This window comes from Dipodomys merriami, unplaced genomic scaffold (assembly GCF_024711535.1).
Source record: "Dipodomys merriami isolate MVZ:Mamm:240054 unplaced genomic scaffold, mDipMer1.0.p SCAF_277, whole genome shotgun sequence".
Lineage (NCBI taxonomy): Eukaryota > Metazoa > Chordata > Mammalia > Rodentia > Heteromyidae > Dipodomys > Dipodomys merriami.
Window position 1 is genome coordinate 1196040 of NW_027204237.1, and position 69720 is coordinate 1265759.

The window sequence follows — 69720 nt, forward strand, 5'->3', positions numbered from 1 at the left end:
AGCTGAGATACGAGGATCTCAGTCCAAAGCCAGACCAGGTAGGAAAGTTCATGAGACTCTTATCTACAATTAATCACCAAAAAGCTGAAAGTGGAATTGTGGCTCAAGTGGTAGAGCCTTGAACAAAAAAGCTCAGGGACAGTGCCCAGACCCTGAGTTCAAGCCCCTGCCCCAGGACCAGCACGCACACACACACACACACACACACACACACACACACACACACACACACACACACACACACACACACACACACACACACACACACACACACACAGAAAGATGAAAAGCTCTAGAGTTGTTGTACAATGCACATATACTTAATGCTTCTGAACTCTACAATTAACTTGGTTAAAATTATCAGTTTAATGTTAATATTATATTCTTTTACCATAATTTTTTAAAAATTCACATAGCTGGTCACTGGTAGCTTGTGCCTGTAATCCTAGTTACTCAGGAGGCTGAGATCTGAGGATTGCAGTTCAAAGCCAACCCTGGGCAGGAAAGTCTGTGAGACTCTTATCTCCAATTAGCCACCAGAACACCAGAAGTGGAGTTGTAGCTCAAAGTGGTAGAGTGCCAGCCTTGAGTAAAAGAGCTCAGGGACAGAAATTGGCACTGTGGCTCAAGTGGTAGAGCACTTGCCTTGAGCTGAAGAGCGCAGGGACAGCGCCCAGGCCCAGAGTTCAAGCCTCACAACTGACCCAAAACAAAAAAACAAAAATAAAAATACAAAAACTACATAGTGGGCTGGGAAGTGGCTCAGTGGTAGAGCGCTTGCCTTGCAAGCCTGAGGCCCTGGGTTCGATTCCTCAGCACCATATAAGCAAAAAGAAAAAAGCCGGAAGTGGCGCTGTGGCTCAAATGGTAGAGCGCTAGCCTTGAGCTGAAGAGCTGAGGGACAGCGCCCAGGCCCAGAGTTCAGGCCCCACGACCGGACCCCCCCAAAAAAACAAAAAAACAAACAAAAAAACCCTACATAGTACTTAAGAGCTCAGGGACAGCGCCCAGACCCTCAGGTCAAGCCCTGGACCATTTCCCCTCCCCCCCCCCCCCAAATACATAACAGTCACCACTTTAACCATTTTAAAGTATATAATGGAGGGGTTTTTAGTATGGTTTCACAACTACCATGACAGATAATAACCACCACTTAATTCCAGAACACACATCATCCCAAAAAGAACCCCCAAGGCAGCCTCCCCTCCTCTCCTCTGTGCAGCCACCAGTGTTTTCCTGTCTCTTCTCTATAGATTTGCTGAATCTGTATAAATCAAGTCAAATAGCATAATAATATCATATAAAAATAATTGTTTTCCATTTGGTTTCTCTCTCTTAGGTTTTCACACCTGGTCCATGTTAGCAAGTATTAGGTATGTATTTGTTTGCTTATTTAGTGCTGGGACTGGGGCTTGAACTCATAGCCTCAAGCTCACACTTAGCCTTTTAGCTCAAGGCTAGTGTTCTACCACTTGAGCTAGTAGCTTCCTTCTGGCTTTTTGGTGGTTAATTGGAGATAAGAGTCTCAGGAACATTTCTGCCTAGGCTGGCTTCAAAGTGTAATCCTCAGATCTCAGCTTCTTGAATAGCTAGGATTATAGGCATGAACCACTAGCACCTGGCTACACTTTCTTTATTTTTATGGCTAAATGCCATTCGGCTTTATGGACATGGCAACTTTTTCTCATGAATTCATCAGCTGGTAGACATGTGGGCTGCTCCCACGTGTGGACTGTTGGGATAATGCCACCATGAGTTCAGGTTTTATTTTGCTCATAGAAACAGATTAGAAGGATACACCTCAGATTCAAAATAACAACTGCTCCTGGGAATGGGAGGGGGAGAGGAACTGGGCAGAGCAGAGGAACAAAGGAGATTTCAGCTTTATCTGTGCTGTTCTATTTGTTTTATATTAAATATATGGGGGGGTAGGTATGAGGCGGGAGGGAAGGGATGGTAGGGGAAAAACTAAGGAGGAGGCAACAATGCTCAATAGGAAATGTACTCATTACCTTGTTCATGTAATGTAACCCCTCTATACAGCATTTTTACAATAGAAAATATCTGAGACCGAAATGTTTGTAGTTGACTTTTTCTGGATAATGAGCATGTGGGTTATTTGCTAATGTTAATCTAGAGCTTTTTTGGTGTGTTAAATGTAATTAAAACAAACGTGCTGGTGGCTCATACCTATAATACTAGCTACTCAGGAGGTTGAGTTCTGAGGATCATGATTCAAAGTTAGCTCAGGCAGGAAAGTCTGCAAGACTCTTATTTCCAACTAACCACCAAAGAACCAAAAATGGAGATGTGGCTTAAGTGGTAGATTGCTAAAGGACAATGCTCCAGCCCTAAACTCAATCCCTAATAGCATAAATAAATAAAACAATATACTCAGGATCTAGCTAAGATCTAGGGCTGGTATCCAGGATAAGCTGACACTGAAGAGTGTGGAGGACTGGAAGGAAGAGGTGAAGCTCAAGGACAATGAGGAGTCTAGAGGGGCTAAAAACCCTGAGGCCTGCCCTTTATGGCAGTCCTGGGGCCATCAGAATAGGGCCCAGATGAGATCTCCATGACCATTGGTAACAGAACCAGGGGCCCACCCAGCTGATGAAGAGTCTGCAACCTTTCATCTCCTCCCTCCCTCCCTTTCTTCCTCCCTCCCTTCTTTCCTTCCTTCCTTTCTCCCTCCCTTCCTTCCTTCTGCCTGCCTGCCCAGCATGCTCTGGGAGGAATTGGCCACTCCCCCCCTCCGCCCCTATACCTTGTCCTCACTTGGCTCTTCCCCTCTACACCTCCCCTCAGGATCAGCTCCATCATTTGTGAACTCTGTGCAAATGGACAACATAGATTGGGTGTTGAAAGACTGGTACCAAGGTAATTACTAGCTAAACTCAGGGATAGGAGGGTAGGGAAGGGGAAAACAGCTTAGCAGGGTCTCAGGCCAGGGCCAGATGCTGGAGCCACTGAGCAGTGTCTTCTTTCTTTCTTCCTTCCTCCCTCCCTGAAAGTTTTTTTCTTTGGTGGGGGGGTGGGGGGGGAGGTGGTGGTAGGTCTTGAACTCTGGGCCCTGGGTGCTGTCCCTCAGCTCTTCAGCTCAAGGAAAGTGTTCTACCACTTGAGCCACAGCACCACTTCTGGTTTTCTGGTGGTTAATTGGTCTCATGGACTTTTTTCTGCCTGAGCTGGCTTTGAACTGTGATTCTGTGATTCTCAGATCTTAGCCTCCTGAGTAGTTAGGATTACAGGTGGGAGCCACCAGCGCACAGCTCTTTCCTGAAAGTATTTATGGTTAGTGTGTATGTCTAGCACTGTGGTAGACATTAGGTATTCAATAAGAAGCAAAATACAAGCAAACTTCAAGAAGCTTCCATTCCAGTAAGAACACAGATGTCATCATAGACAAACCAAACAGATGGGCATAAGCTATAGCAGGGTGGGGGGGAGGGGGGTGGTAAAGGGAAAGCAGAGGGGCCCATGTGACTAGCACCGAGGCCCTGACCAGAATCCCCCACATAGAGTACCGTGGGAGCAGACATCCAAGAGTGCTTATCTTAGCAGAAGATGGGGGAAGTGCTGTGGGGGTGAGGTTGGGGAGAACATTCTGGAACGAACATTCCTGGCAGAGAAGTACATAACTTCTTCAAGGACTTGCCAGGTCAATGTAGCTACAGTCAAGGAGGGAGGGGCAGAGAACCCAGATTGGATTGTAGAGGAGCCCAATGTCCAGAGGCTCATTTGGGTACTGCCTACCTAGGGCTCCCCTTGTGCTAATTACTTTAATATTCTCTTTAAATTGGATCTCCTTGAAACCAGGTGCCCAGGACTCACCTATAATCCTAACTACCCAGGAGGCTGAGATTTATGGATCTCAGTACAAAGCCAGCCCAGGCTGGAAAAGTAACTAAGACTTTCATCTTCAATTGACCAGTGAAAAACTAGAAATGGAGCTGTGGTTCAAGTGGGAGAGTGCCATAGTAGAGTACCACCCTTGAACGAAAAAGCTGAAGGACAGTGCCCAAATCCTGAGCTCAAGCCCCCCAGTACCAGGACACACACACACACACACACACACACACACACACACACAGACACACACACACACACACACACACACACACGGCTCCCTTTGGGTTCTTAAGCAAGAATACTCTTGAGATCAAAAGACTAACATGCCATTTGTATTTCTTTAATGCTCAGCTGAAATTTTAAATATTTCTCCTTGTCTACCTGCCATGATTTCCTCGGCCTGCCTGTCTGGAAAGTTCTCCAGCTGGCACCCAACTTTTCATATCTCCTAAAGCTCTAACAGCATCTCAGTTGAAGGTAAGGTTGGTGATTTGGTCTCATTGACCTTCAGCTCAAGGTTAGCCTCTACCATTTGAGCTATGGCACCCACCCCTTCTCACTTTCTAGTGGTTAATTGGAGATAAGAATCTCAGGGACGTTTCTGCCCAGGCTGGATTTAAACCATGATCCTCAGACCTCAGCCTCCTGAGTAGCTAGGATATAGGTATGAGCCACCAGGGCCCGGCTCATTTACAATTTTTTTGGTCAGTCCTGGGTCTTGAACCCTGGGCCTGGCCACTGTCCCTGAGCTCTTCAGCTCAAGGCTAGCCCAGTACCACTTGAGCCACAACGCCACTTCCAGTTTTCTGAGTGGTTTACTGGAGATAAGAGCTTCTTGGACGTTCTTGCCCTAGCTGGCTTTGAACCGGGATTTGCAGATCTCAGCCTCCTGAGTAGCTAGGATTACATGCGTGAGCCACCGACACCGGCTTCATTTACATTTGTGATAAATGATTCTGGCTGCCAAATGCAGCATGTTTGGCAGGCCAGTGGTGTCACAGAAAGATGGAGGTGAAGCAGGCCTCCAGTAGCTCATACCTGTAATCCTAGCTACTCAGGAGGCTGAGATCTAAGGATTGTGGTTCAAAGCCAGCCCTGGCAGCAAAGTCTGAGATTTTTTTTTTTCCTGGTCCTGGGGCTTGAACTCAGGGCCTAGACTTTGTCCCTGAGCCTCTTTGAGTTTAAGTCTAGCACTCTACCACTTGAGCCACAACACCACTTCCAGCTTTTTCTGAGTAGTTTATTAGAGGTAAGAGTCTCACCAACTTTCCTGCCTGGGCTCACTTTGTACCTTGATTCCCATTTCTCAGCTTCCTAAATAGCTGAGATTACAGGTGTGAGCCACTATCACCCAGGTCCTGTGAGACTCTTATCACTAATTAATCACAGAAAAAGAATGGCACTGTGGCTCAAGTGGTAGATTGATAGGTTTGAGCAAAAGGAGCTTGGGCCCAGAATTCAAGCTCCAGGAGAGGCAAAATAAATACATAAATAAATAAAACAAATTTTTTAAGGATGGAGGAGGTTGTGTGCTAGGAGGAGAGGACCTTGGAGATCTGAATTAGGTAGGTGGGCAGACAGTTAAGTGGGCTGACCTTCCTTGCGCCTGCACAAGTCCTATCCTTCATAGAGACCCAAATCTCCTTCCATTTATCTCCCTGTGCTGACTCAAGGCCGTTTCAGAGAATGCAACTTGTGGGATCCTCCCGTCTCAGTATGAACTCCAGAACTGCCAGGATTCAGGACAGTGTGTCCTCGTAGAGAGCCCAGCACTCTGGCCAGCTCAGGCTGATCAGAGTTAGGACTCAGAGGCCCTGTGGCCTCTGAGCCAGCAACACCAGCTTCTGTGGAATGACCACTAAGCACCTGGGGTACATTATTGTTGCCACCTAAATGCTGACCCATCTCATCTATATGGTTCCAAAGTCCACGCTGAACCTCGGGCCACATGGCTACACTCAGCCTCAGGCCCAGCCCCCTCCCAAACTTACCTTCAGAATTAACACTGCTCCATGGGTCTGGGTGCAGCCTCAAACCTCTCTTGCCTCTGTCTCCTGAGAGCCAGATAACAAGTGGCTCTCCCCTTTCCTCTTCTTTTTTCTTCCTTCCTTCCTTCCTTCCTTTCTTTCTTTCTTCCTTTCTTTCTTTTTTTCTTTTTCTTTCTTCCTTTTTCTAGTACTCATTCTGAATTCAAGAACTCATGAGTATTCAGCTTTCTTGCTCAGCTGGCACTCTACCATTTGAGCCACACCTCTAGCCCAGCTTTTGTGGAAATGGTGTCTCATGACTTCAGTGCTTAGTTAGCTTTGAACTTCAATTGCTTAGCTAGCTTTGAACTTCAATCCTAGCTACTCTGGAGAGGGCAGCTTCCTGAAATTACAGGTGTAAACCATGAGTGCTACGCCCTAGCTCTCCTCTTTCAAGACTCCTAGAAACCTGCCTTTTACTCCTCTAGCCTACCGGCCATGTATTGAAAGTGTGTGTGGCGGGGGGGGGGGGGGGGTGCTAGGGAGCTGAGCTAGAGCCATCTGAGCCACACATACAGCAGTAAAGAAGACTGACACTGGACTGGATATGGTGGTTCACATCTATAATCCCAGCACTAGCGGCAAGGAGACAGGGGTGGAAGGTGCTGAGGCAGAAAGATCTCACATTTGAGGACAACCTGGTCTGTACAGTGAGGCCATGACCAAAGCACAAGCACACAAGCACACACACACATACACACACACACACACACACACACACACACACACACACACAATCAACACCCGTACCCTCCAAACTGTAAGGAAAGGTAAGTACTGGGAAGGGAAAGAAGAACAAAAGATGGGAAGAAAACCTTTCTAGAACAGACCATTCCCAACTAAAGATTCAAAAAGTTAGAGGATAGTAGAGGGGCAGTGGGTCTGGAGAAGAAAACAGCCTTTGTTTGGACCTTTCAAGTTTATTGTGGACAAAATAGGCATGGAAGGGATGAAGCCTGGGAGAGGCAGGATCACTTTTTAGAAAAGGTGGCTCAATGGTTGAGTGCTTGCCTTGCATCCATGAGGCCCTTTGAAGTTCAAAGCTAGCTAAGCACTGAAGTCATGAGACACCATTTCCACAAAAGCTGGGCTAGAGGTGTGGCTCAAATGTGGTGCTCAGCACCACACAAGCAGAAAAAACTGGAGGTAGAGCTGTGGCTCAAGTGGTAGTGCTAGCCTTGAGCTGAAGAGCTGAGGGACAGCGCCCAGGCCCAGAGTTCGGGCCCCACAACTGACCAAAAACAAAAAAAGAAAAAAAGAAAGAAGGAAAGAGCGAGGGGGGGGGGAGAGAGAGAAGGAAGGAAGGAAAGAAGGAAAGAACGAAAGATAGATAGATAGATAGAAAGAAAAGAAAGAAAGAAAGAAAGAAAGAAAGAAAACCTGGTCGCAGGAGTTGAGGAGGAGGCAGACATAGGCCTGGTGGTCCGTTGGGCTGCAGGGAGAATTGGGGCAGGTCTGAAGCAGGAAGGATTTGGAGCCGATCCGCTGGTGATCTGCTCAGTGGGCCAGTGGGGGTGAGCAGAGGGACCGGTAGATACTCAGCTTCTTCTGGTTTGGTTAACCAGGTCTATGAAGAGGACTTTTGACGGTACTAGTGGTGGTTTCAGAGGTGAAGATCCTAGATTCTGGTATCTCCAACAAAGAATTTCATAGATGCATACACAAAAGTAAAGTGGCAAAGAGTTTAATGGAGAGAGAAGGCACACCCTTAAGGAAAATGGCAGCTTGAGCTAGGTGGCTCAAGCCCAATCATTGGTTAAATTTTCCAGTTTTCATTGACTGAACACGGTTGAAAGTGAATTATAAACTTGTGGGCGGGAATGGGAGGGAAGGACTGGGAGAGAGTAAGGAAGGAAAGACATTGTACGAGAGGAAATGTACTCATTACCTGACTCATAGAATTGAGTTTTGTTGTTTGTTTTGTTGATTCCCAGTCCTAGCGCTTGAACTCTAGGCCTGGGCTCTGTCCCTAAGCTGCTTTTGCTCAAGGCTAGCACTCTAACATTTGAGTCATAGCCCACCACTTCTGGCTTTTTCTGAGTAGTTTATTGGAGGTAAGAGTCTCATGGACTTTCCTGCCTGGGCTGGCTTCCAAAAATGAGCCTCAGATCTCAGCCTTCTGAATAGCTAGGAGTGAGTTACCAGCACCCAGGGCTCTGACTCATGTAATTGTAATCCCTCTGTACATCATCTTTATAATAACAATAAATTTTAATAACAATAATTTTAAAATAATAAAAAGTAATACACTCATAAATAGGTAGATTGTAAAACTAATTCATTCTTTATTTTTCATGATTCTTTTTACAACTTTTCTATACCAACTCAAATATTATTTGATACCTGGATATTTATTATATTGATCATAAAAAAGAGCATTCCAAATAGATCTTACATCTCGTGAAGGTAACTTAAGAAGGGCCAAATGCAGGATGAAAGAGCTATGAGGATGTACTCAAGAGCAATTAGTTTATGAATTTACATAGCACGCTAAAAAAGAAGTCAGAAATGCAGGAGAGGAAGCAACCATCCCGATAATCTACCTCATCTCTGTCAGGAATGTAACAAATCACGTTCATACAGAAAAACAATGTAGGCTGGGAATGTGGCTTAGTGGTAGAGTGCTTTCCTAGCATGCATGAAGTCCTGGGTTTGATTCCTCAGAACCACATAAACAAGAAAAGCCAAAAATGGCGCTGTGGCTCAAATGATAGAGTGCTAACCTTGAGCAAAAGAAGTTTAGGGAGAGTGCCCAGGCCCCGAGTTCAAGCCTCTGGTTTGGCAAAAAAAAAGAAGGGGCAAGTAGAGAGGGAAAAGAAATTGATGATGTTACAGTGTGATATCATGATGTTATTAGTATCTGCCCTCCCAGGAGGCAATAAACCCAAGAGGTCAGGAGCCACATTGTGTTGGTATCCTACTATATTTCCAGGGGTGCCAAATAGTCCAGAAAGGCAAATGATGTGAACTGGGCGGTTCTTATCTACTTCAGCCCCCCTAACTGTCAGAATACCAATTTTTCCCAAAAATTGATGTCATCTATTGAGCTACCCAACTTCATAGAACCCTCCTCCCACTCTCCATTGGTTCATTCAGGAAAAATGTCTGAGGCAACTACTCCAGGCCAGACATTGTATTATGGAGGAGAGTATGAAGGCAGACAAGACGTTATCTTGTGTATGCTACCCACACACTCTATCATGGAACCACACCCCTAACCAAGACATGGCTTCTCACCTGGTGCTGTTTATAGTTCTGGAAGACTATAATCCACAGCAACTTGGGCTGTGAAGGAAAACAGCAAAGTGGCGACAATATCACCTGAGACAGGATTGTCCTGAACAGCTTTTAGGGGGAGGTGATATCACAGGTGTTTTAAACCGCCTACACTGAGATCAATGAAAATCAAAATGGGAGCTGGGCACTGGTGGTTCCCATCTATAATCCTAGCTACTTAGGAAGCTGAGATCTGAGGATTGAGGTTCAAAGCCAGCCTGGGCAGGAAAATTCAGTCCCAGCTCACAAGACTCTTATCTCTAATTAAAAAGTCAAGATGGGTGTTGGTGGCTCACTTGTGTAATCCTAGTACTTAGGAGGATGAGATCTGAGGATATCAGTTCAAAGCTTGGCTAGGCAGAAAAGTCTGAGAGATTCTTATCTCCAATAAAGTAGATAGAAAGAGCTGGAAGTTGTGTTAAGGCTCATGTGGTAGAGTGCTAGCCTTGAGCACAAAGAGGCTCAGGAACAATGCCCAGGCCCTGAGTTCAAGCCCCAGGAACAGGGGGGAAAGTCAGAAATGGGTCAGAAGTGAATGAAACTGTGGTTCAGGTGGTAGAATGCCAGCCTTGAGTGACGAAACTAAGATACTGTACACAGGCCCTTACTTCAAGCCCCTGTACTGCCATTATCTATCTATCTATCTAGTCACTCACAAGATATTTATCTGACCTTTCCTATTATTTAGAAAGATAACAAGGTTACTGGAACAGGCCAATTTCAAAGAGTAGGATAATTAATTCCCAGCACCTTAATCCTTACACAAAAGATGACTCCCTGTAAACTAGTTAACAGTTCTTCCTTCTGTTTGTCTTTCTCTTCTCTTATGGGAGAAGTAACTTTGGAATGATTAATGTGTTTTTGTTCTGCTACTCTCAGCTTTCTGTATCTAAAAAGCCAACTTCTGCTTAGCCTATCAGAATATTCATTTTGTTTTATGCAAGGAAGTGTTGCCTGCTTCTAGAAGCAAAAATAAAACCAATCAAGATAGCTAAGCTAAATAGTTTAGCAATTTTGTCCTTTGACGTGGGCATCTAAAGAATGAGAATAAATCTGGGCATGATGGCTCATGTCTGTAATCTGAGCAACTTAGCGGACCGAGGTGAATGCAAATGAGCTTGAAACCCAGCCTGGGCTACACACTGAGACCCTCATTTCAAAAAGAAAGAAAAGAAAAGAAAATGAGCCAGGTAGCAAAGGAATCCAGAGAGCATCTAAGCAGAGTGAAGAGCATATACAAGGACATAAAATGGAAAGGCTTTAAAGAACAGAAAAGGTGGGCATGGCTAAAGTAGAAGCAACTCGTATTACAAGGCCCTTTAAGACTTTCACTGGGTCTATTTGGGGGTCAGAGTCAGACCAGAGATCAGGAAAAAAAAGCCACCAACCCCCAGGATTTGGCAAGGCAGTATGCACCTTCCCTTTCTTCCTGAATGTCCTTCTCCTTGCTTATGGTCACTGGACTTTTTTCTTTTTCTCTTTTTCCAGTCCTGGGGCATGAACTCAGGGCTTGGGCTCTGTCCTTGAACTTTTGTTGCTCAAAGTGAGTGCCTTACCACTTGAGCCACACCTCTACTTCCAGCTATTCGGTGGTTAATTGAGATAAGAGTCCCAGGCCTGGGCTGGCTTCAAACCACAACCTCAGAGGTCAGCTTCCTAAGTAGTTTGCATGAGAGAAATAAGCTACTGCCGCCCTGGCTTGGTCACTGGGTTTTAATGAGATTCCTGTTTCTAGGTGCTCATGGACTGGCGTTCTGAATATGTTTCCTGTGGAATGAAGTTCCGCATTCAGAGGCTTTGTCAACTTTGACCTCAAGGGCCATTCATAGGAAGCACAATCATTGAGTACATATGTACCAGAGCACATGGTGGGGTGTTAGCTTGGATCCTCCAAGAAGCTGGTACTGCTTCACCGAGACTGGACTTAGCTATGCAAGAGATATATTTGGAACCATGGCTGAGAAGGATGAAGGGAGGGGTCAGGGGTAGGCAGCGAGAGCCTTCAGATCACCACGTGGATCTGACAGCTGTGCATAGAAGCAGGAAGGAAGCTTCAGCTGGGAAAGAGCTTCATAATTTTAATACCAGTCGGGGTGCTTGAACTCAGGCCCTTGGGATCTCACTCTATGTTTCTATTCAAGACTTGAGCCATACCTCCACTTCCTGCTGCTTAATTGGAGATAAGAGTCTCAAGAGACTTTTCTACCTAGGCTGATTTGGAACCAAGATCCTCAAATCTTAGTAGCTAGGATTACATTCTTAAGCCTTGAGGGACCAGCTACAATAGTCTTGAAAAGATCTTAGCCAGCTAGATAGGAATTCTCAAAAAGATATATCTATTAGTTGAGTCCCATGCCATGTAGAAAAACCTACTACTCCTACCACTGCTACGAGTGGCACTGGCTGTAGCAACCTGGGGAAGCATGCATGGCCTCTGCACAAATAGAGTGGAGCCAAAAGACTGACAGCTGTGAGTCAGCTTCACTCCCTACAGCAGCTTCTCTCAAAGGAGTTAGGAGTCCCACATCTTCATGGCTGCCACTGTTTTCTATCAATTGCCAGAGGCCAGTCTCTCAACTCTCCAGCCCCCCCTTCCCACCCCCCCCACCCCCCCTGTGCAAACTGGCAATGAAGTAACTGCTCCCTGACTGTCCTGAGCATTCAGTGGAATGCAATGCTGCATAGTAGCTGCTAGTGCTTGTTATTAGTGTCACTGTAGGCAGTCTGACAATCAGGAATTTGTGTGCAATGTATGTTTGTGCATTTGTGTGTGTGCTAATCCTGGGACTTGAACTCAGGACCTAAACACTGTCCCTTAGCTTTTGTACTCAAAGCTGGCACTCTATCACTTGAATTACACCTTCACTTATGCCTTTTTGGTGGCTAACTGGAGATAAGAGTCTCATGGAGATAAGACTCTGCCTGGGCTGGCTTTGAACCACAATCCTCAGATCTGAGCCTCCTGAGTAGCTACAGTTCTAGACCTGAGCCACTTGTGCCAAGCTAGGAATGTTCTGTTTTGTTTTGTCTTCACTTTTTATGGCTTTTTAAATTTTTATTGGTGGTATTGGGGTTTGAACTCACAGCCTTGTCATTGTTAGGTAAGCAGGCTACCATTTGAGCCATTAGAAATATTCTTAAATTGGGCTGGGAAGGTGGCTCAGTGGTAGAGCACTTTCCTTGCATGCATGAGGCCCTGGGTTCAATTCCTCAGCACCACATAAGCAAAAAGAAAAAAGCCGGAAGTGGCACTGTGGCTCAAGTGGTAGAGCGCTAGCCTTGAGCTGAAGAGCTGAGGGACAGCGCCCAATCCCAGACTCAGGCCCCACAACCAGACCAAAAAAAAAAAAAAAGAAATATTCTTAAATTTCAACCTATTCTTGCCAGCTTTAGACTCTTGGCCAGTGACCCTCCAGGGCTTAGATAGTGTCTGGCATGTAGCAGCACTATGTAGTCTTGCCAATTTCTATTGATCTAATAATATTAGATCAATTATTTCTGGAAATGTCACACTCAAGGTTGTCATCCCAGGCCCCCTCCAAGATCTCAACTCTGCTGTCTCAGTCTCCATTTCTACTACATTGACAGCCTAACAAATAGACACAGACACAGACAGACAGACAGACAGACAGACAGACACACACACACACACACACACACACACACACACACACACACACAAATTGTAGCTCCTTTAGCTGCTCACAGCAACCTTGAAAATATCACATTGTAATAAAACAGCATAATTTACTGCTTTTCAAAAGCTTATTGTAAGTCAGGCATGGTGGTGCGCCCCTGTAATTCCAGGACTTTGGAGGCATGGCTCAATAGTAAGAGTGTTTGCTTAACAATCCCTAAACAAGAAAGAAAAAAGAAAAAAGGGAAGGAGGGAAGCAGGGCAGGCACTGTGGATCACGCTTATAATCCTAGCTAGGTAGGAGGGGGAAATCTAGAAGATTATCATTTAAGGCCAGCTTTGGCAAAAAGTTTGCAAAGGCCAGGTGCCGATGGCTCATGCCTGTAATCCTAGCTACTCAGGAGGCTGAGATCTGAGCATCATGGTTCAAGGCCAGCCTGGGCAGCAAAGACCGTGAGACTCTTATCTCCAATAAACCACTCAGAAAACTAGAAGTGGTGCTGTGGCTCAAGTAGTGGAGTGCTAGCCTTGAGCTAAAGAGCTGAGGGACAGAGCCCAGAGTTCAAGGCCCAAGACCGACAAAAAAAAAAAATTGCAAGACATCATCTCAACTAGTAACTGGACAAAGTGATGTTCCACTGTCATCCCAGCTATGCAGAAGTGTAAAAAGGAGGCCCAGGCAAGAAAAGGGTAACCCTATTCAAAAAATAACCAAAGAAGAACTATCTAGGGGCAAAGCTCAAGTAGAAGAGCACCTGCCTAGAAAGTACAAGGCCCTGGGCTGGGAATGTGGCTTAGTGGTAGAGTACTTGCCTAGCATGCACGAAGCCCTGGTTTTGATTCCTCAGTACCACATACACAGAAATAGCTAGAAATGGTGCTGTGGCTCAAGTGGTAGAGTGTAACCTTTGAGCAAAAGAAGCTCAGGGACAGTGCCCAGGCTGAGTTCAAACCCCAGGACTGGCAAAGGAAGGAAAAAAGGAAGAAAGGAAGAAAGAAAGAAAGAAAGAAAGAAAGGAAGAAAGAAAGGAAGGAAGGAAGGAAGGAAGGAAGGAAGGAAGGAAAGAAGGAAAGAAAGACAGAAAGAAAGAAAGACAGAAAGAAAGAGAGAGAGAAAGAAAGAAAGAAAGAAAGAAAGAAAGAAAGAAAGAAAGAAAGAAGCAAGTAGAGTTAAAATAGAGTTCAAATTCTGGTACTGCCCCCCTCAAAATCATTAGCTTGAGCCAGGCACCGGTGGCTCACACCTATAATCCTAATTACTCAGGAGGCTGAGATCTGAGGATCACAGTTCAAAACCAGCCTGGGCAGGAAAGTCCATGAGACTCTTATCTCCAATTAACCACCAGAAAACTGGAAGTGGTGCTGTGGCTCAGGTGGTAGAGGGCTGGCCTTGAGCTGAAGAGCTGAGGGACAGTGCCCAGGCCCAGAGTTCAAGCCCCACAACAGACCAAAAAAAAATCATTTGCTTAATTTTTGCCAGGTGCTGTGTAGATTCCCATATACTATATTGTATCATTTCTATTTACTCATGGGCAAACTGAGGTGAAGGATCGTGGAATGACTTACTCAGCTAATAAGTGGCTGGCACCTCCTAACCTCTGAAGAATGTTCTCTGTTCCCATTCTATATCTTCTTTCCAAAACACTGTCTTCTTTTTGAAAAAGAAAATTTCTTCTAACTTATTTTGTCTTGAGTTTTCGTGCTGGGATCAAACCCAAGGCCTCGTTACATGCTTGACAGTCACTCTAACACCAATCACTACATTTTTTTAAGGACAAGCTTTGTTACCACTGCCTCTAGGAAGCCTGCGCTGATCATCACCTATCCTACAGATCATCTCTCCCTTGTGCCTGATTCCCTTGTCTGGAACACTCGTAGGCCTTAGACTAATCACTGATCTGGGAGTCAAAGTTGCTCCCATTAGATTGTAACCAGTTCCCAAGAAGGGAGGATGTCTTGTCCATCTTGGTGACCAGTGTCCAGCCTGGGTCCCTTCCAGCAAGAAGACAGGAGATAAGAATCCTCATTCTCTAGGCCAGTTCCAACTTTCATAAACCGGTTTTTGGTCATGCTACCTTTTCAGTCTTGGTTTGAAACCTGGAAAAATGATGAAATGTTTATTGTTTTCAGCGTGCTTTCTAAATTATAAATTCTTAGCATTTTCTGAGTAAGTGTCAACAGCAGCAAGATGTCAAGCAGTAGACTCATAGGCCTCCATGTAGGAAGGATAGGAACCACCATGAGGTAGTTCTTGCCCCCACCCTTCTTTTTTGTTGTTGGTTGTGGGGCTAGCACTCAGGGTCTGGGCCCTGCCCTTAAGGTTTTTCATTTGTTTGTTGCTCAAGGCTACAAGCTCTACTATTTTGAGCTACAGCTCCACTTTCTACTTGGCCTTTTTCTTTTTGGTCGGTCGTGGGGCTTGAACTCTGGGCTTGGGCACTGTTCCTGCACTCTTCAGCTCAAGGCTAGTGCTCTACCGCTTGAGCCACAGCGTCACTTCCAGTTTTCCAGTGGTTTTTATTGGAGATAAGAGTCTCATGGAGTGGCGCTGTGGCTCAACTGGAGCACTAGCCTTGAGCTGAAGAGCTGAGGACAGCGCCCAGGCCGAGTTCAGGCCCCACGACCGGACCCAAAAAAACAAAACAAAACAAACAAACAAAAAAAGACTCCAGAAGGATTATTGGGCTGGAAAGGTGGCTCAGTAGTAGAGTGCTTGCCTTGCATGCATGAGGCCCTGGGTTGGATTCCTCAGCATCACATAAGCAGTGAAAAAAAGCCGGAAGTGGCGCTGTGACTCAAGTGGTAGAGCACTCCCCTTGAGCTGAAGAGCTGAGGGACAACACCCAGGCCTAGAGTTCAAGCCCCACGACTGACCAAAAAAAAAAAAAAAGAGTCTCATGGATTTTCCCACTTGGGCTGGCTTTGAACTGTGATCCTCAGATCTCAGCCTTCTGAGTAGCTAGGATTACAGGCATGAGCCACCCTCACCCGGCTCCTAATTGGCCCTTTTCTTAAGAGGATTTAAATTAATTAAGCCTGGCACTGGTGGCTCATGCCTGTAATCTTAGCTACTCAGAAGGCTGAGATCTAAGGACAAGGGTTCAAAACCAGCCCTGGCAGAAAAGTCCTTCAGATTCTTTTCTCCAATTAACCAGAAAAAAGCTGGAAATAGAGCTGAGGCTCAAGTGGTAGAGTGCTGGTCTTGAGGAGAAAAAGCCAAGCAAGAACCCTAAGGTCCTGACTTGAAACCTCAGTACCAGCACAAACAAACAAACAAACAAACAAAAACAACAACAACAGAAAAGACCGAGCCTGTCAGATGAGTAGGCTTATAGATATGATAACCAGTGTTCAGTGTTGAACAGCCTGCCTTGGTGCTTGGACCAAAGGCACCACTCTAGGATCAGAGTCCTTTTGTGTGTGTGTGTTGGTACTGAGCTTTGAACTCAGGGCCTTGCAGTTGCTAGGCAAACACTCTACCACTGGAGCCATGTTCTTCAGCAGTATCTTTTTTCTTTAAACTGTAATGTGAGCCAGCCTCTTTAAATCCTGCAGCTTTATCCTTTGACCTCAAGATAAAGTCCAAAGCATTTCCAGTCATCTAAGAGCAAACCATCTCTTCTGTCACCCACAGAATCAGTCTGTCCTGTAGGTTCAGCAACAGTCTACCTCAGGGGCTTTATACATGCTGTTTTTTTCCTTTGCTTCCAGAACTGGCCCTCTCTGTTTATAGGGTAGATAATTCAATAGTATTAACTATGTATATTTGTATTTATTAGCTGATTTTCATAATGTCTTTATTAAGTTTTTCTTTTTTTTTTTTTTTTGTCAGTTGTGGGGCTTGAACTCTGGGCCTGGGAGCTGCCCCTCAGCTCTTCAGCTCAAGGCTAGTGCTCTACCACACTTGAGCCACAGCGCCACTTCCAGCTTTTTCTGCTTATGTGGTGCTAAGGAATCGAACCCAGGGCCTCATGCATGCAAGGCAAGCACTCTACCATTAAGCCACCGTCCCAGCCCCTTATTAAGTTTAAGCTTTTTTTTTTTGGTCAGTCATGGGGCTTGAACTCTGAGCCTGTTGCACTGTCCCTCAGCTCTTCAACTCCAGGTGAGCACTCTACCACTTAAGCCACAGTGCCACTTCTGGTTTTCTGGTGGTTTATTGGAGATAGGAGTCCCAAGTACTTTCCTGCCTGGGCTGACTTTGAACTGTGATCCTCAGATCTCAGCCTTCTTTTTTTTTTTTTTTTTTGGTCCGTTGTGGGGCGTGAACTCTAGGCCTGGACACTGTCCCTGAGCTCTTCAGCTCAAGGCTAGCGCTCTACCACTTGAGCCACAGTTCTACTTCTAGCCTTTTCTGCTTTTGTGGTGGTGAGGAATTGAAGAACCCAGGACCTCATGCATGCAAGGCAATCACTTTACCACTGAGCCACCTTCCCAACCCTCAGATCTCAGCCTTCTGAGTATGTAGGATTATAGGCGTAAGCTACCATGCCTGGCTTAATACACTTTAATGAGGATACTAACAGAAGTTTGGAGGTCTGAGTGAACTCGTTCCAAGTATACTGTGTGCATCTATAGAACTTGTCAGAGTGAAACCATCTTGTACTTATTTGTCTGTTTGTTTTTTGTTTTTGCTAGTTCTGGAGCTTGAACTCAGGGCTTGGGCACTGTCTCTGAGCTTTTTTTTTTTCCTCTCAAGGCTAGTGCTCTACCACTTGAGCCACAGCACCACTCCCTGCTTTTTCGGTTTATGCAGTACTGAGGAATCGAACCCAGGGCTTCATGCATGCCAGGCAAGCACTCTACCACTAAGCCACATTCCTAGCCCCTATTTTGTACTTATTGTATAAGCCAGTCCTAGGGCCTGAATTCAGAGCCTGAGCACTGTCCCTGAGCTTTTGTGATCAAGACTAGCACTCCCTCACTTGAGTCACAGCTCCACTTCTGGCTTCTTGGTGGTTAACTGGAGATATGAGTTCATGAACTTTCCTGGCTTCAAACTGCAATATCCAGGTCTCAGCCTGTTGATTGGCTAGAACTGCAGGTGTGAGCCATCATTGCCCAGTTCTCTCCTGCCTTCTGTTAGGGCTAGCCTGGACCTAGATCCTCCTACTTTGGGCTTCCCATAAAACTAGCAGAACAGATACATAACACCACACCTATGGTTTGTTGAGATGGGATTTGGAGAATCTTTTGTCTGGGCTGACCTAGGCTCCACTTCTTGAGTAGATGGGATTACAGGCATAAGATACTATGCCTCACCAATAAACCCTTCTTGGTTTAATACATTCACTAGATTGTAACCTCCAGAAAGAAAGAAGGACTTTATCCACCAGGGTATCCCTAAGGACTACCAAAGAGAGGCTCTGGGAATCATTTATTAGAGTGAACAAATATACAAATACACTCATTTCTTCATTTATTTAACCCGGTGGTTTTCAAAGGGGGTGTCCGTGTACTTTTTGGTAGTTTGCTTCTGGTTTGTCTCAAAAACAAGGTTGGTTCCTGGTATTTATGAAGTAAAAGCCATGGAATAGTTCCAAGTAGCATTGTCCCATGAGACATCATGACTTTCAAAGGACCTGGCAGACCTTCAGGAGATTTTATAATTTCACAATCTTAGCCTAAACACTCCTTTTTAAGTAGATATCAAAACCTTTTTTTTTTTTAACACCTTGAAGTATAAACTAAATTTCCAGCGCTTTGACTGATAAGATGACCATGTCTTATTTCAGGGAAGCTTTGCCAACGTTTGCCCCTCTTCCCAGAAAAATTCCATCACCCATGGATACTACTTGTATTTTTAGCGCCCTCTAGGATTCGACGTCAAGGTCATAAATGGTCCCCAAACTTCAATCTTTGTACTGAGGTCCAAACATTTCCAAATCGAACCACCTATTATTTCATGGTAGGCATCCCATAGATGTTTTATGCATCAGGCAGGTGGGTGAAATCACTTCGAGATTCGATTCACGGCGTGGGGGGGGGGGTCGATTGCAAAGTGCAGGGTGCGGGTGGCGAGGAGCCAGCCCAGTGCGGCCCTGGACGTACCTATTAGCGAAAGAGGCCCCGGGGTCTTGGGCCGGCGCGGGCGGACGGTCCTCCGGACGCCAGGTGGCGCTGTGGCGCAGCACGGCCGCGCCAGGTCGCTCTCGCGTGGCCGCCCCGCCCCGGGCCCCCGAGCCGAGTGGGCGGGCACGACTGCGCCCAGGTCGCAAGGCGCCCTTCGACCAGCAGCGCCTGGGGCGGGCGGGTATAAATGGAGCGGTGGTTGCTCCGGCCGCCTCTCTCCGTCCCGGGTCGCCGCAGCTTGCTCCGCTTTCGGGCTCCGCCGCCTAAAGCCAGAAAAAGAGAAAAAGATTAGGGAGGGGGAGGGTGGGGAATCTGCAGACGCGAGAAAAACCTCGAGGGAAGGGGAGGAAAAGACAAAAAAGCCGCGCCGAGCCCGAGGCGCAGCCGCCACCCGCAGGAGGAGAAAGAGCCGAGCGGGGCACGGGCGCCGCGAGTCGTCTGCAGGGGAGTCATTTTCGCACGCTTCCGGCCTTGCCCCGCGCCGCCGCGCCGCCGCGCCTTCCCGCGTCCGCCCGTGTGTGGTGGTGAGCCGCCCCCCGGCCCGCGCGTCCCGCCTCTTCCCGCGCCCGCCCGCAGCCCGCCGCGTGGCACCCGCGCCCCCCGCGCCGCCGGCCGGCGCACCACGTGTCCGCGCTGCCCTTCGCCGCCGCCGCCGCCGCCGCCGCCCGGGGCTGGCCGGATCCGCTCCCGCACAGGTTCAGTTTCCCCCTGCCCGGGCGGCTGTAATCTTAAACCGCCGGGAGCCCGGGGCCTATATTTATCGGGAGACGCGTGGCCCCCGGGCCGCGCGCAGCCTCGGCCCCGCGGGAGGTGGAGCCTGCCCTCCCCCCGGCCAGGAGCCCCCGCGCTCGCCGGGAGCGTCTCTTTTTCTGCGCGGCTGTGCATTTCCTCCTTTAATTTCGGACTTCCAAAGCCGGGACCGCCGCACGTTGCAGAGTCGCGGGGCAGGGCCGTGGTGCTCGCGGGGAACGCCTTTGTCTCGAGGGGGTTTTCGTCGTCTTTTTGCGGTCCCGGGCGAGCCGACCCGCCTCTGCCGGTGCCGCGCTGCGCCTGCCACCTGTGAGCCGCGGCGCGGGCGGGCCACGGCCCCGAGAGGAGCCCCCTTTTGTCCTGCAGTGGGTCCCCAGTAAGAAGTCCTCCTGGCGGGGCTCGGGGTGGTGGGGGGCGGGGAGATGAACGCTGCAGCCAGCAGCTACCCCATGGCCTCCCTGTACGTGGGCGACCTGCACTCGGACGTCACCGAGGCCATGCTGTACGAAAAGTTCAGTCCTGCGGGGCCTGTGCTGTCCATCCGGGTCTGCCGCGATATGATCACCCGCCGCTCTCTGGGCTATGCCTACGTCAACTTCCAGCAGCCAGCTGACGGTGAGTACACGCGGTGCCCGCACATCCTCGTGGGATCCCAGGGGACCCTGGGAGTCATCTAGGTTGGGCCCGATCGCTGGGTAGAGGTGGGAGGGAGGGAGGGGGAGGGCGGCTCACGACAGCTTGTAGCCCCGGAAGCCACAGTGGAGAGCCCCGCATGCAGGTGTAGACCGAGCCCGGTGTGGTGTCATGACGCCACTCCCCTCCCCTCCCCCCTTTTCAGACCTGCTTCTTCCACCACTTGCTAACTGGTCGATGACCTTGGGCTACTGAATGGGAGAGGGGGTGGGGATTGGATCTCCGGGAGGCTGTAAATTTGCACGTTGAAGTAACTGTTACTCCAATGTCTGGCCTTACTCAGATGAGGTAGGGCCTGTGCCAGACCCTACCCTGGTCAGTGGGTACAGACTCTTCAAAGGACTGAACAGTGCCCTGCAAAAGTTTGCAAAGCTACTGCCTGCATCTCTCCCCTCCCTCCCCCCCCCCCACACCACCTTTAACCTGTACTAGAGTCTTTGATTTGGGGCTGTTAAGAGAGGTGGTTGTGTGCAGTGGACTCAGGGGGCTGTGTTTATGCTATCAGAACTTTTAGGACCAGGCCAGCTGCCTGCTGTTGGCTACTGGTGTGTAGTTCTCAGCTCTTGGGTGAAGCTCTAAGGTGTGGAGAAAGTTACCCAGGTAGCCCAGGCTTAAAGTGTCACTTCAATTTACTGGACTGGCGGCAACTATTTGCTTCACCTGTGAATGGTGCTTTTATGCTTGTCAGCCTTTTTACTTCATTTCATCTGAAGAAAGTAGGACTCCTACAAAGCAAGGAACTGCAGAAGGTGGTGTTCAGTCACCTGATTGCAGCCTTCACATGGAGCATGAGTGCCACAAGTGTGAGAGGAGGGAGCACAGAGGAAAGAAGCCCTGTCCAGCTGCGTGAGCCTCTAAATCAAGTGGGAAACTGGAGTGTGTGTTACTGGAAGAAACAAGCCATTTTGTGACAGGATCTCCAGGTCCCCTATTACTTGGTCTCCAATTTTTGTTCACTGCCCGTGCACTGGCCATTTGCAACTGACTAAGGATTGGTTATAGTTCCTGTCAGTCCAGCATGCTCTGAGCTGAGTTCGCTCTGGCCACAGGATCCCAAAAGGTAGAGGTAGCCCAGTGTAGCTTTTTTAGGGGACATTGTGGGGTGCATTGGATCTTGCCTGTGCCTTCACTCTTCTGAACAAAAGTCACTTGTAGATAGCAGAAGCCATTGGTCAGCTTGTCTGCCAACGCATACCTCTGCAGGACTTCTCCCTGCTATAAATAAGTGCCTAGATTTGTCAGACTAAGCCAACTGGGCCTGTTCAGTGCTGTCTGGAAAAAGACCAGGAACAGGGTTGGAATGGGTTCCTTTACTGCTAATTAGTGAAGTAGCTTGAAGGCCCACGGTGAGTGTCTTCCAGGGCCACCATAGGTAAACTCCTGTACTTGAACTTTTTCTTACTTGGTAGATATGTCCTGTCATCAGCTTTGCCCAGTCTACCCCTTCCCATAAACCTCAGGAAAAGTTAATGGAGATGAAAGAGTAAAAATAAATTCTTGGCTGATTATAGACAGTTTAACTTGGGCAGAGTTTTAAGAAACTTTGTTTTTTTTCTCCCTTTTTGTGGAACTGGTGATGGGGGCGAGACCCAGGGTCTCAAACATGCTAGGCACATGCTCTGCCCGTGCCCCAAAGTCCTTGTCCTGTTTTGGAAGCAGCGTAGCCTTTCTTGTAGGGGAGGTTCTGGGTGATGTCACTGTAGCAGTGAAGTGATTGTGATGAGATAATCTAAGGAGAAGCAGCCATCAGATTGGGGTGTCCTTGTTGCTATTAGTGAAGAGCAGTGTTCCTGATCCTTTATTTGGCTCTGCAGTAGGCTCCTGGATGTGGGTAAGAGACATCCCACTGGATGGAGAGCAGGGTCATAGGAGTCTGGGATCATCAAATTCCTAGAATTCACTGAACTCAGATGAAAACTTTGAAAGGCCTGATACCACCAGGTACAGGCCTGACTGCTCTACTGTTGAGCAATGATGAGGTGGGTTTATCTATTTTTCTTGCCCTGGTGGTGCTAAGAACAATTTCTATACTTTAGAAATTGAAGTTGGGCCCAAGTAAAAAAAAAAAACGTATTATTTTCTCTTTGTTTTGACCAGTCCTCAGGCTTGGGCATTGTCCCTGAGCATCTTTGTGTTCAAAGTTGGTATTCTACTACTTGATCCATAGCACCACTTCCTGCTTCTTCTGAGTAGTTTATTGGAGATGAGTCTGATGGATTTTTCTGCGCACGCTGGCTTTGAACTGCTATCCTCAGATTATAGGATTACAGGCCTGAGCCACCAGTGCTCAGGGATCATTTTAGTTGTTCCACATGGGTTGGTGATAGGCTACAAAAGTGTCTTCTATAAATGGTAAAACTTGGTCAGAGGTGAGGTATTAGAATCATGGTGCTATGAATATGAAGGCCATTTACTTTGAAAAAGTGAAGTCATTGGATGGTGGCAGTTACTTACCTGCGTTATTTGAATTCTCAAACTGTGTTTCTCTTTCACAGCTGAGCGGGCCTTGGACACCATGAACTTTGATGTGATTAAGGGAAAGCCAATCCGGATCATGTGGTCTCAGAGGGATCCCTCTTTGAGAAAATCTGGTGTGGGAAATGTCTTCATCAAGAACCTGGACAAATCTATAGATAACAAGGCACTTTATGATACTTTTTCCGCTTTTGGAAATATTCTGTCCTGCAAGGTAAACACTGATTAAATGATTTCAGTAGAAAAATGAACTTGAATCTTGAACTAATGAACTGCTTTAGAAATGGAAATGACAGCTTATGGTGATTTATTTTTTTTTTAATGTAAGAAATGAAATCTCAGCAAAAGATTTCTATAGGTGTTGGGTATTTATAATCCCTAGCTACTGAGGAGGCGGAGGTTGAGATCTGAGGGTTGCGTTTTAAATCCAGTGTGGGCAGGAAAATCCATGAGGTTCTTCTCTCCAGTTAAGTGCCAAAAAAAGTCAGAATTGGCACTGTGGTAGAGTGCTAGGCTTGAGCAAAAAAGCTCAGACAGCTCCCAGACCCTGAGTTCAAACCCTAGGACTTGGGAGGTAGAGTCTTCAGGTCTTTTTCTGCCTGGGCTAGCTACAAACTACTCATCCTCCCAAGCAGTTAGGATTACAGGCATTGTCCAGAGTTCTGGGTGTGCAGCTCTTAGTACATAGCTACCATGGAAGTTTTACAAAGTGTTCCACATAGCTACTATGTCTGACACCAACTAGATTAAAATCCCTGTGTGAGTTGGAAAATGGTTTGTCTTTCTATAGCTCTAGGTTTTGTTCAGATCTTTTAAATGTCTTTTACTAAGAAAACATTAGGAATAGTAGCAGCCTGGTGGCAACCACTGTTTGTAAGGAAAGATACCTGCCAGGTGTCTGTCGTATTTCTACTATGAGATAGCAGCTGGAGCAGTTGGGGGGCTGCCTTGGAACACAAAGGTGCATCTCTGGAGCTGGCCAGTGATGTTGAAGCATGCTGTATCCTTTGGCAGGTGGTGTGTGATGAGAACGGCTCTAAGGGTTATGCCTTTGTCCACTTCGAGACCCAAGAGGCTGCTGACAAGGCCATCGAGAAGATGAATGGCATGCTCCTCAATGACCGCAAAGTGTGAGTGTCCCAGTCCGGAGCAACAACGATCGCATGAGCCAGCAGTGGCCCCACCTCGGTATTAACTGGCACAGACAAGGCGGCTACTGGTTTCTCGGCCCAAGTGTGGCCTGTTCCTACCTCTCCACTCCAGGGCTGGTGAGTCTCCCTGCCTGAGCCATGGCAGCCCTTTTGACTCGCCAAGGTGGGCTCCCTGCCCAAGCCATGGCCTGCCTGCTGCCTCTCCCTTTTAAAGGCATTTGTCTGTGGGTTTTGTGAGCACCAGCAACTAGGGCTGGCTGGAAGACAGCTCTAAGCCTACTCTGAGCAGGGGTCTTGGCCAGTGGCAGAGTGGAGAGGGCCCTGTGCTGACCAGGAGCTGTATACTAGCTAAATGACCTTGGCTTTCATTGGACTCTTGTCTCTCCATGAGTCTTTGCTAATTGTTGATGCCAAATTGTCCCTCTAGTTCTCCAGCCTCTAACGCAGGACTCTGACCAATACATGGCTGGCTCCCCAGTAATAATTTGGTTAAGACGAAAAACCCATTCTTTCCAGAGATACTTCTTAACATCCTGTTGCTTTGTTGTGGTTGCTCCTGTGGAATGGAGAGAAGGGACAGCAGAGCCATGTGGGGAGAAGGAGGGACCACATGCCTTGGCTGTCACAATCAAGTTATTTCTGTCCTTTGTGGCATTGAATAAACCAGAGGATGGGTTGTGTTTCTGATGTCTGTGCCCAGCAGTGAGTTCTACAGGTATCACTAGAAAAAAAATAGAAAATCCAAGTGCATATTTTCTTATATATACAGTGTGAATACCTTTTTTTTTCTTTTTTTCTTTTTTTCCTTTAAGCGATGTCTAGTAATCTCACTCCTAGGACTAACCGCTGTTAACAGTTTGGTTTATATCCTTCCAGACCTTTTTCTTTGCATTTACGTAGATGCACAGAAATGAACGTTTTAAAAATGTGGTCATCAGGTTTCTTCACGAAGGCAGTTGTGATGTGGTAGGAGCAGCCCTGGTCTGAGCCAGGAGCCCTGGGGCTGGTCCTTCCTTCCAGGGTAGTCCTGCCTCTTTTCTTTCTGCTGGGAACGGGACATCTCTGAGCTTGCTCTCTTGCTGGTGGATGGGGACCTCGTGTTTTAACCTCTCCTGTGAGCCTTTAACTGCATTCCTTTGGGCCCTTAGAAGACTTTTTGTTCCCTGAAGTGATTGCTGTTCACTGTTTTTCTTATAGGTTTGTAGGGAGATTCAAGTCTCGCAAAGAGCGTGAAGCTGAACTTGGAGCCAAAGCCAAGGAATTCACGAATGTCTATATCAAAAACTTTGGGGAAGAGGTGGATGATGAGAATCTGAAAGAGCTATTTAGCCAGTTTGGTAAGTTGGGGTCCATGCTCACATTGTCCATCTGGGTTCAGCTAGAGACTTGCTTCAACAAGATTCCTAGAGAGGTCTTTTCCTTGCCATGATAGAGGTGTGACCTTCATGTCCTTTGCTAATAGGTAAGACTCTCAGTGTCAAGGTGATGAGAGATCCCAGCGGGAAATCCAAAGGCTTCGGCTTTGTGAGTTACGAAAAACACGAGGATGCCAATAAGGTGAGTACAACAGTGTGGGAACATACAGGAGGTGGTTGCAGAGAGTAGGCAGAGCTGGAGTGGTACACACTTCCTGTACTGTCTGCAATTATCTTTCTTAGGGGCTTCCACAGCTACTGGATCATTTAGCTGTTTTCAAGCAAATGCACTAGGAGGTCACCTCAGCTGTTAAAACCTAGGGCAGGTGTTTGCTCCCTTGCATAGGTTGAGGGCGCTGAACCTAGAGAGCAGTAAGGTTAACTTAACTACCAGAAAAACAAACGCTTGAACGAGTTGTGGATTTGTTTAGCAGACTTCAGAGATGGCATTTTTTCTCAGAACAAATAGTTGGTTAGATTTAACAAGGTCTGTCTCCCCAATGTGGCTTAAAGACATGGATTTCCTCTCTAGGCCGTGGAAGAAATGAATGGAAAGGAAATCAGTGGGAAAGCTATATTTGTAGGCCGTGCACAGAAGAAAGTAGAACGGCAGGCTGAACTAAAGCGGAAATTTGAACAGCTGAAACAGGAGAGAATAAGCCGATACCAGGTGAGGTGGGCTTGGATCAGCATACCGATGCAAGGGAATTAACAGATCACATTTAAGTGAAGCAGGCTTTGTCTTAGGGGACTTAGCATCTCTCTTATTTTTCCCACTGAGGATGACATTGAAAGGGATGTATACCATCCAGATATGCTGCAAAATTACCGAACCAAGGACACGATTTGGGCTCTCCACTTACTGTTCTTTTTTCTGTGTGGGTTTTTTCTTGATATTACTTTATGGGAGTGATGTCCTGTAGCATTCATTTCTAAATACGCTCAGATTCCTCTGGGACCTTAATACACAGATTGCTGGGTCAGTCCCAGAGGTTCTTGCCTGATTGGTTTAGTTGGGAACCTGCCCAAGAAATTTCTTTCTTTGGAAGTCTCAGGCCCAGGCTGACCCTGAATTTATGGTCTTCCTCAGTCTCCTGAGTGTTGGGATTGCCGGCGTGTACCTCCGTACCTGGCAAGAATTTCATTTCTAACAAGTCACAAGGATGTGGCTGCTGGTCTGAGGACCACATTTGGGGATTTGTAGTCTTGGAGAATAATCTATGTGGAGGTGTGTTACTAATAGTGGTATTGCTCTTTCAGGGTGTGAATCTCTACATTAAGAACTTGGACGATACCATTGATGATGAGAAATTAAGAAAAGAATTTTCTCCTTTTGGCTCAATCACCAGTGCTAAGGTATTTTGCTATGTATGCGATGTTAGCATTAAAAGCAGAATATCCTCTTCTAGGTTTATCGGCATTTATTCCATCTAAATTAGGTTGATAGTGCTGAGAATAGTTGAGTATTCCAACAGATTTGTCTTGTGCTGTCATCCCACTATGGAGTGTGGAATCTGACCCAGGGACTCCCTGTAGCTCCAAAGCACCCACATCTTTCCCATGCCCGCTGCTTGGTGCTGGGATGGGGACAGCGGGTGCTACACTACAAGCAGAGGATATCCAGACAGGTTGTTTTCCATGTGTCTTGGGGCCTGTCTCTACAACTCTGCCACATTTCTCCCTGACTGTGAAGGTGTTTGGAAAATTTAGAGCTAGAATTGAGACCTATGGAAAAAATGAAGTGGAAAGTTTGGTTTTCCATAGTTTGCGGTGTATTTATCGTTTGCTTGTTCTCACAAGTCCTTTGAGTGATAAGAATGAGGGTGGCGGGGCTGGCGACCTTGGCCCTGCCATATCACTTCTTTGGGGTAAGGTGATCGATCTCTGGCTAAGTTTGCCCAGTTTTTCTTGCTGTTACCTCTGACTGAACAAATCAACCATCCTCTGTCTTCCTGAGTTATCTGCTTGCATTTGCTATTTCAAAAGCGTTATCCTAACCTTGCTAAGAGCTTGGACCAGATGAGTTCTATAAATAAGTTGTTAAACACCTATATTTTTCAACACTCCTGTCGATCTCTTGAGGAAGACTGGGGGTGTGATTCAAGTGACCTCTAGCAAGCAAGAGGCCCCTGAGCTTAAACTCTCAATATTAAAAAAAATTTAAATGCCTTATGGATGCTCAGTTTTAGCTATGCCTTTAGGTATCAGGAAGCATCTTTGGCTTCTGGGTTTTACCACTAGTCACATAGTTTTGAAGGATATTAGTGCTTCTTGAAGACTTGAAATAGGAAATGCCCAGGTATGTTAGAAGTTGTGACTATTAGTAGTCATTGTTGAACCCTTGACCAAACTTGGTAACTTGTGCCCAAAAATCAGGTTTCTTGGTTTAGCTAGGCAGCTGCTCCTCTGCTGCACTTTTTCTGAAGTTAGTGCCCTCATGTTGTATAGGTGATGCTAGAGGATGGAAGGAGCAAAGGGTTTGGCTTCGTCTGCTTCTCTTCCCCTGAAGAAGCAACCAAAGCAGTCACTGAGATGAATGGACGCATTGTTGGCTCCAAGCCTCTGTATGTTGCCCTGGCCCAGAGGAAGGAAGAAAGAAAGGCTCACCTGACAAACCAGTATATGCAGCGGGTGGCCGGGATGAGAGCACTCCCTGCCAATGCCATCTTGAATCAGTTCCAGCCTGCAGCTGGTGGCTATTTTGTGCCAGCAGTTCCACAGGTGGGTCTGCCACATGACCAAGACATGCCATGACAGCTGCTCCGATTTGCTGTGGTAGTTGGAGAAAGGGAATTTTAGATTCTGATACTTAAAAAATTAAAAAAAAAAAAACTAGCATAAGAGGCCTTCCAAACAAAATGATGGAAGCTGGGAATCTGTAATCATGGCTACTGGGGAGGCTGAGATCTGAGGATTGAGATTCAAGGCCAGACTTTGGCAGGAAAGTATCAGAGTTAACCTTCAAAGGGCTAGAGGTGGGGCTGTGGCTAGAAGAATAGCTTTGGACAAAAAAGTTCAGGGACGGGGCTGGGAAGGTGGCTCAGTGGTAGAGCACTTGCCTTGCATGCCCGAGGCCCTGGGTTCGATTCCTCAGTACCACATAAGCAAAAAGAAAAAAGCCGGAAATGGCGCTATGGCTCAAGTGGTAGAGCGCTAGCCTTGAGCTGAAGAGCTGAGGGACAGCACCCAGGCCCAGAGTTCAGGCCCCACGACTGGACCCAAAAAAAAAGTTCAGGGACAATGTTCAGGCCCTGAGTTCAAGCCCCAGGACCAACACACACAAAAAAGGAATTAGCCTGCAGCCTAGTGGTTAGGTCAGATTTGCAGGCATGGGTTTCAATCCTTATAATAAGAGACTTGGGTATTTTTCCATCCAGGCTCAGGGAAGACCTCCATATTACACCCCTAACCAGTTAGCACAAATGAGGCCTAACCCACGCTGGCAGCAAGGCGGGAGACCTCAAGGTAGGTAGTAGAGAGCCCAATTCTACCTACTTTGCCTACATGTCCCCCAAGAGGTCACCTAGCTTCTCTTTATCATTGTTTGTCTCTTCACCAGGCTTCCAAGGAATGCCAAGTGCCATTCGCCAGTCTGGGCCTCGTCCAACTCTTCGCCATCTGGCTCCAACTGGTAATGCTCCGGCCTCTCGTGGCCTCCCTACTACCACTCAGAGAGTCGGTGAGCAAACTGGCTTGTAGGAGCGGGGAGGAGGGAGTCAGGATGACTAGCTCTGCCCTCTCTGGGTCAGTTTGTGGGGCTCATTTGAGTCCTGGTTCTGTCCTGTGTATTTAGGGTAGGTATCTGTGCTTAGGAGCAGAGAGCCAGTGTGTCCTGATGTGTTGATCAATGTTCTTTGCTCATTGGTGACTTGTAAAGGTTGCTTACTGGATGATTGCAGAGATAGCTTGTTCTTTCAGGTGGGATAGGGTACAAGAAAGCTGACGTCCAGAGTGTGTATGTATTCCAAAATGTGGAGAGTTGTGTGTTGTCCTTTGGCTTGAAAGTAGCAGTAGTGACCCCTGTATGACATGACTGCGAACACACATTGGACTTTTCTCCTTCCGTGGGACGTGGCCAGTTGGACATCTGCTGCCAACACTGATGTGCATTTGCTGGTCTGTTGTAGGGTCTGAGTGCCCGGACCGCTTGGCTATGGACTTTGGTGGGGCTGGTGCCGCCCAGCAAGGGCTGACTGACAGCTGCCAGTCTGGAGGTGGTATTGGGTGCTCACAGAAGGGGGAAAGATGGGATTTGACGGGTCTGTGCTCAGACTGATGGGCTTTAATTGTACTTGTTCTTTCTGTAAGGTGTTCCCACAGCTGTGCCCAACCTAGCACCTCGTGCTGCAGTTGCTGCTGCTGCTCCTCGGGCTGTGGCACCCTACAAGTATGCCTCCAGTGTCCGCAGCCCCCACCCTGCCATACAGCCTCTGCAGGTGAGACCCACCATACTGTGTGTCCCTATTCCTACTTGGTTTAAAAGATGCTTTTCTGGACTGGGAAGGTGGCTTAATGGTAGAGTACGTGCCTTGCATGCATGCGGCCCTGGGTTCAATTCCTAAGCACCACATAAGAGTCCATGAGACTTATCTCCAATAAACCACCAGAAAACCAGAAGTGGGGCTATGGCTTAAGTGGTAGAGTACTAGCCTTGAGCTGAAGAGCTGAGGGACAGTGTCTAGGCCCAGAGTTCCAGGCCCCAGGACAGACCCTCCCCTCAAAAAAAGGGGGCTGTTTTCCGATGCCCCCAACTGGTACTACATACTTGCTCTGTAGGTGCTTGTTTTGTGGGTGGTCTGGTCACAGTTTACCCAGATCTTCTCAACAAGAGGCAGTGAGCGATTCCTACTCTCCTTTTGTGATACACATGTCACTCAGTTGGAGCCTTCAGGTCACTTTCACATCGAGTGGTCTACTTGAGCCTTTGCTTCTCTTCAAGAGGGGTTGGAACCAAGGTCAATAAGAGGTGAAAGGCACGTAAGCCAGGATAGATTCCCAGCTCTGTGGCCAATGGTGTCCCAGTGAGCCACTTGGTAGAGTCTCAGACTTAAAGTTCTGGTTAGCTTTGAACTACGATCCTCAGATCTCAGCCTCCTGAGCAATAGCTAGGCTTATATTGTAGATGAGAGCCACCAGTATTGGCTGTACTTTTTAGGTCTGTGACTTACATTAACACCATAAATCAATTATTTGATATGATAAATATCTACATCTCTCTGGTAAAAATACAGCTGATAGGGCTGGGAAGGTGGCTCAGTGGTACAGCGCTTGCCTTGCATGCCTGAGGCCCTGGATTCGATTCCTCAGCACCACATAAGCAGAAAGAAAAAAGCCAGAAGTGGCGCTGTGGCTCAAGTGGTAGAGCACTACTAGCCTTGAACTGAAGAGCTGAAGGACAGTGCCCAGGCCCAGAGTTCAGGCCCCATAAACGGACCCCCCTCCCCCCCAAAAAAAATACAGCTGATAAGGGGGTCAATTATGTTTTGCTATTCACTGATTCACACTGACCCAAATTTGTATGGGAATAGACCCTAATGGGAGTTCTTTCAGGAAAAGGTATGGCGTGATACACAACATAAATCCTTGGTAATTCAAGTGAAATGTCAGCATGCTTTTCACTTTCTCTTTCTGATAATATACTGTTTATTTGTAAGTTGTTATGTTTTTATGTCTAAGCCCTTCTGCTCCTCACCTGAGCCCCATCCTACTCCCAACAGAAGTGGTCCTTTGAAAACAAGTGTACATAGGTATGTGTACAGGTGTGGCCAAGCATCCTGTTCTTGGTGCTGACTGGCTTGCTTTTCTGTTTCCAGGCACCCCAGCCTGCAGTCCATGTACAGGGGCAAGAGCCTCTAACAGCCTCCATGTTGGCTGCAGCACCCCCCCAAGAACAGAAACAGATGTTGGGTAAGTATCCCACCTGCTTCCAGGAGAGGGCAACCTGGACCAATCTATTCAGTGGAATTTGGTGTGTATGGATGTGTGTTTGAGTGTAGTATGTGTGTAAGGTGTGGCTTGAACTCAGGGGCTGGACACTGTCCTTTAGCTTTTCTGTTCAAGGCTAGCACTCTGCCACCTTAAGCCACAGATCTCAGCTTCCTGTATACTTAGGATTACAGGCATGTGCCACCAGCGCCCAGCTTCCATTTCATGTGGTTTTTTTTTTTTTGCTTTGCCCAACAGGAGAACGTTTGTTTCCCCTTATCCAAACAATGCATTCAAATCTGGCTGGAAAGATCACAGGGATGCTGCTGGAGATCGACAACTCTGAGCTGCTGCACATGCTGGAGTCCCCGGAGTCCCTCCGCTCCAAGGTGAGCTGCTACTCACAATTGTGAGTGGCTTCTGTTCTCAGCGAGGGAAGAATGAGGGAATATTGGACACAAGTGGGGCCAAGGGTCTCTCCAAGTCATTGACTACCTGGACATTTCTCTCACAGGTAGATGAAGCTGTAGCAGTTCTACAGGCTCATCATGCCAAGAAAGAAGCTGCCCAGAAGGTGGGCGCTGTTGCTGCTGCTACCTCTTAGACAAGGAAAAACGTATGTTTAGCTATTTTTTTAATTTTTATTTATTTTTTTGGGGGGGTCCGTTTGTGGGGCCTGAACTCTGGGCCTGGGCACTGTCCCTTAGCTCTAGGCTAGTGCTCTACCACTTGAGCCACAGCACTACTTCTGGCTTTTTTTCTTTTTGCTTATGTGGTGCTGTGGAATCAAACCCAGGAATCCAACCTCATGCATACAAGGCAAGCACTCTACCACTGAGCCACCTTCCCAGCCCCAATGTTTATTAGCTATTTTATTTTCTACTTTTTTTTTTTTTTTTGGTCATGGGGCTTGAACTCTAGGCCTGGGCACTGTCTCTAAGCTCTTCAGCTCAAAGCTTTTGCTCTACCACTTGAGCCACAATGCCACTTCCAGTTTTCTGGTGGTTTTATTGGAGGTAAGAGTCTCAACTGATTTTCCTGCCCAGGCTGGCTTTGAACCACAATCCTCAGATTTTGGCCTCCTGAGTAACTAGGATTATAAGCATGAACCTTCCACCTTTTTTGAGATAGGTCTACTCTGCAGCCCAGGCTGCATACTCCTCTCCATACTCAAGACTCTCCATACTCCTGTCTCAACCTTGATTACAAGGAGAGTGCCACCATACCCACTCACGGCTTCTTCCTGACCCCAATCTGGCGCTTGAACTCTGAGTCTGGGTGCTGTCCCTGAGCTTCTTTGCTTAAGTAAAGAGCTCTGTCACTTTGGGCCACAGCATCATTTCTGGTTTCTGGTAGGTGGTTAATTGGAGATGAGAGTTTGAACTGACTTTGCTGCCTGGGCTAAGTTAGAAACCACAGTCCTCAGATCACAGCCTCCTGGATAGCTAGGATTATAGGCAAGACCACCAGTACATTTTGCCATTTGACCTGAGTCTTTCTATCACCTGTCAATTGTTGTGAAGAATTACAATGGAGAGCCCATTGCTGATGGCTTACACTTAGTGGCAGGAAAGTCCCTGAGAACCTTATATTCAATTTAACCAGCAAAAAAGCCAGAAGTGAAGCTGTGGCCCAAGTGATAAAAGAACACCAGCTTTAAATGCAAAAGCTAAGGAGCAGCATTGAGTTCAAGTCCCAGTACTGGCACATTGGCATACTCAGTTTGGCCTGAGATTGGTAGGGTGGTATAATACTTGTAAAACAAGATAGACCTGGCTGTCATGATTCTAGTAAGAGAAGAGAAATGCCTGAATTGCAAGTATGGGGTGTGTTCTAGGTGACTTGTGAAGGTTATGGACTCTGCCTGCAGGGGCTTAGGTGAGTGAAATTTCACTGGCATTAGGTAGTAGGTGCTTCCAGGGAAACCATACAGGGATAAAGGGAAAGAGGATGTAAGGGCAGTGCTGGTGTATTGGTAGAGGTCAGCTTGGTGATGCTCAGGTTATCAAGGTCCAAGGAGTCTTAGGCCAGAGATGGGATGTGCAAAGGACAGTGCTGAAATGTACAGTCTAGGATGTCAGTTGTGTTTTATCAGGGAGCTCAATGAATATATAGAATTCTTTTATGTATTTAATAGTGTTGGTGCTTATCTTTTCAGGAGTCAAAAGCCAAATAACCCCTCATGGAATTCAGCTTGAGGTTTGAAGATTCCTAGCTTGTCCTATGGACCTCAACACCAAGAATCACAGTTGCAAATGTCATAGGTCATTTTGTATCAAAAGGTCAATTATGATGCACCTAGAATTTTTCAATTATAAGAATATATTCTCTGGGTTCTGTGGCCCAGTGTTAACTTTTTTTTCTATTGTGGGTTTTGGTTTTTTTCCCTCCAGAAATTGGTTTTATTTGACGTAACCAAGTCTTAAGTTTCTCAATAAAGGAAAAAAAAACCATGAAATTGCCTGTGTCTTATCCATGTAGTCTACTATTCTACTTTTAAGAATTCTTGTGTAAAAAGGTATGCATAGCAGTTACATACGATCAGTTAAAACAGTGCCTGTTGTGTTAAAGTATTCAAAGCTGGTATTCTCAGCAGACCTTGAGTCTGTCTGGCTTATAAAAATCTAAGCTTCACTTTTATTTGGAATAATAGTTATAATTTATAAACGCCTACTTTTTGAGAATTTTTTTCTCTGGACAATATCCTACTCTGTTATGATTAAACTATTAAACAAGTAAAATATTCTAACTTTAGACTTAGTTTACAAGGTGCTGTTTGTTTTTCTGATACAGCTGTGTTGTGTATACAGTAGTGACCATTTGTTTCTTTTTTTTTTTTTTTTTTTTGTCGGTCATGGGGCTTGAACTCTGGGCCTGGGCGCTGTCCCTCAGCTCAAGGCGAGCGAGCGCTCTACCACTTGAGCTATAGCGTCACTTCCGGTTTTCTAGTGGTTTATTGGAGATAGGAGTCTCACGGTCTCTCCTGCCCGGGCTGGCTTTGAACCTTGATCCTCAGATCTCAGCTTCCTGAGTAGCTAGGATTACAGGTGTGAGCCACCAGCGCCCGGCTTACCATTTGTTTCTTATTCCTGAGAATCTGAATGTGCTGCCCATATAATCCAAGCGAAATTTACCTTATATAGAATATGATTTAGCCCCTCAACATGTTCATAATTGTTACTAAAACTGCTTGTTAATTTTAATGGAAAAAAAATCTAAGCTTCAATAGAGTTAACACCTCCAGGACATTGGGTAAGGCCTGCTGGCTGATTGGCTCCACTCACCTCCCACCTCCTCATACATGCTCTTCCTTGGGCCATGTTGGGGTTTGTCCTGGCCCCTCATATCAGCTTAAGTCCATTTTGCAACCAAGGTTTCCTCCAGGCATGGGAAAATGCTCAGGAGGTAGATCTGTAGATCTGTTGCAACATGGAACAAACTTTGGCCAATGTCAGTCAGCCTTGGCAGAGCCTGTCCTTACAGCATGCTCGTCCTCCCTGTCCTCTGGCCAGGTTCCCCTTAAGGCCCTACTTTTGGTATTTTCCCCATCTTGACAGGTTCCTTTTCAACTAAGGGCTAGGCTCTTTTTTTTTTAACTGGTCTTGGGGCCTGAACTCTGGGCCTGGGCACTGTCTCTCAGCTCTAGGCTAGTGCTCTATCGCTTGAGCCACAGCAACACGTCCTTTTTTTTTTTTTCCTGCTTATGTGGTGCTGAGGAATCAAACCCAGGGCCTCATGCATGTAAGGCAAGGGCTCTACCACTGAGCCACCTTCCCAGCCCAGGGCTAGACTCTTAACTCTAAAATTCCCCAAAGTAGATGGTCTCTTTCCTGGCAGACATTTCTTAAGGGGTTATACATTTGGTTGACAGCAGCCCCTCAAAATTAAGTGCTGGTGGATATATCTGAGCCCTCAAGGCTCTGAGAGGCCTGAGACAGCCTTGCCCAAAACCTCGCAGGTAGGGAAGTATAGGATCTTAATGGACACTGCCAGTACTGTGCCTGGGCCCTGGCGCCTGAGACTCATTCCAAATGGCTCCCATTCTATAAGCTCTATAATAATGGGTATGGATATGACAAGTGCAAACTTGTTAGGGGTTCAGAAATGTGTATGAAAGATTCAGATTTAGCCAGGAGTCCAGGTGGGACTCAAGCAAAACCAGAATGGAGAGGAACAATGAGCAAAAAGCCCAGAGGGAAGGAACCTGGCACATGGAGGCAAACAGGTTCTAAGGGAAGTAAGGAAAAACTAGAGATAGACTGTAGTGTCCAGATAATGACGATGTGAAGTACAACAGGAATTTTAGCCCTCCCATCCTCTGCCTGTGTTCACAGCTAAGTAACTGGGTATTAGCATATGCACATGCTAGAATGCATGGTTTTTGCAGTAAACTGTAAGGAGTAAGCAAAGTTCGTCTGCTGCTTTTCATTTCTCTTGGAGTTTTCACAGACATTCTGATGCCACTGAATTATGAAACAGGTGATGCTGAAAAATGGGTCATGTTCACATTCCTGATGACATGCTTGGGAATACATTTTAAGTAATAGCCATTCTGTGTATGAATGGTATTTTACAAAATATATCTCCTGATATGACTGATCTAGTGATTTTTTTTTGGGGGGGGTCGGTCATGGGGCTTGAACTCTGGGCCTGGGCACTATCCCTCAGCTCTTCAGTTCATGGCAAGTGCTCTACCACTTGAGCCACAGCACCACTTCTGGTTTTCTGGTGGTTTATTAGAGATGAGTCTAACAGACTTCCTGCCCAGGCTGGCTTTGAACCACAATCCTCAGATGTCAGCCTCCTCAACAGCTAGGATTACAGGCTTGAGCCACGGGCACCTGGCTGATCCTAGTGATTTGAGGATAGCAAAGATAGGAGAGTGATTTTATTCACTTTGTAATTATCTGAGGACTTTATGTCATTTGATATTAAAATTATGTGCACACCACATGCCCATGGTTCACATCTGTAATCTAGCTACTCAGAAGGCTGAGGTCAGAGAATTTGTTTAAAACCAAAAAAGTCTTGATTTCAACTCATTAATCCAAAAGTTGGGCTGGGCTCAAGTGGCAGAAATGGATCAAGCAAGCTGAGCAAGTAAACCAAGTGAGTGAGGCTGCTCCAATCCCAGTACTAGTTTTACTAGCACACATACACATATACATGGCACCTCATAAATCAGAACACTCCAAATTGTGAAACTTTTGAAGGCTTACATAAAACTCATTTCAGATTTTGGATTTCCACATCAGCTAATGAACTGGTAAAATCTAGGCAGATGATCCAAAATCTGAGGAAAGTAAGAAAACAGATCTTGGTTCAAAGCAATTTGACTAAGAAATACTCAACTAGTAGCTGATAATTCTTAAGAAAAATATCTATGTTGGTTCATTTTGTATATATGTGTGTATATGTGTGTGTATATATATATATATATATATATATATATATATATATATATATATATATATATATATATATATTCCTGCCCTATTTTCTAATACAGAGCCGTTATATTTGCTAGGCTGTGTTTTGCCATGTTGAACCATGTTCCTAGTTCAGAAAAAGGTTTGGGTGTTGGTTTGTACTATTTGTGGGCACCAGACTTCCCTTTTGTTTCTTTTTTTGTCTGTTGTGGGGCCTGAACTCTGGGCCTGGGCGCTGTCCCTCAGCTCTTCAGCTCAAGGCTAGCGCTCTACCACTTGAGCTACAGCACCACTTCCGGCTTTTTCTGCTTATGTGGTGCTAAGGAATCGAACCTAGGCCCTCATGCATGCAAGGTAAGCGCTCTTCCACTGAGCCACCTTCCCAGCCCCTCTGCAAGTATTCTTGGAGCTCTATAAATGCTTAGAATCATTTGAAAGAGTAAACAATGGACAGGTATAAACTTCTTTTTCCAGAGTCCTATTTGGCCTTGAACTCAATTTTCCTGCCTCACCCTCCTGATTCAATTACAGGTGTACACCATGCATGGCTTTGTAGTATCTCCCCCTTTGGTAATTTTATTTTGACATGTTTTCAAACGTAAAATAAGAATTATAAGAATAAGTCAAGGGCTGGGAATATGGCTTAGTGGTAGATGAGTGTTTACCTAGCATGCATGAAGCCCCGGGATTGATTCCTCAGTAACACATAAACAGAAAAAGCCAGAAGTGGTACTGTGGCTCAAGTGGTAGAGTGCTAGATTTAAGCAAAAGAAGCTCAGGGACAGTGCCCAGACCCTGAGTTCAAGCCCCAGGACTGGCAAAATAATTCAAGAGCTGGACACTGATGGTTTGTGCCTATACTCCTAGCTACTCAGGGGTTGAGATCTGAGGATCAAGGTTTAAAGCAAGCTCAGACAGACAAATCCATTCCAGTTAACCAGCAAAAAAGCCAAGCTGAGCAGGGCGCTGGTGGCTCATGCCTGTAATTCTAGCTACTCAGGAGGCTGAGATCTGAGGATCTCCGTTCAAAGCCAGCCCAGGCAGCAAAGGCCTTGAGACTCTTATCTCCAATAAAACCACTAGAAAACTGGAAGTGGTGCTGTGGCTCAAGTGGTAGAGTGCTCGCCTTGAACTGAAGTGCTCAGGGACAGCGCCCAAGCCAGAGTTCAAGCCCCATGACTGACAAAAAAAAAAAAGCTGTGTGGCCCAAGTGGTAGAGCACCCCAAGTTGCCATGGTACTAAAAAAAAAGAGAAAATTCAAGGAATTACAACCTTTAGTCCTTCACTTGTTTATTAGTTTACTTTTTGCCGTATGGTTTATTTTGTAACTACATACAAACTGTACAATCATGTATATGTCCATACACATACATACATATACATATACATTTTCCCACCATGTATCCATTGAGTAATCTGAAGATACCATGCCCCCTTTATTCCCAAATACTTTAGTGTATTTCCTAAGAACAAAAATATTCCCTCAAGCTGGGCGCTGATAGCTCACACCTCTAATCCTAGCTACTCTGGAGACTGGGATCTGAGGATCACAATTTGAAGCCAATCTGGGCAGGAAAGTCCATGGGACTCTTATCGCCAATTAACCAGTAATAAGCCAGAAGCAGAGCTGTGGCTCAAGTGGTAGAGCAAAATAGCCTTGAGCACAATAGCTGAGGACCTGAGCTGAGGCCTGAGTTCAAGCCCCAGGACTAGCACAAAATTATATATATAAAGTTCCCTCATATAATCAGAGAACCATAGTAACAATTATGGAATTTAACATTGACAAAACATTGTAATCTGGCCATAGATTTCATCAGTTTATAGTAATTTCAGCTATTATTTGACAAGGATAATACCTTGTATTTAGACACTTCTTTTACGTTGGAAGTTTCTGGGGTTTTCATTGTCTTCGTTTACTGGTACCAGGGTTTGAATTCAGGAACTCCCACTCGTTCAGCTTGCTTGCGCTACCATTTATACCATGCTTCCACCCAACCTTTTTGGTTAAGAGATGGGAGTCTCAGGCTTTCCTCCTGAATTTGTTTTGAACTACAATCCTCCACATCTCAGCTTCTTGAGTAGCTAGGATTATAGGTGTGAGCCACCAGTGCCTGGCTCACTGACTCTTTTGATCTTGACCTTTTTGCAGGGAACAGGATAGTTGTGTTTAAGGTTGTTTCGCAGTTTGTACTCACAGATACTTAAACTCATGATTCCATTTAAGTTATGTCTTTTGGCAGGAACACTATAGAAGTAATATGGTTAGGAAGTCCCATAAGGAAGGACATGATGGCAACTCAAATAGGGATGATACTATCTTTAATCAGTTGGTTAAGGAAATGGAGATGTCTGCCAAATTTCTCTACTGGAAAGTTCCCTTGTGTGTGTGAAAGAGACAGAGACAGAGACAGATAGAAACAGTCAGACAGCTAGAGGGCAGTCTCAAAGCAGAAATCCTCCTGCCTCTCAAGTGCTGAGATTTAAAGGCAGCACCACTATGGGAAAGTTACTGGGTTTTTGGTTGTTGGCCATGGGGCTTGAACTCTGGGCCTGGGCGCTATCCCTCAGCTCTTCAGCTCAAGGCGAGTGCTCTACTACTTGGGCCACCGCACCACTTCTGGTTGTCTAGTGCTTTATTGGAGATAAGTGTCCCACAGACTTTCCTTCCCCGGGCTGGCTTTGAACCGTGATCCTCAGATCTCAGCCTCCTGAGTATCTAGGATTACAGGTGTGAGCCACCGGCACCTGGCAAAAGTTACTGTTTTTAAAGGCTTAAGAGCTAACTTCTCATTAGCTTATCTTCTATTGAAAATTGTGGTTTTTCTATTTTTCTCCTAAAGATCTTTTTTTTTTTTTTTTTGGTCAGTTGTGGGGCCTGAACTCTGGGCCTGCGCGCTGTCCCTCAGCTCTTCAGCTCAAGGCTAGTGCTCTACCACTTGAGCCATGGCACCACTTCTGGCTTTTTCTACTTATGTGGTATTGAAGAATCGAACCCAGGGCCTCAGGCATGCAAGGCAAGCACTCTACCACTGAGCCACCTTCCCAACCCCTAGAGATCTTTTTATTTAACCCTTTATCACTTCTTGTCTTTAGCTTTCCTTTTTTTTCTTTTCTTTTTTGTGCTGGTCCTGGAGCTTGAACTCAGGACCTGAGCTTTTTATTTATTTGCTTAAAGCTAGTGATCTACCACTTAAGCCACAGCTCCACTTCCTAATTGGAGTTAAGAGTTTCATGGATTTTCCTACCTGGGCTGGACTTGAACTACAATCTTCAGTGCTCAGTCTCTTGAGTACGTAGGATCATAGGTGTGAGCTACCAATACCCAGCTTGTTTGTTTGTTTTGTCTTTTGGATTCAAAACAATTTTACTTTAAAGAGAAAAAAAAAAAAAAGAGAGAGAGAGGCCATAAGGGAAAAGGTGACAAGCTGGCTCCAGCCTGTTTTTTCCCTGACTTCAGAGGCCTCAGCAATTTGTTGGACCAATTCTCTTTCACAGGAGAACAGCCTGCACTAAGCACCTTTCCCCTATTTCTTAATTAAGCTTGATCCCCAGAGTTGCCAGGTACACATGTAAACTTCAAAGATCCAACAGAAGCACCAGAGTCCTGGGGCAAGCCAGAGAATCACCTGACAGCAGCAGTTCTGCTGGGCAATCCCACTTTAATGTGTCCAGAATCCATCAAGGAGAAAGCACATGTACTGTGAAACAGGAGCACAAGAGCCCAGGAAGCATGAGGAAGACAAGCAAGGCTGTGGGTTCCTATACACAGTTCCACAGGATGGCAGTATACTACACCACAGGGGCTTGAATCAAAGACATACATTACAAATTCCCCAAGCCCGACACCACAAGTGGATAAAGAAAGGGGTGCTGTTGCTTTCTCCAGTTCTCAAGCCCAAAGCACCTGAATTCTTTTTGTGTTTTTTCCAGTACTGGGGCTTGAACTCAGAGTCTGGATGTTGTCCTTTAGTTTTTTCGGTCAGGGCTGGTGCTCTACCACTGAACACAAACACTTTTGGTGGTTAATTGGAGGTAAAAGTCTCAAAGGCTTTGAACTGTGATCCTCAGAGGAGCTAGGATTACAGGCATGAGCCACTGGAACTGGCACCCTGCAAATTGCTGTCATTCGTGACCTCTAACCCATGGTGTTGCAACTGAGCTCGTAACAGCAGATTCTTCGTTTTAAGATCTTCAACCTGTTGTCGAAGGTCATCATTGTCCAGCTGCAGTTGAACTAGTCCCTGTGTTTCTTCAGACAACCACTGGTTACTCTGTCGAAGCTCCTGGATATACTCCCAGGCTTTGGATAGAATTCCAGCTTTACTGGGGCCAGACTTGGGGTACTCCATAGAGCAGTCTGGGATGATCTTGGCCAGTTCCATGATCCAGCTGTTGATCTTGTCTTGGCAGCGGCGCTCCACTTTATTATGTTGAATCCTACGTTCCACATCTTGAGTTGTCCAGGGAGACCGTGGTTTGGGGTAATATGGGTGGCTTCTGGGAACAACTGACTGCAGGCTTCCGCCCAGCACTTCCTGTGGTGACGTCATCAAGAGCGGCCCGTTGAAGGGAGGAGTTGCTCGCCTCCTGCTAACAGTGGCAGCTGTAGACCCGGATGTAGTGCCTCCTTTCCTATCTTCCACTTCAAGGCTGAGGAAGTAAGTACAGTAAGGCCCAACAGCCGTCTCCTTGGTGTCAACTGCAGCATCGCTGGTGAAAGCACTCTGGATGGCCGCGTGGGTCATGGGCTGAGCGTCAGGGTGCCCACGGATGGTGCCAGGGCCTTTTGTCTGGCCATCCACCTGCCCCTCAGACACCTGGGCCACCCTGGACATCAGCTGGTTTTCATGGTTGGCCTTGAAGACATACCTGACTTGGAGCACAGGAAAGGAAGCGGCTGAGTAGAGGCCGGCCACAGCCTCGCCCGCTGGGTCCTGGCCCAAAACCACTGCTCCCTTGTGAACCTGCGCGGCCTTGTCTCCTGCTTCCGCTGCCCTCTGCTGCCCCTTCATCTCTCCGAGAGTGGCCAGCGCTAAGAAACTGGTCTTTGGGAAGAGGGCCTTGCCGCTCCAACGCCCAGTCCCAAGTGCGAGGTACCCGCGCAGGCTGCTTCAGCAGGCGGCTGCCTTCCGGCCCTCGTGACCCCCCTCTTCCGGTCGGGCCGCAGACAGCCCCTCGCTGGCGGCAGGCTTCCGGTCCTCGTGACTCCCCTCTTCCGGTTAGGCCGCAGACAGCCCCTCACTGGTTGCTGGCTTCCGGCCCTCGTGACACCCCCTCTTCCGGTCGGGCCGCCGACAGCCCCTGGCTGTGGGCGCCAGACCCTCGGCCGCCCCGCATCGTCCCCCTCGCCGCCGAGCACCCCACTTCGGTCGTTGTATCTTGGTATAATTTCGCTTTTTAAATGAATCTATAACTTCGTTGTTGTTATGAAGGTGCTGCGCAGAGGGGTCACCATGTCACAGGCCGACCGTGCGTGGGTTTCTCTTTGGGACAATGTCGCCCTTAGTTTTCCCCAGTTCTCCCCTTTCCCGCTCACCCCCATGCCCTGGCCCACAGCTTGCCTAACTCATCTTGTACTTAGTCTACTGATGGCATTTGTAATGTAGCTTTTTAAGAGCCACCACGTTGATGAAGCTGTCAGTCCCCTCGGATTTCCTTGCCACCTCAGAATGGCCCGCTTCTGACATTCTTTTCCACCCTAGCAACATCGCTGTTCTAAGGCAATGTTCCTTTCTTTCAGCTAAGTCAGTTTTTTTGTTGTTGTTTGTTGGTGGAGGGCTTGAACTCGACCTATCTCTCAGGTCTTCAGCTCAAGGCTAGCCCTCTACCACGTGAGCCACAGGGCCACTTCCGGTTTTCTAGTGGTTAATTGGCCTTTCCTGCCCTGGCTGGCTTTGAACCACAATCCTCAGATCTCAGCCTCCTAGGATTACAGGTGTGAGCCACAGTCACCCAGCGCTGTCAGTTTTTATTGCTCTATCTTGGAAATTTTACTCACATTACTTGATTTTTTTTTTCAGCTTTTGTTTCATTGGTTTGGTTTTTTTTTTTTTTTTTTTTGGTGGGGGGTGTGATACTAAGGATTGAACTTAGGGCTTCAACCTTTCTGCCAGGTCTCCAGCCCTGTATTTTTTGTTGGTTAATTGGATATAGAGTCTCTTGGACTTTTCTGTCTGTGCTGTCTTCAAACTGTGATCCTCCGGGTTTTCAGCCTCCCAAGTAGACAGGATGAACCAGTTGTATTTGGCTTATTTCAATTTTTGATTGTTTCAGGTTAGCCTTTTGGAAATCAGTTCATGAAGGTTTATGGGCAAGAGACTGAGGCATGATCTTAAAGACAACTGTGAGAAGGAAGGAAGCAGATTAGACAGAAAGCAATGAGGGAACCCCTCAGCAGTCACACTGAAGCCTCAGGTAATCCCAGGAGGAGTTCTGGAGCTGGTCTCAAAACTCAACTCAGTTCAGAGTTGTCTTGAGTTACGGTATGGGAACCAGACCTGTGTATCTTCCTGTGGACCAGTCATGGTTCTGACTGATTCCCAGGAGTGATGTGCACTTCATGAGGCATTTCCTTCTGGCCAAGGCAATTTTCTCACTAAGTGGGTCTCATTCTGGGCCTTAGGATGTCCATCACTCCTGGGAACAGAGGGAGTGATGGGCTTGGTTAGGCTCAGGATGTGAAGATGTAACAGTATCTTCAGTGGTCTCCCTGTCCCTACCACTCACATAAATACACATCACCCAGAAATGGCTATTCTAGGATGCTGGCCAGTTAGTGGGAAGAATCATAGTCCTCATTGCTGCTGTTGGTCCCAGAACTCTCACCAGGAGTCATCTCCCTCCTTACTACTTCCAGATTCCTCTCTTCTCACACAATAGTGGGATGTCCTAGACCTTTCTCCATGAGGATTTGAACTCTGGGTCATTATATTTTTCCAGGCTGAGGTTGTCTGTCAGAATCTGACAGACTATAAAAGGTGCCCTACTGGAATCCCTGAGTGCCAAACATTTTCTGCCCAGCCCCATTATAAAACATTTAACTTCTTCCTGATAGAGTCCATTATCTTTCCAAGATGGCAGCTCATTTTCTCACTTACTTGCCCCTTGGCACAGGTTGCCTAGTGTGACCAGGTAGCAGGCATAGATTATAGTGTACTGGGATTCTGGATGTCTCCACTAGTTAAAGTGTTCCTTCCAGAGCTAGGGTCTTGAAATTACAGAACCCTGAATTGTGAGAATGGAAGAAAGTGAGTGGTACACAGGACCACTCCAACATGGTTCCTGGATGCCACGGGGCACAATACTCTATAATTACTGATTTCAGATATAACTGTACTCTTTGTCACGGGATGTCATTTCTAAGCTAGTACTTCATAGTTCCCAACTTTCTTTCTTCCAGATTTCTAACCTATTTCCAAACTATTGACACTGCCCATAAGGAAGGGTGTGTGTGTGTGTGTGTGTGTGTGTGTGTGTGTGTGTGTGTGTGTGTGTGTGTGTGTGTGTGTGTGTGTGTGTGTTCTTTGCCAATGCTGGGACTTGAACCTAGGTCATAGGCACTTTTTCACTCAAGGCTGGTATTCTACTACTTAAGCCACATCTCCACTTCTGGCTTTTGGGTAGTTAACTGGAGTTAAGTGTCTATCAGACTTATCTGCTTGGGCTTGCTTCAAATCTCAGTCCTCAGACCTCAGCCTCCTGAGTAGCTAGGATTACAGTGCCAACTTGAGAGCACAGGTCTTAAGGGGGCTTTGAGCAGTGCCCAGCCATCCTCCTAGATTGCCACATTTGCTTCTTTTTTTAAGCCTATATAGTACCTTTAATAAATAAAAGAACCTTTTTAGCAAGTATGGAAATTTTGCATAGATTTTTAAAAAAGCAGCTTCATTCACTAACAATTCACACCATTCTTTTGTACTTGTAGATGTAAGTACTAAGAATTCAAAAGACACTGAAATAGAGATTTTTAATTGATTGGATGAAACAAGCATTATTTTCAAATGTTTTAAGAGTGGAGGCTTTGGAAGAAAACAGAACTAATGAAATTTCAGTTCTTTACCATACCAATCCAAGAACTGATTTGACTTCTTCAAATCATACTGTTTTAACTAAAGCTCAAGCAATGATTTGAGAAATAAAGTAATGTATATAACATGCTCATCACAAGCCTCATCAAATTGTTACCTACAGTCTGAAAGGCCTTTTCTCCACTCTCTGACCTTCCAGCATTCTCCCCCACCCCTCCCCACCTCCTTATTGGCTCCTAGTCCTGGATTTTATTCACAAACATAACACAGACTACTGTTTTTTTTTTGTCAGTTGTGGAGGCTTAAACTCTGGGTCTGGGTGCTTTCCCTCAGCTCTTCAGCTCAAGGCAAGCACTCTACCATTTGAACCACAGTGCCACTTCCAGTTTTCTGGTGTTTAATTGGAGATAAGAGTCTTAGGAGCCGGGTGCTGGTGGCTCACGCCTGTAATCCTAGCTACTCAGGAGGCTGAGATCTGAGGATCACGGTTCAAAGCCAGCCTGGGCAGGAAAGACCGTGAGACTCCTATCTCCAATAAACCACCAGAAAACCGGAAGTGGCGCTGTAGCTCAAGTGGTAGAGTGCTTGCCTTGAGCTGAAGAGCTGAAGGACAGTGCTCAGGCCCAGAGTTCAAGCCCCACAACCGACAAAAAAAAAAAAAAAAGAGTCTTAGGGGCTGGGCGCCTGCGGCTCACACCTGTAATCCTAGCTACTCAGGAGACTGAGATCTGAGGATCATGGTTCAAAGCCAGCCCAGGCAGGAAAGTCCGTGAAACTCTTATCTCTAATAAACCACTAGAAAACTGGAAGTGGCACTGTGGCTCAAGTGGTAGAGTGCTTGCCTTGAGCTGAAGAGCTGAGAGACAGTGCTACAGCCCAGAGCTCAAGCTCTATGACTGACAAAAAAAAAAAAAAAAAAAAAGAGGGCTGGGAAGGTGGCTCAGTGGTAGAGCGCTTGCCTTGCATGCATGAGGCCCTGGGTTCAATTTCTCAGCACCACATAAACAAAAAGGAAAATTAAAAAGAGTCTTAGGGACTGTCCTGCCCAGGCTGACTTTGAACTATGATCCTCAGATCTCAGCCTCCTGAGTAGCTAGGATTAAAGGCATAAGCCACCGGCTCCTAGCAGCACAGACTATCTTGTCACCTGGGTGCCAGATCACCTGCTCTGGCCATGTCTCCCATCCCTCCTCTGCTATTCCTTCTGTGACAGTGAACTTGCTTGGCTCCTATGGAACACTAGCCCCTGCACAGGGACCCTGATTCCACCCCTTCATGCATGTATCAATGCCCCCCACCAGGCATTCACTCTCATGCCTCTTGGCATTCAGCATGTCAGCCTTTCAAAAACTAAAGCTTTTCCTTGACCCCTCTAGCTGCTACTCCAATCTATTGATCCCTTTTCAGTGCTAGGAGTTGAATACAGGGCCTTGTGCATGTTAGGGAAGTATTCTACCTCTAAGCTTCACCTCTGATCTAGCAAAAATTCTTAAAGCAGTCATTGCCTTTCTCCCTCTCTTAAGCTCCTTCAGAGAGAATTCCTTCTCTGCCCTGCCTCTCTCTCTCTCTCTCTCTCTCTCTCTTCTCTCTCTCTCTCTCTCTCTCTCTCTCTCTCTCTCTCTCTCTCTCTAAGATATCAACAAGCCAGACATTGTTACTTGCTTGTCTATGTTCACAAGTATTAAGAGATGGGGAAGGTCACAATTTGAAGCCAAGTCTCGCAAAAAGTTAGTGAAATCCCACCTTAATCCATAAAGCTGGGCATAGTATATGCCTGTCATAACAGCTATGCAGGAAGTATAAAGAGGATAGCAATCTAGGTTGGCACTGGTAAAAATGCAAGACAGTATCCTATTTAAAACAAAGCTAAATCCAGGCACCGGTGGCTCATGCCTGTAATCCTAGCTACTCAGGAGGCTGAGATCTGAGGATCATGGTTCAAAGCCAGCCCGGGCAGGAAAGTCTGTGAGACTCCTATCTCCAGTAAACCACCATAAAACCAGAAGTGGTGCTGTGGCTCAAGTGGTAGAGTGCTCTTGAGCTGAAGAGCTGAGGGACAGCACCCAGGCCCAGAGTTCAAACCCCACAATCAAAAAAAAAAAAAAAAAAAAAAAGGAAGTGGCACTATGGCTCATCTCCTTTTCTGATCTTAGTCTGAGTGATGCACTCAGCTATACTCTCATTGCACCCTACTCTGTGTAGCTGTCTATCCTGCCCCCTTTTCCCATCTCTAAATTGTTCAAAGCATCAGAAGCCCAACCTTGGGTTCTCTTCTTTGTGCAGATTCACTTTACTGGTTCATAACTTTTTTAGCCCCGCACCCATCTCTTAGAGCTAATGCTTTTCTTGCTGGAATGAAGGCCATGGTTAAGATGTCCTTCCAAAACATCATATTAAAGACATAGGGAGCGGGCACCAGTGGCTCATGCCTGTAGTCCTAGTTACTCAGGAGGCTGAGATCTCAGGATTATGGTTCAAAGCTTGCCTGAGCAGGAAAGTCCGTGAGACTCTTATCTCCAATAAACCACTGGAAATGACACTGTGGCGTAAGTGACAGAGTACTTGCCTTGAGCTGAATTGCTGAGGGCAGCGCTCTGGCCCAGAGTTCAAGCCCCATGACTGACAAAAAAAAAAAAAAAAAGACATTGGGTTGGAAGTGGCACTGTGGCTCAAGTGGTAGAGCATGTGCCTTGAGCTGAAGAGTGCAAGGACAGTGCCCAAGCCCAGAGTTCAAGCCCCGTGACCAACAGGAAAAAAAAAAAGATATAAGTCACATCATTGTTTCTGTATAAAGGACATATAGAAAAATAATTTAGAGCCTAATCAAGAGGAAATAATGCAAATGCTTGGCACAACTGTGTATGTAAAATACTTCAATGTATAACTGTTTCTGCCTAGAGCAACAGTTTGTGGACTGGCTTGGTATGCAATATGGCAGCCACAGTGATGTGAAATAGAACATCTTGGTAAATTTCTGAACAAAAGTAAATGATGCCTTAGTTTATGTGAGAAATCTATTACTGGAAAAATTCAGCATACACAAAAAATTGATTCCTTACTCTATGTAACTTTAACCCCTCTATACATTATCTTTATAATAACAGTAAAAAAAAGGGGGCCAAACTAAAAATGGAGAATAAAATTAAGATGTTTTAAAAAAGTGATTCTTTGGATTTTTAAAAATATTTTATTTATTTTATGTTTTTCTTCTGGATTTCTAAAGGGGAAAAAAAGCCTAGATCATTATAAGCAGATTTTAATGTAAATGTTCTGGATTTTTTTTGGGGGGGGGTCCGGTCGTGGGGCCTGAACTCTGGGCCTGGGCGCTGTCCCTCAGCTCTTCAGCTCAAGGCTAGTGCTCTACCACTTGAGCCACAGCGCCACTTCCAGCTTTTTTCTTTTTTGCTTATGTGGTGCTGAGGAATCGAACCCAGGGCCTCAGGCATGCAAGGCAAGTACTCTACCACTGAGCTACCTTCCCAGCCCCATGTCCTGGAATTTGAAAGTCAAGAAAAAGTCGAGGCTGGGAAGGTGGCTCAGTGGTAGAGTACTTGCCTTGCATGCATGAGGCCCTGGGTTCGATTCCTCAGTACATAAGCAAAAAGAAAAAAGCTGGAAATGGCGTTGCGGCTCAAGTGGTAGAACACTAGCCTTGAGCTGAAGAGCTGAGGGACAGCTCCCAGGCCCAGAGTTCAGGCCCCATGACTGGACCACCCCCCCAAAAAAAAGAAAGAAAATTAAAGGCAATTCTCCATTACGTAAGACATTGTTGGGCTCCTAGATTTTCTGCTCCTTTCCCTCTAATGCCAGAAACATGTACAGCCAGAAAATATACATTACAGTTTCCAAATGATCTCTAGAGGGCAGTAATACCCCATGGAGATCTTGTCCACACTTGTGCCTCCAGGCTTCTGCTCTGACTTCCAGGCTGCTGTCCAGCTGCCTGCCTGCAGCCTTTCCTTGGCTGTCCGACTGCCCCTCAAAGTTCATGGTGTCCTGAACAACTCTTGCTCTTCTTTCTGAAATTCTTCCTGCCCATCTTCTATTTCAGTAAATGAGATCATCATCTACTTAGCTGTTTGGGCAGGAACTTAGGGCTGATCCATGACTCCTGTGTAATCCACATACCCTATCCATCTGTCTTCAAGTCTTCTAGCCCACCTTGCCTGCACCTATGTGCCACTTCAGCCTGTCCTCACCTCTCTAAAACAGACTTTCTTGCTATCAGATCATTCCCCACTCTCCTGTACTGGGATTTGAACTCGGCCTCATACTTGCTTGGCAGGCACTCTGTCATTTGAACCACACCCCACTCCTTTTTGCTTTGGTTATATTTTGTTAATAGAGCTTTGCTCCACTGGATGCTGATAGTCCTAGCTACAAAGGAGGCTGAGATCTGAAAATTATAGTTTGCAGCCAGCCTGGATAGGAAAGTCTGTGAGACTTGTCTACAATTAAACATCAAAAAACAAGAAGTAGAGCTGTGGTCCAAAGTGATAGGATACTACGTTTGAATAAAAAAGCTAAGGTACAGCAGCCTGGCCCTAAATTCAAGCCCAGAACCAACATACACAAAAAAAGTTTTAGTTTTTGCCTGGGACAACCTATTTGTACTTCCTGTTTAACTGGGTATGCATCATGATACCTAGCTTTTTACTAGATGATGAAGTCCATATGCTTTGTGCCCAGGCTGACATCAAATCATGATCTTGGCCTTTGGAATTATGGTTTGGATTATAGAAGTCAGCAACTGTGCTGGCCTTGGCCTTGAACACTTGATCCTCCTGCCTCAGCTTTCTGCATGCTAGGATTACAAGTAGGGGCCACAATGCCCTGCCAGATCATTCCCTTTTTTTTTCCTCCCTTATTACTTGAAATTGTGTTATATATTCTCATACTTTCTATTTCCCTTCCTAGCATGCCAGCAGCTGTGAAGGAAGAGCTTAGTCTTTCTTTCTTTTTATTTGGGGGGGGGTCTGGTCATGGGGCCTGAACTCTGGGCCTGGGTGCTGTCCCTCAACTCTTCAGCTCAAGGCTAGCGCTCTACCACTTGAGCCACAGCACCATTTCCGGCTTTTTTCTTTTTTGCTTATGTGGTGCTGAGGAATCGAACCCAAGGCCTCAGGCATGCAAGGCAAGTGCTCTACCACTGAGCCACCTTCCCAGCCCGAGCTTAGTCTTTCTTATTCACCATTGTGTTCTGGAATTGAGACTAATGGCTTTGATCCATTTAGCATCAGCATAGTATGTGATGTGAGGCATCCTTCTTTTGCTTGTGGGTATCAAGTTATTTCAGCACCATTTGTAAGAAAGGCTCTTATTTTCCTGTCCAGTTGTCTGGGCATCCTTGATAAAATGAGTATCAATGGATCCTAAACGTGAGGTTTATTTCTGTACTTTACATTCTGTACCACTGATCTACATGTGCATCCTTATGATTTCTCCATACCAACCTGAATTCTGTAGCTTTGTAGTTGTGTGTGTGTGTGTGTATGTGTGTGTGTGTGTGTGTGTGTGTGTGTGTGTGTGTGTGTGTGTACCTGTGTAGTTTGAATGCACTTGCACACATTTTTGCTTAAGGCTAATGTTCTACCACTTGAGCCACATCTCACCTTCAGCTTTTTGCTGGTTAACTGGAGATGAGAATCTCACAGACTTTTCTGCCTAAGCTGGCTTTGAACTGCAATCTTCAGATATCAGCTTGAGTAGTTAGAATTATAGGTGTGAGCCACTAGTGCCCAGCTTTGTAGTAAATCTTTTTTTTTTTTTTTTGGTCGGCCATGGGGCCTGAACTCTGGGCCTGGGCCCTGTCCCTCAGCAATTCAGCTCCCGGCTAGCTCTCTACCACTCGAACCACAGTGCCACTGGCTTTTTCTGCTTATGTAGTGTTGAGGAATCGAACCCAGAGCTTCATGTATGCAAGGCAAGCACTCTACCACTGAGCCACCTTCCCAGCCCTGCATTTTCATTTGATTTTATGATAAACCTGTTACTTTTTGATAAGAAATTAGGAATTCGCAGTGATTTAATTTGTTTCTTTTTCAGACAGTATTTGGTAAGGAGGACTTTTTTTTTTGTCAGTCCTAGGGCTTGAACTTAGGGTCTAGTTACTGTCCTTGAGCTTTTTTTGTTCAAGACTAGCACTCTACCATTTGAGCCACAGCACCACTTCTGGCTTTTTCTATGTATGTGGTACTGAGGAATTGAACCCAGGGTTTAATGCATGCTAGGCAAGCACTGAGCCACATTCCCAGCCTCTGCTTTTTTTTTTTTTGGTTAATCATGGGGCTTGAACTCTGGGCTTGGGTGCTTTTCCTGAGCTCTTCAGCTCAAGACTAGTGCTCTACCACTTAAACCACAGTGACACTTCCAGTTTTCTTATGGTTAGTTGGAGATAAGAGTCTCACTGACTTTCCTGCCTAGCTAGCTTTGAATGCTGATCATCAGATCTCAGCCTCCTGAGTAGTTAGGATTACAGGCATGAGCCACTGGCATCCAGCTATTTTTTTTTGGCGGGGGGAGTCGTGGAGCTTGAACTCTAGGCCTGGGTGCTGTCTCTCAGCTCTTCAGCTCAAAGCTAGCACTCTACCACTTGAGCCACAGTGCCACTTCCAGCCTTTATGTGATGCTGAGGAATGGAACCCAGGGCCTCATGCATGCAAGGCAAGCACTCTACTGCTGAGCCACCTTCCCAGTCCCTCTATTTTTTTTTAAGAGAAGAAGCAATGAGAAGACCAAATATCCTTATTTTGTTTTTGATCTTGGGAGGAAGCATCAGACTTTGACCATGGAGTTTTGTAAAGGCCCTTTACAACAGATTGAGACAGTTCCTGGCATTCTGAGTGTTATCATTAAAGGATATTGGATTTTGTCAACTACTTTTTCTGCATCTATTGGTATGATGGTGTCATATTTTTGGTCCAATGTTCTGGTGAGAAGGCATATTACATTAGTTAAGGTCTGGGTGTTAAACCAACCTGGAATTCCTGAGATGAAACCGTATTTACCCCTCTTCCTTTTTATTTTTGGCGATGGGGCTTGAACTCGGGGCTTAGGCACTGTTGGTGAGCTTTTCTGCGCAAGGCTAGCGCTCTACCACTTTGAGACAAAGCTCTACTTTCAGTTTTCTGGTGGTTAATTGGCGACAAGAGTCTCACAGACATGGCTTTGAACTGCGATCCTCAGATCTCAGCCTACTAAGTAACTAGTATCTTTCCTTCCTTCCTTCCTTCCTTCCTTCCTTCTTTCCTTCCTTCCTTCCTTCCTTCCTTCCTTCCTTCCCTCCTTTCTTCCTTCCCTCCTTCCCTTCCTCCTTTTCCCTTCCTTCCTTCCTTTCTCCCTTCCCCTAACTCCTTTACCTCCTTACCTCTCCTTCTCTTTCCCTTCCTTCTCCTTCCCTCCTCTCCCTTCTCTTCTCCTCCAACTCCTTCTCCCTCTCTCTGTTCAGTTCTGGGGATTAAGGCCAGGGCCTCATGCAGTCCAGAAAAGTGCTTTACTATTGAACTACATCCCTTCTCTTACTTTTTTTTTTTAATTTAATCCTGGGGCTGGGAAGGTGGCTCAGTGGTAGAGCGCTTGCTTTGCATGCATGAGGCCCTGGGTTTGATTCCTCAGCACCACATAAACAGAAAAAAAAAAAAAAACAAAAAAAACTGGAAGTGGCACTGTGGCTCAAGTGGTATAGTGCTAGCCTTGAGCTGAAGAGCTGAGGGACAGCGCCCAGGCCCAGAGTTCAGGCCCTATGATCGGACCAAAAAAATAAAAAAATAAAATTTAATCCTGGGGTTTGAACTCAGGGCCTTACACTTGCTAACCAAAGCAAGAGGACTAACACTGGACCCACACATCAAAACTTGGTTTTTATTTTGTTTTTGAGATAGAATCTCAGTAATTTTTTCTAAATTGACCTTGAACCACAATCCTGCTTCAACTTTTACCACCACACCTGGCTCATATTTAGTAACTTTTCTACTAGATTAACAGCTTCTCGCCGGGTGCCGATGGCTCAAACCTGTAATCCTAGCTACTTAGGAGGCTGAGATCTGAGGATCGCTGTTCAAAGCCAGCCTGGGCAGGAAAGTCCATGAGACTCTTATCTCCAATAAACCACTAGGCAACTGGAAGTCGTGCTGTAGCTCAAGTGGTAGAGTGCTCGCCTTGCGCTGAAGAGCACAGGGATAGTGCCCAAGCCCAGAGTTCAAGATCCATGACTAAAAACAAAAACAGCTTCTCCAGGGCTGGAACCACTATCCCCAGGAGTCTCATTATCAAGTAGGGAGTATTTGCTGAATGGACACACCAATATGAAATGATTGAGACAATCCTGTTCACCCTGTCTTGCTAACAAATGAAAGACAAGGTACCACATCTGCCAGGCCTGCATGTCAGAGCCTGAGCTCACTGGTGGAGGGCTATCTATCCATAATCTGCAACAGACTTTAAGGGCTGGGGGCAGGGTGGAGAGAATTGACATGGTCATTTCCTCCCTAGGCCTCGTCTCATGTTCAATTCTGGCCCAAAAAACAATGGCTTCCAGTTCTTCTTGATCTGTAATAAAACAGATTGGCTGGATGGCAAGCACACAGTATTTGGGGAGGTCAGTGAAAGCCTGGATGAGGTAGGTAATAGAGAATAGCCTTGTTCTTGACTGGGCCCTTGGTACACAGCCCTGGAGGTTGGAGAGAGCTCTGTGGCCAGGGATAGGTGGCTTCTACTCTGGCTCCAAAGAAAAAGATTATCACTGACTGTGGAGAGTACATGTGAGTTAATATACTCTGTTCCCCTCTGTGCTTGGTCCATGATGGTCCTGGATGGAACTGAGACCTCTGGGGCACCAGCACTCAGGGCATTCTGTGCAGTAGAAGGGTAGGGTGGACCTTCTCAGGAGCAGCACAGCCTGGAGCTCCTTCCTCTAGGCTTTTTTCAGCACTTGTGTTGTCCTCCTCTCCAGAGAGCTGTGCTCAGCCATTGGGCTGGCACACAGGACAGCCATTGGCTGTCCTATACTAGTAAGGGTCTATCTTGGGCTACCTGAGGCTCCTAGGTGGTTTCTCTTTTTAATATTTATTTATTTATTATTGGGGGGGGAGTCCTGGGGCTTGATCTCAGGGACTAGCCACTGTCCCTGAGCCTCTTTTTTTTGGGGGGGGCTCCAGTAGTGGGGCCTGAACTTTGGGCCTGGGCGCTGTCCCTCAGCTCTTCAGCTCAAGGCTAGCGCTCTACCATTTGAGCCACAGCGCCACTTCCGGCTTTTTTCTTTTTGCTTATGTGGTGCTGAGGAATTGAACCCAGGGTCTCAGGCATGCAAGGCAAGTGCTCTACCACTGAGCCACCTTCCCAGCCCCCCTGAGCCTCTTTGTGTTCAAGGCTGGTGCCCTACCACATGAGCCACAGTACCGCTTCCAGCTCTTGCTGAGTAGTTTATTGGAGATAAGAATCTTATGGATATTCCTGCCCAGGCTGGCTTCTAACTGTGATCCTCAGATCTCAGCCACCTGGGTAGCTATGATTATGGGCTTGAGCCACTGGTGCCCAATGGTTTCTTTGGTAAAAGAAATCCTGGTGTTTGTACAATGGTATCTAGTCAGACCTTAGGTGTTCAGGGTCAGGCTCTGTGGCTCTGGAAGAGAAGATGGCCAAGATGGCAAATGAGTGCTACCATGAACAAACTTTAGAATAAACATCCTGCTGTGGTTTCAATGTGGAATGTCTCCCAGAGGCCCAAACATTAAAAATTGGATCCACAGCTTGGCACTTATAGGAGGTAGTAGAAACTTTAAGAAGTGGGCTCTCTAATAAGTTATCTAGGGCTGCGAAGGTGGCTCAGTGGTAGAGTGCTTGCCTTACATGCTTAAGGCCCTGGGTTCTATTCCTCAGCACCATATAAGCAGAAAAAAAAAGCCGGAAGTGGCGCTGTGGCTCAAGTGGTAGAGTGCTAGCCTTGAGCTGAAGAGCTGAGGGACAGCACCCAGGCTGAGAGTTCAGGCCCCAGGACTGAACCCCCCCCCACAAAAAAGTAATCTAGTCTTAGAGGGGAATGTGGGACCCAAGCCCCTCCTCTTCCTCTCTTGGGCTTCCTGGCCACCATGAAGTGGATAGCTTCACTCTTCTTTGGACTCCCTGTCATGACTTGCTGCTTGGCCACAGGCCCAAAAGCAGTGAGAAACAGTGACCACAACTCAGACCTCTGAACACATGAGCCAAAATTATTTTATGTATATATTTTTTTACTTACTGGGGCTTGAACTTAGGACTTTGAGGTCTCACTTATCTTTTCTGCTCAAGCCTGGCACTCTACCACTTGAGCTCCACTGGCACTTCCAACTTTTGTCTGATTAATAGGAAATAAGAATATCTCTAATTTGTCTGCCTAGGATGGCTTTGAACCTCAATGCTCAGACCTAAACCACCTGAATAGCAGGGATTAGAGACATGAGGCACTGGTGCCTAGCCCTTTACTTTTTTTCTTTTTCTTTTTCTTTTGTCAGTCGTGGGGCTTGAACTCTGGGCCTGGGCACTGTCCCTCAGCTCTTCAGCTCAAGGCGAGTACTCTATGACTTAAGCCACAGAGCCACTTCTGGTTTTCTGAGTGGTTTATTGAGATGAGAGTCTCACGGACTTTCCTGCCCAAGCTGGCTTTGAACATTATCCTCAGATCTCAGCCTCCTGAGTAGGTAGGATTACATGCATGAGCCACCAGCTCCTGGCCCCTTTCCTTTTTATAAATTGATTATATCAGATATTTTGTTATAGTAGCAGAATATTAACTTACCAGCCCTATGTCTTTGTGTCATGGATGGGAGACTGAAGTGTGGATATTAAAGGGAACTTGTTCAGACACTAACAAGTAAAGTCTAGAGTTTGGGCTGGTGCCTTGCCAGCCTTTATTTGAAGCGCTAGGCTCATGGGGAACTCACCACCCTCCAGTCTGAGCCTGCCCTCTGTGACATGGGACGCTCCCTTCCTCTGTGTTCCAGAGGGGCACTCAGGCCCAGGTGGAGGAGCTGTTGTCCTGCAGTGAGGCCCAGCCTCACCCCTGCTTCCAGTCCTGCCTCCCTGAGGCTCAGCTAAGAGTATGGTATGAACTCCAGAGAAGCTCATCCCTGGGCCTCTGGGTGGGACCATTTGCTGGGTGTGCCTGTGTGGGCAGGCCCAGGACCTGCTCTTAATGACACACTTCACAAAGTTGGACTGTCTGTTCCTGCAGGTAAATTATAGGCTTAGGGAGTCCAAATCAAATAAACACTGCAACTCCCAGTGGCTGTTCCAATGGAGCAGCACTGTTTCCTGGAACAGTGAGACAATTCTCCCCTCCCAACTCAGCCTAATTACCACCTGTTACTCCCCTGGGAGCAGGGCCTTTTCTTTGATGCACAGGCCCCTAGAAACAGGACAGGGCTTCTGGGTCCCCAGAGTGATACCAACTTTGGTGACCCATTTGTTCTTAGTTCCCAGATATAAGCAAATTCTGACAGTCCTCACCCTCATTCTGTGTCTAACAAGAGGCTGCCTAGTCACTATGCCCTAGATTGAATAGATGACTTCTCAGTAGAGAGGGGGAGAAGCCAAGTTCATGCCACAGAGCAGCTAGTGATGGCCGCCTACAGGTCTGCTGAGGATGTGGGCAGCCTCTCTGGGTACAGAAGGTAAAGTACCTAGATGGGCTACCAATGGTGGCCATGGGCAAGGAGAAGCAGAGGTGGTGCCTACTGTGTGCCTGCTACAGAAGCTGCTGCCTTTGCTTCTACCAAGAGTTAACTGTATTAGTGCCATCCTCATTGAATCAATATGGAAGAGTGATGAAAGGAACCATAAGTTCCCCAGCTGCTTGGCTTCCCTGGGGGTCATGCCTCTTCTCCAGGCAATGGAAGCACAGCCTCAGGGCAAGGGAAGACATCCCTACTGGCTTCACCTTGAGCCGTGACACCCAGACAGCTTGCTGTCTCAATCAAGTTAGAGGAATCCAATAGTACACCACTCTGGCAACTTGTGCTTGTCTAATTATGCCTCAAAATGCCCAAATGGTACATGTGGGAGGGGAGGGAGCCCTTCTGCCCACACTCAGACCAGTAGTGAGTGGCTCAGAGTTTAGATTACCCAGCCTCAGACTGCAGAGGGCACCCTAGACCATCCAGTGTTGGCCACAGTCTAGGCCAGGGATATCCACAGTCAGATCCTATTGTAGGACTTAAGTACTGACCCCAGGCAACACAGTCAGCACAACTCTGAGCTGCTCTGGATATTCAGGCTGAGGTGAGAGTGGAAGAACACAGTTGCTCTACACCCCACAGGTGCAAAAAAAGGGGTCTGGAAAAGACAAAAAGCCTCGCATGAAGTGAGCAGGGAGAGAGAGGGCCCTTCGTCACCTCTGCCTGAGCTATGACAGCATTCGAGCATTTCCTGCCTCCTGAGAGGGGCCTGTCCACTGGAAAAGGGAGGCTAGTTCAGGGCCCGCAGGTCAGCAGAACCCCTGGGACTCAGTGGCAGCCGCAGGCCTTGACCACCATGTTGCGATGCTTGCGCAGGATGACGTTGTTGCTGCTGTCATAGTAGAGCACGGAGGTGGCACTCAGCTTGGTGGGCGCACAGCACGCCTTGGGGACTGTGTCTGGCTTCATCAGGTGCACCTGGACAGGGAAGGGACACAGGCAGGGGCCATGAGCCCAGTGGTCTCCAAGGATCCTTCCAGAGTGGCCCCAGCTCTGCCTCCATCTGTCCACCCCAGCCTGTCTCAGGTCTCAGCCCCCTTGCCGCAGCTCAGGTCGCTCTCCACCTGCAGCCAGGGCAGACCTGCCTGCTGCCACCCTCAAGGTGCAGCCAGGAGGCCTGGTATGGCTGTAGAGGCCCTACACCTGTCTCTCATTCTTCCAGCCCTCTCCTCACTGCCCCCCACACCCCTGCTGCCCAGACAGGGACAATGCTGCTAGTCCACATGCACCCTGCCCAGGCCACCCCAGCAGCAGTGCCTCCTCTGGGGGCTCCCTTCTCCATATACTTCTAGAAGTGTCCTTATTGGGTCTCTAGCCTTTTCCTCAACCTCTAAAAAGTGCCCTCATCCACTATGGGACTCAGTTATCACTGGAGCTTCCTTGGGTCCCTTCCTCCTCCCACCCCCCTCCCTCCCTCTATTAAACCCTGAGCAAGGAGGAGAGGATGCTCAACCTCCCCCAACCCCATCTCTTAGGCCTCAGACCACTTCACATCCCCACCAATCCCTCCTTGCCTCCTGTTCTGGCCACAGCAGCCCACCTTGGCCTCTCTACCTCCTCCACCTTTCACCCCAGGATTCTACCCTGCCACACAGGAGCCTAGCCATGACAGTGCTGTGCTAAACCCCCAACAGCTTCTCCCTGCCTGCCCAACCTCATGTTTCTTCCACACTCCATTCCTGCCCTCCAGCCCCTGCTGGCCCAGAACCTTCCAGGACGCCCTGTCTTGGGACCTTCACACTGCTCCTTGCCCCTGCTGCTCCCACAGAGGCCACACAGCCTCCCTCTTGGTCTAAGGACAACTTCATTGCTAGCTTGCAGGGCACTCACCACAGTCTCCCCACAGGACAGCTACTGTCAACTCATGAGTGCTCACTTTCCTGGCCACCATGTGGGCCCAGGCTGGGGAGTATGGGGTATAGTGGGGAGTTTTGGAAGGAGTAGCACACCTATCCCCAGGGGCTCCCTGACCTCGGGCATAAGGGTGGAGCTGCCTTGTGATCATCCTGGGTTCTTCTTCCAGACTTCAGCAGCTAGCATCCAGCAAGGGCACTGCCATTGTAAAAACATGTCTGGGCCAAGCACGCCTGTAATCCTAGCTACTCAGGAGGCTGAGATCTGAGGATCACGGTTCAAAGCCATTCCTGGCAGAAAAGTCCATAAGACTCTTATCTCCAATAAACCACTAGAAAAATGGAAATGGTGCTGTGGCTCAAGAGCTGAAGAGCACAGGGACAGCGCCCAGGCCCAGAGTTCAAGCTCCACGACCAACCAAAAAAAAAAAAAAAATGTCCTGCACAGTGTTAGGCAGGCATGACCAGTGTGCTGGAGCATGTGCGGTATGCACAGGTGCTCTGCAGAGCACTGTCTTTTGAACATGTGACCACAGGGCTGTGCCCCTGTGGGTCTGCACCACACACATAGTAACCACAGCTCACAGGGAAATATAGTGTGCAGTGTGCAAGGCTAGGTGTGCAAGTGTCTGTGTGGATGGGCAGGAGCGTCTGCAAGTAGGCAGGTGGCTACATGACAAGTCCCTGTAGAAAAAGCACCTCCCGGCAGCTGCGCTCCCTGCCAGGGTGGCAGAGAGGCCTTGTCCTCAGGCCCCAGGCCCAGGGTCCCGCCCGCTGTGCTGCAGTACTGACCAGGGATTGCAGGATGGCGTGGTTGGTGGCGTTCATACACGAGTCCAGCGGGAAGGAGCACTCTCCCTCACAGTAATAGGCCGAGTAGCCCTGGGGAGCGATGACCCAGTCCTGAGAGATGGGAGAAGGTGAGTCCTTGTCCACGTGGCCCCTTCACACCCCTCAGCCTAGGCCTGACAGGACACCTGGGGCTGCCCCACGCTCCCTGAGCCCCAGAGCCCCACTCTGGCCCCTCCTGGACAGCCTCCACCCCAGGACCTGAGTCTACCCAGACACCCTCAGCAGACAGGCCTGGGCCAGAGCTGTGTCCCTGTCACACCTTGTCCCTGCTAACCCTCCCCCTCCCTCGGAGCAAATGCTCCAGGCTCTGCCTACACTGCCTCAGTTTCCCCATGGCAGTGTTGGCAATTTAGTTGGCTGGGGCTGAGATAATCCCCATTTCCATGCGTTTTAATCTATTTTTTAATGACTTCACACAGTGAAAGCAGCCTATTCTCAGTAGAAAAGTTGGGAAACCCAGAAGGAAAAACTTCAGGAGCGAATTTAAGGTGCCTACACTTCCACTCGCTCCCCAGGGCCTGCAGGTGGGGACTGTCCCAGGGAGAAGGGGAGGCAGAAATTACCAGCCAGCCGAGGTCCTGGAAGCTGACGTACAGCTCGTGCCGACGGCAGACCTGCCGGCCGTGGGAGCCGTGGCGGTCATCTGTGGGGACAGACGGTACAGGTCCACTCTGGAGCTCTGCTCTGTGCAGATGCCATGGAGTGGGGCACATTTGTTCAGTAAAGGAGCAGGAGGACACTACACCACTGGTCGTCACAACTCTCATCCCTGGATCCCTGCCTGGGCTGTGACCCAGCTGAACAGCCTCCATGACCCCAGTTGCTACGGGTGCCCTGTGTTCAGTGCCTGTCCCTTGTCTTGCAGATGATGAGCCTCCAGCCCTCCAATAGACATACGCCCAGCAGCACACTCAGCCATCCCATGGCTTCTCTCCTTTTCCTCTGGACCCGCTCCTGTCTCCAGCCACCCGCCTGCCAGGCCCCTCTATCTAGACCTGGGAAGAAGGCTCCAGCCCAGCCCCAGCCCCTGCCCTCACCAAAGATCCCTGGGAGTTTGTTGGGGTGTGGCAGCTCATTGGACTTTTTGGGTTGCCTCCTCTTCAGGGGTCTTGCCGCCCTCGGGGCACGGGCAGGGCTTGAAGTGGCCCTGAAGAAGGTGACCATGAACGGTTGTCTGGAGCGTGGAGCCCGTTGCCCCAGCAGACCTGCCAGGCCAGGATCCACACTGTGCCCTGAGACAGAGAGGAGAGAGGGTCACTCGTGGATGGTGGACCTGCCAGGGATCGAGCAGAGGCCTCTGCTCCTCAGCAGGAGCTGGGGGCTGGGGGCTTGAAGGGACTTGCTAAGCCTCAGTTTCCTTATTTGGAGCCAGGATTCCCAAGTCCAGCTGGCAGCCCCCTGGCAGCAGTCTGAGGATGTAACAGAACAGAGGCCTCAGGGAACAACAGCGATCACTGTTAGGGACATGGACACTTGTGAAGCATTTGACAGGCTTCAAAGTTTGTTCCTCTGTTACCTGGGTTGGTCCTTGGGGCAACCACACTGGAGTCCCCAGTGATGAGCAGAGTCCACTGTAGTGATGCTCAGAAGCAGGACCACTCCTCACATGGAGGACCTGAGGTTCCTCCCTCAGTCCATACTTTCTGGGGCTGTAACTGTGATTTATGACACTGACAGCTCAGGGCAGCCTCTTCTAGAACATACCCAGGACTTGCTCTTACCAGCATGGCCCATGGCAGGGCATTCCCTAGGCTATAGGGTAGACTTCAGAACAAAATTAGGTCTGGGTCAGTCTACATCAGTGTATTCCTGAGCCAAAAGGCTGCAGGGGGAGAGGATCTGGGCCTAAACTCTAGGAAGAGTGAAAGTGAGAAAAGGAGATTTCAGCTGAGCGCCCAGTGGCTCATGCCTGTAATCCTAGCTACTCAGGAGATCTGAGGGTGCTGATTCAAAGCCAGCTCAGGAAGGAAAGTCTATGAGACTCTTAGCTCCACCAGAAAACTGGAAGTGGCAGTGTGACTCAAGTGGTAGAGTGCTATCCTTGAGCTGAAGTGCTCAGGGACAGTGCCCAAGCCCAGAGTTCAAACCCTACAACTGACAAAAAAAAACAAAAAAAGAAAGAAAGAAAAAAAGAAAGATTTCATGGGTAGGAATGTGGCTTAGTTGTAGAGTGCTTACCTAGCATGCATGAAGCCCTAAGCTCCATTCCTCAGTACCACATAAACAGAAAAATCTAGAAGTGGTGCTGTGGTTTAAGTGTATAGTGCTAGCCTTGAGCAAAAGAAGCTCAGGGACAGGCCCTGAGTTCAAGCCCCAGAACTGGCAAAAAATGATTTCATCCCACAGCCACTTAAGACTGGGAAGCCCACTGAAAGTGTCCCTGGTATGCAAGTGTTCCACTGTCAAAACCATGTCCATACTGGTACCTTGCAAGTGATGTTTTTTTTTTTTTTTTTTTTTTTTTTTTACAGCAGAGGTAACCACTGTGAAGGAACTTTTTGTTGTTGGTGGTGGTGGTCATGGGTCTTGAACTCAGGGCATGGGTGCTATCTTTGAGCTTTTTGCCCAAGGCTAGTTCTCTACCACTTTTATCCACAGCTCCAATACTGCAATACTGCTTTTTTTTTTATTTTAAATTGGAGATAGTATCATGGCCTTTCCTGCCTGGACTGGCCTGAACTGTGATGCTCAGATCTCAGTCTCTTAAGTAGCTAGGATGACAGGCATGACCCACCAGTACCTGGCAGTGAAGAAACTTTTGAGAAGCAGAGCATGATGGTACAGACTTGTAATCCCAGACATGAGGGTGGCAGAGATCTACAGGATTGCATGTCAAACATCAAGATCTGAATGCAATCAGCAAGCCAGGTATCATCATGCTTGGTACATGACTGTGAATGTTTGTTATCTCAGCTACAAAGGAGACATAAGCATAAAGTTGAGGTCCGAGGCCAGCTCTGGGCAAAAATAATGTGAGACTAGCCGGGCGCTGGTGGCTCACGCCTGTAATCCTAGCTACTCAGGAGGCTGAGATCTGAGGATCGCGGTTCAAAGCCAGCCCGGGCAGGAGAGACCGTGAGACTCCTATCTCCAATAAACCACCAGAAAACCGGAAGTGGCGCTGTAGCTCAAGTGGTAGAGCGCTCGCCTTGAGCTGAAGAGCTGAGGGACAGCGCCCAGGCCCAGAGTTCAAGCCCCACGACCGACAAAAAAAAAAAAAAAAAAAAAATGTGAGACCATATCTGATAAAGAGTACTGGCCGAGCAAGTGAGAGGCCCTGAGTTCAATCCTCCCTCTACAAAGAAAAGAAAAACTTTCATCCATAAAGTACCTTCCCAAGTCCTATGTATTCATTTTTAATTTTCTGAGATTATTTCATTGTGTTGGTTTACGTTTTACACAGTTGTGAGCAAAGAAGTCTATAATTCTTTTTAGCTTTATTTACTTTTAAAGTTATTATAAAGGTGATATACATAGGGGTTACAGTTTTATAAGTCAGATAATGAGTATTTTTCATTCTGATTTTATTTTTATTTTTATTTTTTGTAGTCATGGGGCTTGAACTCTGGGCCTGGGCTCTGACCCTCAGCTTTTCAGCTCAAGATGAGCACTCTACCACTGGGAGCCACAGCGCCACTTCCGGTTTTCTGGTGGTTTATTGGAGATAAGAGTCTCATGGATTTTCCTGCCCAGGCTGAACCGTGATCCTCAGACCTCAGCCTCCTGAGCAGCTTGTATTACAGGTGTGAGCCACCAGCGCCTGGCTTGATATTCTTTTATATGATCAGAGGCACACAGACATTGCACCTTTGTGCTCCTCCTCTAAGAGTACCCTCCTTTGGTCTCACTTGTGTGTGACTGCCTAGAACCCTGTATAATTTATCATATCCGATATTTTAGATATTTAGATGAGAGAAACATGCATCTTTTGTCTATCTGAGCTGGGCTTACCTTGCTTAACATGATTTGTTCTAGGTCCATACATTTTCCTGCAAATGACATAATATTATTCTTTCTAATGGCTATGTAAAATTCCATTGTGTATTGGTACCACATTTTTTGATCCACCCATCTATTTTAGGGCAGCTGGGCTGTTTCCATAACTTGGCTATTATAAATAGTATTTTTAATTTCTTTTCTTTCTTTCTTTTTTTTGTTGTTGGTCGTGGGACCTTAACTCTGGGCCTGGGCACTGTCCCTCAACTCTTCAGCTGTAGACTAGCACTCTAGAGCCTCAGTCCCACTTCAGGCTTTTTCTGCTTATGTGGTGCTGAGGAATCGAACCCAGGGCCTCATGCATGCAAGGCAAGCACTCTACCACTGAGCAACCTTACCAGCCCCTAGTTCTTGTTAATTTCTAACAACCTTTTAACCTGTTTTTAATAGTCTCCAGAACAAACATTTAAAATGCATAAGGGTGCTGGTGGCTCACACCTGTAATTCTGAGTTAATTCTTAATTTAGGAGGCTAAAATCTGAGGATCTCAGTTTGAAGCTAACCTAGGCAGACAAATTGGAGACTTTTTGCTGTCAAAAAGCCAGAAATAAGGCTGGGCACTGGTGGCTCACACCCGTAATCCTAGCTACTCAGGAGACTGAGATCTGAGGATCATAGTTCAAAGCCAGCCTGGGCAGGAAAAGTTCGTGAAACTCTTTTTTTTTTTTGGGTCCGGTTGTGGGGCCTCAACTCTGGGCCTAGGCGCTGTCCCTCAGCTCTTCAGCTCAAGGCTAGCGCTGTACCACTTGAGTCTCAGCGCCACTTCTGGCTTTTTTCTTTTTGCTTATGTGGTGCTGAGGAATCGAACCCAGAGCCTTGAGCATGCAAGGCAAGCACTCTACCACTGAGCCACCTTCCCAGCCCTCGTGAAAACTCTTATCTCCAATAAACCACCAGAAAACCGGAAGTGGCGCTATGGCTCAAGTGGTAGAGAGCTGGCCTTGAGCTGAAGTGCTAAGGGATTGTGCCCAGGCCCAGAGTTCAAGCCCCATGACCAACCAAAAAAAAAAAAGCCAGAAATAGATCTCTTGTTCAAGTGATAGAACACCAGCTTTAAGTGAAAAAGCTAAGCAAGCCAGAGGGACTCTGAGTTCAAGTTCAAGTACCAAAAATACTTTTTCTGGTACATAAAACCATGAAAGGGGGGTTGGGAAGGTGGCTCAGTGGTAAAGCTCTTGCCTTGCATGCAAGAGACCCTGGGTTCGATTCCTCAGCACCACATAAGCAGAAAAAAAAAGCCGGAAGTGGTGCTATGGCTCAAGTGGTAGTGTGCTAGCCTTGAGCTGAAGAGCTGAGGGACAGTGCCCAGGCCCAGAGTTCAGGCCCCACAACCAGACCTCCCAAAAAAACCAAAAAACAAAAAAACATGAAAGGGCTGGGAATGTGGCTTAGAGGTAGAATGCTTCTCTAGCATGCATGAAGCCCTGGGTTCAATTCCTGAGTCCCACATAAACAGAAAAAGCCAAAAGTGACACTGTGGCTCAAGTGGTAGAGTGCTAGCCTTGAGCAAAAGAAGTTCAGAGACAGTGCCCAGATCCCTGAGTTCAAGCCCCAGAACTGGCAAAACCAAATAAAAACCACTTTAAGCTGATATTCCTCATTTACTTAGATGTTATTGTTAGGCATCAGGTTGTTTCCTGTTTCATTACAGAGATGAAGACAAATATCCTAGTGCCTGTCTCTTGTGCCATAACTCCACTTCTGGCTTTTGGGTGGTTAATTGGAGGATAAAAGTCTCATGGACCTTTCTGCTCTGGCTGGCTTCAAACCATGATTCTCAGATCTCAGCCTTATGAATAGCTAGGATTACAGGTGTCAGCCACCAGTACCCAGTAATACTACTCATTTCTTTTCATCACTTATTTATATTTTTTTGTTGGTGTGTGGCTTGAACTCTGGGCCTAGGCGCTGTCCCTGAACTCTTTATCTCAAGGTGAGCGCTCAACCACTTGAGCCACAGTGCCATTTCCTGCACTCACATTTAATTGGCAACTGCTCAGTTCATCCACTAGAGCCATTCCTCCAATCCTTTAAGTTTTTCAAATAGGGTCAGTTTTTCAAATAGGCCAGTTTCTAACTTTGATCATCCTAATTGTGCTCCTGAGTAGCAGGATTACAGGTATCAATATCTAGGCCTGGATGTTTTTTATGATTCTTTAGAGAGAACCATCACTCAGTTTACTGCACTACATATAGTACCTTGTACCTCCATGTGACAAGCACCAACACACAGGTATATACCTACATTTTCTTGTACAGACATACTTTCATGTGTGTATTACATATTCAGGTCTGTTTATTCCACAGGCAGCCTACCAGATTCTCTGCTACACACCACAGGTCCAGGCCACTACCTGCCCCACCTACAGTCCTCTCAGAGGTCAGCCGGTGAGCGCCTAGGCCTCAGAACCAGTGTGTCCATTGACCGATTGATGGAACCACCCATTAATCCAGAGACCAACCCTTGACTTATGACACCAGTTTCTCCCACAAATGCACTGGGCCCTTGAGGCTTATCTCAAGAATGTGGCAAAGTCATGGGAACAGGGCTGTGAGCTCCAAGACTGGTGCTGGGAGGTCATACAAGGAGAGCCATAGGGAAGCCATAGCTGTGGGGCTGAGCCAGTCACAGAAGGAGTGACGAGAGCCTTCTGCAGAAGATTGAACAGGTGTGTCAGGATGGAGGATGATGGTCAGTGCAAGGCACAAGAGTGGACCCCATAGACCAGTTGACACATAGGGTGATCTCAGACCTGGAACAGCCCCTAGACCTGTGAGGGCCATTTCTATCTCCTGAGCAGTCCAGTGACCTAGATGCCATCTGGTTATTGAGGTCCTAAGTGCCCCTACTTTTCCCCCCTATGTTTGTCAGTAGTGTGGCTTGAGCTCTGGGCCTGGGAGCTGCCCTCAGCTCTTCAGCTCAAGGCTAGCACTCTACCACTTGAGCCACAGCACCACTTCTAGTTTTCTGGTGGTTTATTAGAGATACAAGTGTCTCATGGGTTTTCCTGCCCAGGCTGGCTTTGAACTGTGATCCTCAGATCTCAGTCTCCTGAGTAGCTAGGACTGATTACAGGCATGAGCCACCGGCGCCTGGACTACTTTTCTTTTGAACAGTTGTGCTCAAGGGTCTTTGGAGTCTGCTGTGCACAGGATGATGACTTATTAGGCTAGTTGTACAGAAGACCTTTGCAGAACTCCTTGGAACCTGCCTGGGTGGATGCTGAGAGCCTCAGCGAATCTATCAGATGAACTGCACAGAAGGCCCTTGGATATAGCTAATCTAAGGTTCCCATTTTACACAAGCATATTTTAAGAGAAGGCCCAGAGAGCAACATGTGTTCAAGGGTCTGAAGCAAGCAGTTGCAAAACAGTATATTTGTACCATTCCCAGATGGAGATCCCTGGCCAGTGTAGGGGCAGGAGGGCAGGGAGACAGATACCATCTTCCCACTCTTAGAGATCTGCACCTGGCAGGCCTAGGAAAGCCAACCTTGCTGAATCCAGAGCTCCCCCTTCCCTATAGCTCTGCCCACTGCACCCTATCCATGGACAGGCCCCAGCCTCTAGCTGGCTGCAAGGCCTAAATGGGCTGGTGGTAGGGTCAGCTGATCCTTCCTACAGCCCCAGCCTCACCTCAGCCTTCAGATGTAGTCACCAGCTGCCAGTGGACCATGCCTCCCACTTTCCTACACTCTTGGCAGATCTCCCCTTCTCCTTATCCTGGAACCCTCTGCCTCTTCTTGCCAGTTGCCCAAGAAGGCCCAGAAAGCATTGGGCTGGGCACTAGTGACCTTCCATTCACCCCATCTGATATGGTCCCTGTCATTTCCCGGTACCCATGTGTTCCCTTCCGGCCTCCCTCCAAGGACACTTGGTCATTCCTTGGGGTGAGACTTGCTGGAATTTGAGTGGCACTCCCATGGCACTGAGGCTCTGGAGCTGCACACAGCAAGTGCATCTGCACCACACATACGGAGCTATAAATGGTTTTCACCTCAGTTATGAAACTATAGATTCAGGACCACATTCCCCAGAGCCCCTGTTGAGTTAGGAGGGAACATTTCATGCAAGGTCTCTTGGGCTGTAAAATAGATGGGAAGATGTCAGGATGTCAATGTGGTGTGGACTAAGTAGGCCATGTCATCCATGCTGTGAGCTGTTTCTAGGACTCACTCTATGGCAAGCTGAAGCCTTTGGAGACAGATGTAGACACAGGTTATTTACGGAGGGGTATTCTGAATGGAATTCCAGCACCACTGTCCCCTTGGGTCTCTGTAGGTCAGGACCTGGTAACTAGAGAGTAATGTAGGTAACCCACCTACATTACTTCCAGGAGGGAAGAGGAAGCTGGAGGGCAGGACACAGGAAAACCAAATAAGGAAAAAAAATGTGAGCCTGGAAGAGAAGTTGGGAGGGCTGAAGTGAAGAGCTTCTGAGAGGACATCATTTCTTCCCTCACTTACACAAACTTAGGTCCCTGATTTTTTGTTGTTGTTGTTGCCAGTCCTGGGGCTTGAACTCAGGGTCTGGGCACTGTCTCTGAGCTTCTTTTGCTCAAGGCTAGCACTCTACCACTTGAGCCACAGAGCCACTTCCAGCTTTTTCTGTTTATATGGTACTGAGGAATTGAAGCCAGGGCTTCATGCATGCTAGGCAAGCACCACTAAACCACATGCCACATTCCTAGCCCTAGGTTCCTGGTTTTTTTTTTACCCCATTGGTCGTGGGGCTTGAACTCTGGGCCTGGGCACTGTCCCTCAGCTCTTTAGCTCAAGGCTAGAACTCTACCACTTAAGCCACACCACCACTTCCGGTTTTCTGGTGATTAATTGGAGATAAGTGTCTCATGGACTTTGCTGCCCAGGCTGGCTTTGATTCGTGATCCTCTGATCTCAGCCTCCTACACTAGGATTGCAGACAGGAGCCACCATTGCCCGGCTTGGTCCCTGTTGTTGTTTTTTTTTTTTATGGCAGCAGCAAATGGTACCTGGGGTGATTTCTGCCTCACCATTTCCCTACATGGCATGGTTCAGTTATGAGGGAAGCACTGGAGGGCAATCGGACCGGGAACCCTGTGCTGTGCATGGAATTACTACAAACTGCACAGAGTGTGGGGAGCAGGGGGCAGCACCCTCAGCAAGCATAGCAAGGGCTCCGCAGTACTTAGGACACAGGATCTGAGCTTAGATATTTTCCTACTACTTTTAATCAAACACATGTGACTCTTGACAGTCTGCCTAGTGGCAGAAGCCAGAGAAGCCAGCAGCATGCTAGCATTTTCATGCTGAAGTGAAAAAAATCTGAGCAGCATGTCCAATTTCCTTCCTCCCCCGTTGACCTCATTCGAGACCCACACTGGGCCCAGGGCTGCCACCCTTAGATTGCCACCTGCTGCATGGGTTTGAGTTTTGGGGACACGGCGAAGTCGCAGGCTGTGCACTTCTTGAGCTCATCCATGGTACAGCCTTCCCAGAGCTCCATCAGGACTAGCCCTTTGCTGTTGCACACGTCAAACACAGCCTTCTCAGTGATGATGCGGTCCACACAGTTCTTCCCAGTCAGAGGCATGGTGCATTTCTCCAGGATTTTGGGCTTTTTATCCTTCGAGCAGTGCTCCATGGTGACCACAACTCTGGTGGTCTCATTGGACACCAAATCCATGGCCCCACCCATTCCTTTCACCTTCTTCCCAGGTATCATCCAGTTGGCCAGGTCCCCGTATTTGGAAACCTGCATGGCACCCAGCATGGTCAGTTGCAGGTGGCCCCCTCGAATCATGGCAAAGGACTCATCGCTGCCAAAGAAACTGCCCCCGGGGAGCACAGTGACTGTCTGCTTGCCTGCATTGATGATATCGGGGTCCACCTCGTGTTTTAATGGGAACGGACCCAAGCCCAGGAGTCCATTCTCACTGTGCAGAAAAACGGTTATGTCAGGGCTGATGAAGTTGCTGGCCAGCACGGGGATCCCGATGCCCAGGTTGGCATACATGCCATCCTCGAATTCCAGGGCTGCACGTTTGATGATCCGAGTTCTGATGTCATCTCCCTTTTTGGCTTTGGCATCATCTTTCTCACTTCGTGTGATTAAACGCTCAATTCTCTTCTCAAACTTCAGCCCCTTTATCACGCGATCTACATAAATGTTGGGAACGTGGACGTCTTCTTTGGGAAAAGTGCCCACATCCACGATCTCTTCCACCTCCACCACGGTGACATCCGCGGCCTTGCACATCGGCACATTGAAGTTCCGAGCACTCCCTCTGAAGACGACATTGCCAGAGCGGTCAGCCTTCCAGGCCTTTATTAGGGCAAAGTCGGCCCTGATGGCTTGCTCCAGGAGGTAGTGCCGGCCGTTGAAGGTCCGCACCTCTCTGGGCTGGCTCAGGGCGAGCCTGTGGCCGCCCGAGCCATAGAGCATGGGTGCACCTCCTTCCTGCACCAATGTCCCGTACCCGGTGGGCGTGTAGAAGGCGGGCACACCGGCCCCAGCGGCGCGGATCCGCTCGGCCAGGGTGCCCTGCGGGGTCATCTCCAGTTCCAACTCGCCCGCCAGGTACATCTTCTCACAGAGCG

The 69720-nt window shown here is 47.4% G+C and overlaps 3 protein-coding genes, 1 non-coding gene and 1 pseudogene across 6 annotated transcripts in view; 2 read left to right on the plus strand and 3 right to left on the minus strand.

The window, feature by feature from the left end:
* The first annotated feature begins 20036 nt into the window (after positions 1 to 20036).
* LOC138837860 (polyadenylate-binding protein 4) lies at positions 20037 to 33732 on the plus strand. Of its 3 annotated transcripts, none has more exons than XM_070036878.1 (16): positions 20037 to 20229; positions 22803 to 22996; positions 23797 to 23912; positions 25131 to 25270; positions 25396 to 25490; positions 25881 to 26018; positions 26609 to 26704; positions 27797 to 28069; positions 28726 to 28813; positions 28908 to 29027; positions 29476 to 29562; positions 29657 to 29784; positions 31162 to 31255; positions 31532 to 31662; positions 31788 to 31889; positions 33432 to 33732. In XM_070036878.1, exons 1-15 carry the CDS (start codon positions 20037 to 20039, stop codon positions 31875 to 31877), a joined length of 1983 nt encoding a protein of 660 aa, XP_069892979.1. In that variant the 3' UTR covers positions 31878 to 31889; positions 33432 to 33732. The 3 variants fall into 3 exon arrangements, with proteins under 3 accessions (XP_069892979.1, XP_069892980.1, XP_069892981.1); XM_070036879.1 differs by having other exon boundaries at positions 28908 to 28979; XM_070036880.1 differs by lacking the exon at positions 29476 to 29562.
* On the plus strand, positions 26892 to 27025 carry LOC138837867 (small nucleolar RNA SNORA55). The gene has a single exon (XR_011375472.1). It is a non-coding gene; the product is annotated as a small nucleolar RNA SNORA55 (small nucleolar RNA).
* A 6738-nt stretch (positions 33733 to 40470) lies between the features above and the next one.
* On the minus strand, positions 40471 to 41718 carry LOC138837833 (upstream stimulatory factor 1 pseudogene; annotated as a pseudogene).
* A 13282-nt stretch (positions 41719 to 55000) lies between these two features.
* LOC138837862 (bone morphogenetic protein 8A-like) overlaps positions 55001 to 69720 on the minus strand; it is a 31371-nt gene continuing 16651 nt past the window's right edge. Inside the window, exons 4-7 of the mRNA XM_070036883.1 lie at positions 60184 to 60378; positions 59710 to 59789; positions 59087 to 59197; positions 55001 to 57359 (exon numbers count right to left, since the gene is read on the minus strand). Coding sequence (XP_069892984.1) covers positions 57210 to 57359; positions 59087 to 59197; positions 59710 to 59789; positions 60184 to 60378 — 536 coding nt within the window. The 3' untranslated portion in view covers positions 55001 to 57209. The remainder of the gene's footprint in view (positions 57360 to 59086; positions 59198 to 59709; positions 59790 to 60183; positions 60379 to 69720) is intronic.
* LOC138837861 (succinyl-CoA:3-ketoacid coenzyme A transferase 2, mitochondrial-like) overlaps positions 68342 to 69720 on the minus strand; it is a 1781-nt gene continuing 402 nt past the window's right edge. The window contains exon 1 of the mRNA XM_070036882.1: positions 68342 to 69720. This exon is cut by the window's right edge and continues 402 nt beyond it. Within this exon, the coding sequence (XP_069892983.1) occupies positions 68522 to 69720 (1199 nt within the window). The 3' untranslated portion in view covers positions 68342 to 68521.

Bases quoted from the DNA above. Each gene is read 5' to 3' on its own strand.
- LOC138837860 (XM_070036878.1), top strand. From the start codon at position 20,037: ATGAACGCTGCAGCCAGCAGCTACCCCATGGCCTCCCTGTACGTGGGC. The intron at 25,491-25,880 runs GTGAGTACAACA...TTTCCTCTCTAG, and splicing joins AACACGAGGATGCCAATAAG to GCCGTGGAAGAAATGAATGG. The intron at 31,663-31,787 runs GTGAGCTGCTAC...TTTCTCTCACAG, and splicing joins CGGAGTCCCTCCGCTCCAAG to GTAGATGAAGCTGTAGCAGT.